We start from the raw sequence: 64,587 nt of genomic DNA on the forward strand, positions 1-64,587 counted from the left end.
TTGACTTCATTAGCACAAAAGCAAATGAAGGCGCTTTCCCCTTTGTCCCGCTCCAGTGGAAGAGCAGTGAAAAGGCAAAGTACCGATGACCTGTGGAAACTCTCCCAGGCTGCTCCATCAGAGGGACGGAAAATATCCCAGTTTCTCCACAACTCTCAGCTGAGCTCTTTCAAGCCCCTTTTACCTGCCCCTTTTACCCTGTCTTGGGATGGGCAGAGCCTCCAGCCTCACTGCTGTGCCCAGTGGGGAGGAAAAGCATATTGGGATAATAATCTAGAAACTGCCTTTTGAAAGCTTTGTTCCACCTGACTTTTCATCTCCTGGACCTGATAGTGAGCTGCTAGCCCTGATCCATGGCTCATCCCTGTCCTGCAGCGTGGGTCTGGAATGGGGGAGGTGTATGTTTGCTCCGGGGATGCTCTGGGTTTCAAAGTGTTAAAGTTTGCCACTGATAATCCTTCTCCTCCACTGGTGTTTCCCTATTCCATGTCTGGTGCTGAATACACAACGAAATCAGCAGGGGACACGAGATGCTGTAAAATCAACCCGCTGCCGAGTGGTCCAGTGCTCTGCTGGCCAAACCAAAGGCTGCTTCTGAAACCGTCATCCCCGTGCCATGGCAGTTCTGCAGAGTCATCATTACCTGGTGCAAAACACCACGGCATGGGTCTGCCGGGGGAAAACACAGCTCCATCATGGGAACCCTTACACGAGTCAGGACGGGAGCTTCACTCAGTATCTGTCATCTCTGCTGCCTCCTCTTCCCCTCCACAGTGGCACAGCCACTCTGAAGGGCATCATGAAAAGATCCCATCTTACTCTGGGAGGAAGAAAAGAAAACAGCTTAGCTGTGGAGGGAAAGACAGCTACTATTTGCTATTCAAATCAGAAGTCACTTCTGGGCACAGGTCAATGAGAAAGGGAAACTTTCAGGCTGAAAGGATATGGACTTTGGAGATTTTTGTCCAGAAATGGTGTTTACTGGTTTCATGCACCCTCCATGGGCAAATACACCCTGCAACGCCGGGCAGACTTCAAAAGGAGCCTTTCACTGTGGCTGAGCAGAGGGAAGCCAGGGGTCTTGGGGGAGCTTAGCCACAGATTATACACGTTTCTCTGGTTGAGGACAAAGCAGCCGGGGGCTGCAGGGAAACTCACTCCTTCTCATACATGCACAGTGGGTCAAGTGTACCCAGTGGGGTGCAATGCCAGCAAGGGGTTAGCACCAAGTAGAGCATCTTGTAGGTCATCAGTGGCTTTCCTCAAAGGAGAAAAGGGTTCCACGGCCATTGGTGCAGGCTGGGATAAGCAACATCAAGGAGGACTTTGGGGGTCCCCTGTGAGCTGGGTCCCTGGGGGGTGCTCTGAATGCCTCAGGCAGAACTGGTCCCCATTCGAATGTGATCAGCCAACACGTGTCGAAAACATGTCACAGTCGACAGCCTTTCATAATGGGAAAACATCCAAAGAATCTGCCCAGCATGTTGAGCATCAAAAGTGCTTCATTTCAGCAAGTTCCCCCCACATGGGGGGGAGTTTCCTCACTTTCTTTAACTTGCACTTTTATGCTATGTCAACAAATTGCCGCAGCTTCAGGTTTGCTTGATACCATGTTCGTGCTGTATTTGGTATTTACTCACGTCCTTTGACGTCACGAAGCCGAAATTATCCACAGATACTTTTGATTTCCCAGTGAGATTTGCACCAAACCACATTTCAAACTGCTGGAATTCCCCTGGGGACAGAAAAACTCTTTTTGGTGTTTTTCTTTGCTGCTTTCCAAACAACTTGAAGGAAGGATCTGTGACAAGAAAAGGTCCCATCCCTGCTCAGAGGCAGCATGAGGAGCAGGCGGGTGGGCAAACCCATCCATCCCTCCTTCCCTTCCCAGGGGCACTGAGAGGCCAAAGCCATGGTAATTCCTCCTCCTCCTCACATCAGGTGTTCAGGCTGTATCAGACATGATGGAAAAACACGGGTGCAGATTTCTCCTCCTCCTCTGAAATAAAGTAAGGATGAAGCCATGATGCGGTAACAGCCCCACTATTCATCCTCCTCATCCTCCAGGCAGATTGCTGGATGCCAGACTAGATACTGATGGAAACACAAAAATCCCCACCCTCCCAAGTACAGAGATACAATAAACCAGAGGAAGAAACCAATGGGTTTAACTGTTTTCCTGCAACACTCAAGGAATGAGATGGGAGTGAGGCGAGCACATCCTCACTGCTGACACTCAAACCAGTGGGGTCCCGAGGGGACCCACAGCGGTTCCCCATGATTCCTCCTAGCCCAGGATTTTCCCACATCTGACGCCAAGCACTGCTAAGCCACACAAAGACACTGAAGCCCCCAGTCCAGACTGTAACAGTTCTCCTACCTCCTGCAAGAAAGAAAACTTCAAAAAGGAGGAGAAAAAGTCAAGGTTTGGTTCAGGTTTGCAATGAAAACGCAGCCTGACTGTTTAAGAGCACGGTTACTCCTCACTACCATACTTACATACACCCAGCCTTAAATTAATAAAGAACTATAACACAGTCAAAGTGGCTTCAGATGTGAGCCACTTCAGCAGCCCATTATCAGCATTGTGTTTGTTTTTCCATATTGAGCGTGTGTAATATAATCCTTGTTTATGATAATTGATTTTCCTTGGACTGCCTTCCTGGGAATAATATGCACACTTTTTAACTCTCTTTTTAAAGATCAAATGGCATTTAGGCCTGATGATTTGAATCTGAGTTGGTCAGAGCATTTAATACAATAAGAGTGAGCTTAAAGGCAAGCAGTTAAACCCTGGATATTTTTCTTATTGCATAGCCTGAAACCCCTTGAATTGAGAGGGAAGTTTGCATCTATTTTCTTGTCGTCTATTTTAAAAGCTGTCAGAGTTGGTTAGTCTCTCTTAAAATTAGTCCTTTGGATCATCTTCTTACTAAAAACAAAATCTGAGCTTTTTTTACTTTTTTCTACTTTTTTTTTAAAGCGATAGCGGATTAGGGCAAGAAGCTTTGTTTAGCTAAAGCGAGGGATTAGAGGAGATTTGCCCCCATAAAGTTGTGGTTTGATGGTGCTTTTATCCCTGGATGTTGCTAAAGCTGTGTTGCTTCAGGATTAGGAGCATACAAAGAGTCTCCTTGTGCTGTTTCACAGCCAAGAGAAAGACAGGGGGGGTGGGGGGAGAGGGAGAGACAGAGACAGGGGAACACATGCAACAGAACTGGGAATTCCTTGGTCACACAAAACTAAAGTTTAAACCCCCTGACACAAACTTTGCCGGACACGTTGTGAATGCGAGATGGCCAGAGCTCAGTGGGAACGGTGGATGGTGGAGCAGAGGGGATGAGACTGCCTGAACGGCCACCTCCCAGGCTCCTGCTGGTGACTTTCCTACATAAGGAGCAAAATCTGGCTGGGGTTGGCAAGAGAAAGACGAGGCGAAGGCAAAAACCCAGCAGGGCTCGGGCAGCGTTTCTCCTGGGTGAAACTTGGACCATCATCAACAAACCCTGATGAAAAGAAGGCACAGTGCTGCTCCAGACATGCTGGCGTCCAGCACAGGGAGACAAGAGCATCTAATTCATTCAAACATGGGCTAGCTGTGTAATGGGCTGCTGGTCGTCAGCATTGCCACCTTTGGGAGATGCTTAAATCTTGGCATGTGATAACGAGATGTCCCCAGCAGCCTGAGCTGTGTCCTGGGTCAGCCCTGCCATGGCTCTGAGAGGAAACAGAAGTGATAAAGCCCCAAATAGCAATATCCTTGCAAAACAGCTTTAAATAAAACAGAAAGAAATCAAGACCAGGCGCCAAGTGCTCATGGCACATCATTTCCCTTGCCCACAGGCCTTCCAAGCATTTGGAAACAGCCGTTTTTTTCTATGTCAGGAGGCAGAGAACCTCCAAAACCCCGAGGTTTTATATGTATGAGATATTTACCCTTACCAAATCAAAACACAATGGGGCTTTGCACTTACCAACCCCTCCTGCATGACAAGATTGTTTCGAAAGCAGGGATGAGCAGCAGGAAGAAAACCAAACCCCAACTCAAATCCAGCAAAACTCCTGACAGGCAAATTATTTCTACCCTGTGACAGTTTATTTGCATTCCTCTGCTTTTACTTATCTTGGGGGATGCAGAGCGGTGCCTTGGTATCCACAACCCTTGAAGCAAAGCTGTGAGAGCACACGTGCAGCGCCACACTGGGCTGCGGGGTCTCCTCATCTTGTGAACCCCGATGTGTGTGACCCTGCATAGCTGGGCTGGAAAGAAAAAAGAATCATCCTTGCTCATACGGAGTGAGGGAATCAGGCCCTTCGCTTCAAAACAGGAAATTAGATTTCATTAAAAGAGATAGAACTGGGTGAAAGGAAACCCTAAAAATCCCTCTTATCACTAGCAGACTTTTCTGGAAAATTAAGTGATTCTGATGATCTGTGACTTTATCAAAAGACTTCCCAGATGATAAGTAATACAGTCTGGGGAGTGTAGGTTATATGCATGTACTTGTGCACGTATTTGAACATGAGAATACAAATATCATAGAATCACAGAATCATTGAATGGCAGGGTTAGAAGGGAACGTAAAGCTCACCCAGTTCCAACCGTCCTGCCATGGGTAGGGACACCTTCCACTAGACCAGGTTGCTCAAAGCAACTTAGCAAATGATCTTGTTATAAGCCATTGCAACTAACGATACAGACAACATTTGAGTAAAAAAACCAAATATGAGAGTGGTGTTATATGAATAAAGCAGGATTCCCCCAAGCCAGAGTTGCACCATGGGCAAGGCTCTGTCTGACTGGTCACTGATGCTGAGCCAAGGTTTGTCACCTGCTGGTCATCCCCAGCCACACTCAGCCCTGCTGTGAGCCTGCTCCCTTACACAGATGTGTTTTTATCTTCGTAACTCCTCAGATGGCCCCCTCACCATTTCATCTCTCAGGCTTGAAATCAGCCAAGTGAGGTTCCTAACACTGATCCCAGAAATCCAGGGAAATCCAGCTGTTTTGACACTTTTCCAGTCCAAAGTATTGTTAAAGAAACTGGAGATTTCATGCTTCCTGCAGAACAGCAACTATGGAGGCCAGAACCTTGAAAAAAGCAAGAAATTTCATTTTTCAGGGGAAAAAAATAGTATCTCTGTTATATTATTTTCTGCTTTGTTCTGTTTTGGTTTTACCTTTCTTTTGTCATAAGAAAAACATGAATTCCCATGTATTTGTGATGCATATGGAGCTTTACAGCCTGGTTTGCCTCTTCTCCTGCAGCTCCTGCTTCCTATCCCGGCTGCATTTCCAGCGCTGGAGTGCAGGTCAGGAAGGTCCTGTTAGTGTACCAAAGTCAAGTGAATGTAAGCACGGTGCCTTCTGGGAGGTGTAGTCTCCCAAAACACCACATCAGTGTGGGCCCACACTGCAGAACTACGGCTCTCTGACAACAATGCTCCTTTGGGAAGTACCATTTAATTTGCTTTCTCTTGACTTGTAAATATATGTTTTGGAACCGTTAAGAAAGTCCCAAATATTCAAACTCAGAGTAGACCGACCCAAAACCTGGACCCATCTCTCTTTCAATGTTTCTCAGAACTGATATTTTAGTCCACATTTATGCCCCAGAAGGATGGTATATTAGCGGAGGGCAGACACAAAAGTCACCCATCAGTTCTCATAGCGAGCTCTCCCGCTCTCTTTTGCTCCCTTCAGGTGTGTGAGATGGTAAGATGCCCAAGGGTTTCCCTCCATGTGTAGGGGTGAAACAGAGGTACAAAGTCTCAGCAGCAGCTCACAAACTGGGAGGCACAGACTGTACCCTACAGATACAGGAGGTGTCTAAAAGCTGGCGTCCTGCTCCTGCTGCTGGAAGGGAGCATGAGATGGGGATGGAACACTGCGTGGGCTGGCTGACCTTAAAGCAACCTTGCTATGAGGTGTTGTTGGACCAGCAGTTGGCAGATTGGCGAGAGATGGTGGGATGGGTGGGAAGTGCATCCCAGGGTGGTGAAAGGTGCTTGGAGAGCTGTTTCACTGGAGGAAGGAGTTTCCTCCTCACACTTGCTGGTGCCCAGCCACTCCTGCCCACTGCTACATGGAGGAATGCCCTTTTCCTCAGCTCACAGGAGCTGAGTAGGAGGCTGAATAAAGCCCCAGGCTGATGTGGAGCACTGATGTCATCTGTTTCTTGTGCATGTGAAGCTGAGTTTTTATCCAAGCAATGTCACTTGTTCACTCCCTCCAACTCCATCCTCCCAAGTATTGCAACACATGGATATTTCAGCTCCCTGAGACTGTTTCATTGTTGATTAAGTTCTCTGTTAGCTGCAGCTACTGCAAAAGGAACCATAAGCCTGCACAATAACAAAACCTTCGTGGATGGGGAGAGGAGGCAAAAGCCTCTCTCTCCTCTGCACCAGCCTGGTAGCATTTTCCTTTCCTTGCAGGGCACTTGCCAGCAGCAAAGCTCTGTGACTTAGGGACAAACCTCCTTAAACACAACAAGCATTTTCTCTCCAACATCTTTGCATCATATGACCTTCAAAACAAATCAGAAGGTAAAATAAACACATAAAAGCAGCCGGGGTATTTGGCCTGACTGAACTCCATCAGGGCTGTGGAGCTGCAGGAATGCATTATCAGTTCTGAGCAATTTCTGATTTTTCCCCAGTGTGGGACTGCAGAAGTGGCCTTATTGAAAGGCCAGAATCTGCTTCTATTTCAACCAGTGACAGGTACATTTATATTAAGTTGATTCCCCCTTGAAATTATCCAAGTTTAAAGAATTATCTGTCTGCAAGGGGGGAAAAAATACAAAATGAAAGAGAAAACTGTGCACCAGCAATGGCTGTTCAGGATGATGATCTGGGTTTGGAAATTAGCTATTTAAGTCAATAAATGGGTTAGGAGGGTGGGAAGGAAAGGCAGGTAGAGTTTGTGGTTCTTAATCATAGCTTCGCTGGGTTTAGCTGCTCTCCCACTGTTGAAAAATGTTTCAAGAAGCAAAATAAATGAGCTTCTGGTTACTAAAGTATTGATTTTGCCTACATCCAGTAATAAAGAGCAAGTCACCTGTAGGTAAAACTCTTGTAAAATGTATTTGATACTATAATAGTCTGGAGATAGAGTTACATGCAGCTGAGAGAGGCAGAGGATGACAAATCATTTCTAATAAGGTGTTTACCTAACATATTTCATGTCATGTGTTACCCAGTAACAACTGGGGCTCATTTTCCATTCCCACCTTCTGTTCCTTCCCTTGGAGAAACCCATGGCAACGGTGGGGTGACACAGGAGATGGCATCATGGTGGGTCAGCTTGGCTGGTGCTTCCAGCCAACATATCCCCACCATTTGATGCAGGGAAATGGGGTTGAAATGCTTCCTCTGGATGCTTAAAAGAAAACACAAGGGCTGGAGACACTATTGCACAAGTGCTGGTGGAGGTGGCCACTAGGCCATGCTCCTGATCTGGGAGGGAGAGTTTGTTTTCCCATGCTCTCTCATGTCCTTGAAGTTTCTCCTATGGAAAAGACGGCTAGCCTGGCTGTGTGCCTGGGAGATGGATTTTATCCCCCAGGAAACGTATCTGTCATTTTGCTCAGAGGTACGCACAAAACAAATGCAGTCATGCATTTGAGCATCCGTTACCGAAGGACTGAACTTAGCACTAAATGATGTAAATCTAGATAAATATCATCGCTTCTGAATAAATTACTTTGGATTTACACCATTGAAACAGAGCTGAACCGCATCCAGCCTTGCTGCCAGGACAGGCAGAGCTTGCACTGATGTCCATGAAACCAATATTTGGACTTCTTTCTGAAAAGGTGATTAGGGAGGTCCAGCTCTGGGTCTGATCCGCTAAGTGAGGGACAAATCTTTAGCCCCATTGGCAAAGCCCTCCTTTGGTTTCAGAGATGGGAGCTTGGGATAACCCACCTCTCAATACACATCGGGCCTGGGTCCCCACTTAGACACAACCAAGCTGCAAGAACAGTGTCTCTCCCAAGGATAAACAGAATCAGTGCTTTGGAGAATAAACCACAGCAGACAATGATGTTGGATTCAGAGCATCCCACAGTGCAGAGTTAAATGTCACCTAGGGAGGTGGAGGGTTATTGCAGTGGCTTAATGGTTGGGGAGAATCAGGGTCAGAACCTTCTTTGTTGCCTCAAATTTCTTACATGACCTGTGCCCATACAGGTAGGTGCATCGTGGCATTCCCAGAGAAAGCGAGTCCTCTTATGGACTTACCTTGTGCTCCTAAAACCAAACAAAATGTCTCCACAGCTAATGGCAGCAGCCTGCACCACAAGACACTGCAAGGGTAAGCAAAGCAGAGACTGAATTTCCTTTGCAACTCACATGGGATTGGGGTCCAGCTGGAAAAAGGGAAGTCTCTTCATGCCAAGCCCATAGGCAGCCACAGCTTCTCTGGGCAACCTGTGCCAGTGCCTCACCACCCTCACAGTAAAGAACTTCTTCCTTATATCCAACCTGGATCTCCCCTGTTTAAGTCTGAACCCATTACCCATTGTCATATCACTACAGTCGCTAATGAAGAGACAGTCCCTGATGAAGAGTGACTCTTCATAGAATTCCTGATGAAAATCCAAACCTTCTGTAAAGGGGGCATTTTTTAAAGCAACTCCACTCATTTAGATAACCTTTTTTAAGCAAACAATGAGATTTCCCTGGCTTTAGACTAATGGATAAAATTGAATGAAGACAAGGAATAGCTTGGGCACTGGGTGGTCCCAGACCAGAGGAAAGCCATGAACAGAGGGTTCTGAATCCATCCCAGCTGCTCACATCCAGGGGAATTTTAGTGCATCAAGTCAGAGAAGAAATTTAATAACATTTTCAATCAAATAGGAGCATTTCTGAGATATTATTGCGCAGTTTCTGGTTTGCTGATTATGTCTAGGCAGCTTGTGAAAAGAATGGAGGAAAACCACCTGTGTCCTTGCCACAGAGCAACCCAGGCATAGTGTGTCCCTATGGGAAGCTGGACACCAAAGGCCATTGTTCCTGGGAAGGCAGGGACACAGACAAGGGAGCCCACTCTTCCTGGCTCTGGTAGTGGTGTTGGGCACATCATTCCTCTATTTATTTGCCTTTTGTCCTCACCTTTCCTGCTTATCTCTTTTGCCCTGGATGCCCTCCTTTTCCTCGCTTCATCTGCAGCTCCTGGGCCAGAAAAGGCCTCCTGTCCAGCAGGAGTCTCTGAACACAGCTGGGATTCATGGAATAAATAAATAAGCAGATCTGCCCATCATAACTATACTTTAAATTCCCTGCACGGGAGAGACTTCCCCTTTACATTCTCTCAGCTAACACTTTTACCAGGAACCAGAGGCTGAAAAAATTGATCTCTTTGGCTGTTTTCACCTAATACTCTTGGTAGATTTGATTCCTTACAAAACCCAGGCTAAAGTAAGGAGCGGCTTATTACAGTTAGAAACTGTACTTAACAGCAAAACAAAACAGAAAATAAAACCAAGAAATTCCCTTGGCTGCTTTTGAGAGAAGGATGAGTCCAATGAGGGAATATGGAGCTTTATTACTCAAACACATAGAGCTAGTTATTGTCACAATTAAGAGCAGAAACAGGAGGAGGAACTGAGCTTGGTCTTTATTTCATGATATTCAGCTCACCTTCTCCTCCAATTATAAACCCACATGCCTCTGCAATCAAGGTATAAAGTTTGGGTCTGAGATGGAAAAGTCCTCTAACTCTCGCCAGAGGAATGAAAGGCTAGATGAAGAACTGGAGGAAGGGTAAGAAAACAAGCGAGAGAGAGAAGGTGTTGGGTTCCCTTTAAAGCAGGTACCTAAATCTGAGGATTTTTTTTTAACCCTCTTTAAGATGAAGGCTCTGCTAATAACATGTCCAGAAGATGGCTCCTGGCAAATTGCTTTGTTATTCTTGTCAAAAAAAAAAAGTCCCTTGGAAGCAGTCAATTTTAAACCATATATCAAAATGATTAATTGCCCTTAAATGAGCAGATGTTGAAGTACCCTTGAATGGGGCTAACGCTTTTTGGATTGCAAACATAATGTATTCATGGACTTGGAAAAATATCATTAGGGCTATTAATTAGCTATAAACACCAAAAGCTTTGGTGACTCCAAGGTGTTCGCTTTCTCTTCCCCCCCCCCCCTTTCTTTCTTCTCTTTTTTAAGACTTAAGGGGGAACAACTGGTTTTGCTGGAATAAGATTAGCAGCTATTTTTTAATCTCATGTAGAAAACCTTGCCAAGTAGCTCAAATTGGGAAAGCTGTAAGAAATACTGGCTGACCTCTAAATATAGGTAGGAACTAGCCACAATAGCCAGCACCTAATGAGGGAGCACAAGTATAGTGGGGCAAAGAAAGAGAAGGAAAGGATAAAAGAAAGAAAGCTGGCTTTGCAGGAGGCTGCTTAGGATATAACTCTGGTCTCAGCCAAGGGAGGCATGAAGGTTTGAGTTGATTTTTGGGGGGGAAAGGTGCTTTGTGTGCTCCTAATTTGGGGAGAAAGGAACTTTTATTGCATAGTTGGCCCTGGAGGAGAAAAATATAAATTCTTCTTCCCACTAATCTTGCTTTCCTCCAAACCTCCAAGAGCAAAAGGAGAAATGTAGCAAGCTGTGGCTTGAGACCTTTTAGTAACAGAAAATCCTTAAAAGTGAGCCTGTTTTGGTCTCTTTTCAAATACTGCATCAAATATATTTTCAATGAATTCATGGGAAAAAAAAAAAAGGGAGGCAGGGAAGAGAGAAAAAAAACTTTTAAAATCTGTTTAAGTTTATAAACAAGATTAAAGAAACAATGTCAAGGGTCTTATGGAAATGGTGATAGTGCCCCTTTAAATAAGAGCAAGTGGAGATTTTCTATATCACTGTGCAGTTTAAATCTTTCTTGATGGACCGGACACTAGTCCTCCTTAAATCCTTCAGAAAGCTGCTTTAAGGAAAAAGGCTGCGAGGAATTTCTTCTCGCTTTAATTGCTTAAGAAACGGTTCCCACAATGAGCTGTGGCCTAGATTTGCCTCTCATTTAAGTTCTGATTTTTAAAAGTTCACAAGTTAATCCCCTTTCGGTCTCACACGAATGCGGTTGGCGTCGGGGACAAAGTACTGGACAATGTCTGGAACATTTCAAGCCCCCAAAAGATGCCTTATACCAAATAATAATTAAAAAAAAAAAACCAACAACCAAAAATAAAAGAATAAAAGAAAAAAGACATCCCACCCCCCCCAAAACCAAACCAAAGCAAAACCAAGCAACGTGGCCCTGATTTAGTTAAGTAGCTGCTTTAAGATCTTGTTGCCACTATAATTTGAGGCAAGTAGAAATTGTCTTGCACTGCATCTGCCGTAGATTCAGGGGTAAGGAGGTTTGTCAGTGTTTGCAGTTTTCTTCCTTCTCTGTCTTCCAAGGACGGAGCTTTATTTCTCTTTATTCAACCTAGAATTGAGTGTCTGCATATCTAGCACAGTTTACTGTCTTGGTAAGAGGTGTGATAAAATTCACACAAAGAAACCAAAGAGGGAGTGAAGGCGGGAGTTAATGCATTAGCTGTTTAAAACATAACCAGCTTGGCTTTGATTTCAGTTGTTCTGAGGGAAACAGCCACGATTTCTGCGCAAATGCTCACACAGTTCTGTGTGTATGGGCATGGGGGGGCGGTGTAAAATACCCGAGATAGAGAAATTACATGTGGTTCTAAATAAAAAGAGGAAAGCACGGTTTTCTTCCAACATTATGCCCTGATCGTCCCATCATTTCATTTTTCTTTTTTTTCGAAAAGCAGTTTTCAAATGAGAAGCATCATCTGTCCTTCCCTCATGCAGGTGGGAGCGCTTAGAGCAATGTGGAAACCTGAAAATCCCGGTTCACTTAGAAAAGACGGGAAAAATGGTCTTCGAAATAGATTTTTTGGTGCATATATAGACCCACCCAGTTAGCCAAAATATTACCGTTAATTACCCACAAACTTGAAATGTGCTTTCCACTTGGTGAGCTAACAAATTCCTCCCACCCTGTCTTGTAGCGCAGGATCAAGTCGGGGTGGCAGATTTATGTATTTTCATATTTCATTTCGCTCTGCGATGCAAAACTTACAAAAAATACCAGATTTCTGTCTCTTTTTCTTCTTCTTGTTGTTATCATCATCGTCATCATCATTTACCGGCAGGGTTGGAAACAGCCGGCGCTAGCCCAGCCAAACCAAGCTCGGGTTTCGGACCCGATACCAGCCGCAAGTTTGCAGAGCCCCGAGGCTCTCGGGAGAGAACGGGGCCGGGGGAAGGGTCGTGGGGGGCCCCCCGCTGCAACTCCCCCCTTTCCAGGGCTGCCTCTCTCCTGCCCAGTCCCCGTCCCTCCCTTGGTTCCCCGCGTTTCGGAAAAGAAACCCCCGTAATCGCGACGCAACCGATTTCCTGATGCGTTGCCCACATCGATACCTTGGGGTAGGGGGTGAAATGTGATAAATCAGTTCTGCGGACAAACTGGGGTTATGCTTCCGAGCTGCGCTAAACGCACTAGTTACTCGTTCCTGCGAAGAAGCGCTGAATTAAAACGCAGTAATTTATTTAGAGGGGCTGGCTAAACAGCAGAAATCCCGTCGCTGGAGAACTAGGAAAGATTTTATGAAGGCAGAGAGAAACTGTTATTATTTCTTCGGGGGAAAAAGGGGGGAAATTAAAACTAAGGATTTTTCATCGAAGCAATCGTAAAATCTCCCGTGCTCAATAGCTCCACGAGCAGAAAAGAGAGACAAGGGTGAAATTGTGGGGTTGGATTTTGTGCATGGGCTGGAAGCGACAATTCAGGGAGAGCAGGAGCGACGCGCTGCCCCAGCCCGACGGGCACAGCACCCTCGGCCCCTCTGCACGGAGTGGGGGAACCCTCCAAAGTTTGCCGGTTGCTTGAGCAGATATTTGCGCCCCGGGGCTGCGGTTTGTGCCTCAGCTCCTGGGAGTTACAAGTCCGCGGGGTAGCTCCCAGCCAGGCTTTGGGGAATGAGGGGGGGCTTGTAAGGAGGTGACTGTATTTTGGGAAGCGTCATCCTCCTGCTCCTTGCCGTCTCCCGTTTCAACTCGTTGTGATTAGAGGAGAAGGGAATGTGCCGGTTGTAAACTCAGGAAGGGAGGTGCGGCGTTCATTTACAGAGTGATCCCCAAAAAGCAAAGAGGGTGATTCCCCGTGGGCTTTGCACGGTGGTGCCCAGGTCAGCTCGGACACGGAGCCCCGAAAAACGCCCTCGAAAAGTGGTAGCGGCAATCAAATCACTGAGTTTCACCCAATCGGTTTCCCAGCCGAAAGCGGGTGGTTATTAATTAGAGGGTGCGGGGGGCTCCCCTCCTTCCTGGGGAGCTAGCGGGACTTCGGCGGAGAGAGGGCTGGAATAGATTGGAATATATTTCAATAGATTCACCCCCTCCTTCTCTTTCCCGAGACAATCACTTGGTCCTCCAGAACCATTGGAGGGGGAAAATGTATCTATAAAATAAAAATAAATACAAGAAAGTGTCACTTGGAGCCTTCTGGCGTCCTGAACCAGACCGAACTCCTCTTTTTTTTTGCCAGAATTTGTACAAAATATCAAGCTCAAATTAAAAGGTATTCTCCCTCCTCCCCCCCCCCCAACCCCCCCCTAATTTTTCTTGTTCCCTTAATTCCTGTCTAAACAGTTTTGCTCTGGGAGAAGAAATCTTTTCTATAGGAGGGAGAGAGAGGGAAGGAAAAAAAAAACCTTCAAGAAGAGAAGGGTATTATTGTTTTAATCCTCTTACCCGCAGTCATTTTAAAACAGGGTGTTTTGGAGCCTGAAATGGCGTCTCGTCTCCCAATCCCATCCTAAATCCTCCTGGGCTGGGAGAGAATCTAAAGGCAAGGAGCTGGCATCTATTAGCAATCTCTCTAAAGGCTTTAAACTGCTCTTTCTGCTGGGAAGGCATGGCAAAGCTGAAAAGCAAACACAACCACCTCTCCAGTTTGTGAGCTCTGCCAGATAACCAGCCCGACCGCCGGCCGAAAAAGTACCTGCGAAAATTCAGCAGAGTGAAAGAAATCAAAAAGAAAAGCTGGTTTTCCTCTTTTACATCCCGAAAAAAAAGGGGGAAAATAGGAATAGAGTATAAAAACATACTACAAAAGCGGGGGGAAGCGTTAAGTGATGGTCCTTGATCCTCCGAAGCTCCGCGGCCTCCCCTTCTTGCCCGCTCCCACCCTGCCGCATCCCCCTGAGCTGGCAGAGCCGTCCGACCGGAGCTGTCCCGACGGGACGGGATACGGGTCCGCCACTATTCCTAATTTCATCTCTCTATGTCGTGTCCTCCCCACTTCTCCCTATTTAGAAGAGGGACCAAAGGGTGCAGCAGGCTTGGCTGGGACAGCGAGAGCACCAGGAGGAGGGTGAGGGCAGCGGTGGGTCTGTAATTAACGCTGGAGATTATCCCCAGCAGCCCCACTACGCAGGGGCCATGGGGGAAGAGGGGAACTTCAGGGGCCGCTCCGGCAGGGGATGTGTGGGGGGGACATGGTTTCCTTCCTCTCTGCCCCTACAGACCCCATCATCCCCTCCAGCCGAGGTCTAGCCCTCCTCCTTCCACCGGCATCCCATCCGCTCCCAGGGATTTAATCATGCGTTTACACCTCATCTTGGAGTAAATGACTGGTAAGAAGTGCTGGGGGTGGTGGTGGGGGTGTATCAGCAGCCCCGGTTTTGATTGACAGGGTGGAGGACCATTGAAAATCTTGCTGGGTAGCTCCCGGGTCGCTATGAAGCTCCTTTTAAAAATCCTTCTTCAATGCTGCCTCCCGGTAGATGGCAGCTCCGCCGGGCGCGGAGGCAGCGCGCAGGCAGCGCGGGCGGATGGAGTAGGGCGGGACGGGGCGCAGCGCCGCGCTCCCACGGCGGGCGGAGAGGCTTCGCCACCGCCCCAGGTAAGAACCCCCCCCCTACAGCTCCGGGCAGCTCGGGTCCGGCGGGTTGGGGATGCGGGGGGGAAATAAGGGGAGTTTGGGGCTTGTTTGCCAAGGGGGGGAGCCGGCGGCGGGGATGCGCGCACCGCGGAGGGGGGAAACCCGGGCGCCAGCGGAAGTCCCATCCCCTCCTGTTCTCTTTATTTTTGCTTTATGTGGAGTACTTTACACTTTCACAAATCAAAAAGGGCAAAGCCCCAGCTACCAGCCCAGGGCCTCGCTCACTCCCGAACCACACGCTCCGGTGTGGATTTAGGCAGGGGAAAAGAGGGGTGCGACGCTGCTCGACTCAAGGTGGGAGACGCGCATCCCTCCGTCTGCCGTGCGCCGAAGAGAGGGAAAGTGCAACTTTCTCCCCACGGTTTCCATAATGATGTTTTAATAAGCCGCGCAACCCGGTGAGCGCTTGCCGGAGGGTCAAAGCGACGGGGTGGGGGGGCGATGGACCCTCTTAGGGGTGGCTCGGGGGTTGTTTATTCTTTCTGGCGCGGCTCGAAGTTGAGCGCGGAAGGGATAGTAAGAGAGGGCGAAATTCCTGCAGCGCTGAGAAACCTGTCTAGGGCAAAATTACCCACTCCTACATCAGCCCTTTGAGTGGTTAGACGGTAAAACGGCCGGGGACCCGCCTGCACGGAGCCGGTCTGTGCAGCCCCCCTCCCTGCTCTCGCTCTTCAAGAGGTATATAAATCCCGGACCTGCGCTGTCAGGCTCGCTTGATAAATTAAGGGCTTCGCAGTCGAAACCTATTTACACCTCCATTACAGGGCTAACCAAATGGGGATCAGCATGCATATTTTTACCGCAAGAGATCTCATACATCTTCGCCAGAGTCGCCCCTCGGGCCATGGGATAACAGATAGGAAAGGGGGGGGCTCCTCTGTATCCAGCACTTGAGCGGAAAAAAAGTCCGGGCCACCGGGGACCCGTCCCCTTTGCAGGGGGCAAGGAGAGGGCGAAAGTGACCTCCTCGGGATGGGGGTCCCGCAGTGGGGGGAGCACGGGACACGGGCTCCTCCAGCCCAAAGCAGGGCCCTTGAAGTTTTGCCTTCGGAGTAGGTGGGGTTTGGTTGAGGGACCGGCCGTGGTTGCCCCTTTTCGTGGCAAGAAGGGGCAAGAAACTCTCCGCACGGAGCCCTGCTGTCCCCGCTGCCGGCGGCTTTCTCCGGTTGCTCTTTTCGTTGACTTCCTGGTGAGGACCTCGGGGAGGAGCGGGGGTCAGTGCATCCCGAGCCGGGTCCTTGGTTTCCCGAGGGTCGCCTCTTCGGGTGCAGCAGGAGGAAGGACGGAGGGGGCACCATCCCCCGTTTCCTGGTGGGATGCGCGCACCGAGCGCTTCCCGATCACTTTCGAAAGGAAACGCCGGCAGAGTGAAGCGACACCGAAGCCTGGGACCCAGAGAAGGCTCGGCCCAAACCCTCCGTCCCTGGTGGGAGCAGAGGAGTCTTTGCGGGGTTTCCCCCGCACCCTCCGCTCCAGCGGGCCGGGCTCTGGCTGCGTCCCGGCTCCGGTTCCAGCGGCGGGGAAAAAAGGAACTCGCCCTTCTCCGCCCCATCCCGTCCCCTCCGGATGCCCCCTCCAGTTTCACTTGGTTAGCTCAAGTTTTCCATGTAAATGACAGTAATAAATATCTAATAATGTCCCGCAGCTATCGGCGGCTGCCGAGCAGCCGATATTAATGAGACATCCAGGGGAAGGGGGGAGAAAGGAGAGGGGGGGGGAGAAGAATTAAAAAGGAGAAAGGAAAGTTTTTCCGCTCTCCCCAATCCGTTTCTATAAGCGAGGCGGGGATGGGGAGCGCAGAGCCCCTCAATTCCTCCTCAGCGGTAGCACCTGTGGGTCGCGCTCGGGTTCAAACCCGTCCCCTATAATTAAGCCCCTTCATAAATCCCAGCAATTCTCCCCGGGGGCCCGGGAAGCGGCGGGCCCGGTCGCATCCCCAGCCCGGGGGCTGCCCTCCCGAAAACCCTGCGGAGATGCCTGTGCCCGACCCCGCCGTGATTCCCAAACAATTAATGGGGCTGCAAAGAGCTTTTAATGTTGATGGGGTCGGGAGGAGGGGGTAGGCTTAAGGCTGAAATTAAACCGTGAGAGTTGGATTTGTTCGCCTAACGCTAAGCAAATGAACTGATTACCTTCTTTCCAAACGCATCAGTCATACTACATTAAGTAGCAGAGAGCTAATTATCCCAATTAGGAGGCTGATTTATAATTAATGGCTTGGACCAAGTGATAATTGGATGTTAATGGATAACAGTTTTGTCTGAAGTAGCCTCCCGCTTCCCCAAAGGCAGGGCTGGAGGGTTTGGGTCTTTTTAACTCTCCCTCTCCTCTCACCTCTGCACAAAGCAAATGAGGAGTGGAATCCGCTCCTGCCTTGCACGGAGGGGACCGTTCCGCATCGCCAACCTGGCCGGGGTTCAGCGAGGTGGGCTGCGGAGTCACCTCCAGAGAGCCCCTTCCCCAGCTTCTCAAACAAACCCTGTTTTTCCTCCCTTCTCTGCTTTTGTAAGCCATGACCCATAGCAGCCGGGATGTCTCGCGTCCACAGTGGGTGCTAGTGTCCTCGATGGGGGGCAAAGGCTGAGCCCCAAGGGGTGCCCCACCGCAGACGAGGCTGCCCCGCTGTCCTAGGGAGAGCAGGATGGGTCTCACCCTGAGGAAGACGGGTTTTGTACCCTCCCTGGTCCACATTCACCCTGCAGTGGGGAGCACAGAGTGAGCCTGCAGTTTCTCACCGCTCTGCGTTTCTCTTGACCACATCTCAGATGGCACATCATCTCAGAACTGGCACATTGACTGTTTAGCTTTTCTGTTCCACGCTCACTTTTCCACCCGCAAGCCGATGCAAGTCAATCCCAGTTCCTCCTTAGCCCCAGCTGTCGAGACTTGGACCTACAACCCTTTGGCTTTCAGATTGTGCTTCTAAGGTCAGTTTTTCCGCTCTAAGAACCGTACGGGAAGAAAATTCCTGAAAGGGTAAGAGTGACTTCAACTCGGAGTTACCCCGTGACCGATGAGAGGTTGTGTTAAATTACACCAATGTACTCGATACAAAAATACATTCAAAATCTCACTGTCAGTACACAGGGAGCCAGTTTAGATTGCCTTTCCAGCTTTCCCTGCTAATTTAAAGAGATCTTGATGTTTAAATGGGATGTTCTCCCTTTGCTCATACGTACCAGCAGGCTCCTGCAGTGATCTTGCCACTGTCTCAGAAGACACAGCTCTGTTTCACAGAGTTGGCGCAGATGTGGCTTCTCCTTAGTGCTAGGGTCGTTCCCTGCATCAAAGAAACAGAGCCGGAGGAACTTCTCACAGGTCAGAGGGAAGGGCAGGCTGGCCAGGCAAGTTTTGCACGATATAGTCGTAAAGGGAGTGACTGCAGTGGGTTTCGTTCCCTGTGTCTTTACACTTTAAAAGAACGTTTTGCTGAGAAAGGGAGGGATCAGATGAAAAGAAGCTGGGGTGAGTAAAGTTTCTCTTCCCTCTGTCATTATCGGAACCATCCCTGCCAAAACAAAGGCGCTGCAGAGAAGGCGCAGGACCAAGCTCTGATGTGGTTACCTACTAGTTTTGAGGTGAAGCGATGGGCGCACCCTTTAGCTAGAAGTATCCCGTGTTTTCTAAGACACCAGTTATTCTTTCAGTGTTTTTTCAGGATCATCACGAAATTCAGCTCGTCAGGTTGGAAATGCTTCTACTGAGGCATTGGTGAATGTCAGTTGCCTTTTAATACATTCAGTGTTGATTGCCACCACTCATGTTCGAACAGAAATGCTTACAGCTACCTGGCTTCATTTGGCAAAAACACACAGGTAGGAAACCCACTGAAGAACGCACATTCAATAGAGCCCAAATTTTCCAGTTCCATACAACTGCTGATTAACTACCCTGCTTTAGGGGAACGTCCATCAAAATGTGATTGTTGTAAAAACAGTGGAGAATTCTGAAATGCAGCAAAATATCTAGGAATGAATTCCTGGTGCACCAAGGTTAGCCAAATCCTGGGGCTTTTCCTGCCATTCTGTTCCAGACTAAAAGCTATTGAAACGGTTTTGGTTTGTTTTGTTTGTCTCTTTTGACTTCATCAGGCTTTGGATCAGAGTCCTTATGTTTTCTAAAGCAGGTCAAGTACAGATATAGCTCCTGGGACAGGGACAGTCTCGGAGAGGGGGCTGGAACCACCGTGGACCAGCAGTTCTCCACAGGGTGGGAAATGGATGTTTGCAGCCAGGAGTTGTGAGAGGACCACAAAACAAGTGTGATTTCTTCTTGGTAGCTGCTGGCACAACTCTTTTAGGATCAAGTGCAGCCTCTGTATGTCCAGAGCAAACATTGACTTGAGAAATGCTGCTCTAAAATTGTCCAAGATGCTAGAACTTAAAGTGTGTGTGTGAGAGATGCTTGGGAACTCAGTGAGGAGGTGAGCTGATAGTTCCCAGGGCAGAAAATGCTCTCACAAAGGGAGCTGCAGAAAAGCAGTGTCTCCAACCATTTGACACCAACCATACTGAGCACCGGGGCAATGAGCAGGCAGCAGCTCTGCATCCTCTTACTGTGTGTTAGGCCAAGATGGAGAAATGTGCTTGTGCTGAAGGACTGCACATCTTTACGCAAACCCCAGTGGATATTTAGCTGCTCTGCCTGCTTTACAGTGCACACAGCTCTTTAAAGCACAGATCACCTGCTGGTGGCCAAAATATATTGCTTACCTTGGCAACTGCACTTCAGTGTATGGATCCAAGTGCTTACGGGAAAGGAAGTTTTACATGTACCTGCTGTGCTCCCCAGCTGCTGGCATCTTTCCTGCTAACTCCAGTTCATGGCCTTGTTTTAAAGTGGCACAAGTCTTGTCCCTTCTCTGGCCCTTGCTACTAAATGCCACTGAATTCAGATAGCTTTTTTAACATTAGGAAGAAAATTAGTGTTATTACTTGTAAAGAAGGAAAACTTCAAACTTCTGGTTTAATTCTTGCCCCACAATTGCATGGCTTGCTGGAGCTGCTTTTCAATATTTATTACTTCTTTTTGACTAAGGTGGGACTTTTCTGTCATTTTGCCTTGTAGCTGATTTTAGTCTGAGCAGACGCAGTTGCCATCATGTGTTTTGTGACTGTAATTTTGAATGCTACAGGCACCATCTATGTGCGAAAACCTGTGATCCAGCTGTACTTGCAGAAACATCTTGGGTTCAGGCTCTCAGCTTCTGACCCTTTTGAAATTTGCTTGCTCTCTCAACGATCAGCTTCAAGCAAAATTGCACTCTTCAGCTAACCAGGTGGAAGAATACATAAGAAAGTCATATTGTGCCAACTGGGTTAAACTCCAATGATGCAGTGCAGATCACTTTATTTCACAAATACACGTTGTGCTCTCCTCCTTGTGTGCTTATCTAGCTGCTCTCATCTGAACACCCAGAACTTAGGGCTCCAACTAACATTTGCTTGGTGAATGGTGATGGTGGGTGGAGAAATTTCCCTCCCTTCGTACCTCATCCCTGTTGCTGCCCTTGAAACCCAGCATCTCGGTTGAGGCATCACACTGGAAAGTGCTGGGAGCAAGTGCATGTTCTTTTCTGCCAGTCCAGCTACCAGGCTGGCAGCACCTTAGAGCAGCAGGAGAGGAACTGGGAATGTCTTTCAGTGACTGAGCTCTCGTGATAGGGCTCAGAGTGAGATTGTAAGATCAGTATTGTGGTTGTGGTACTCAGGACAGACAGAGGATCCTGGTCACTAAATGTCTTAAAAAGGCTTAAAACCATATTTTGCCACAGAACTCTAGATCTTGCCTTGTTAACGAGACCAGTAACATCCTCCAGGACATTGGTCCATCTTCCAGGGAGAGTGGAGATTCCTGAACACCACCAGCAGCTCCAAGGACCTGTCTTTAAGTCAGTCAATTTGCTCATGCAAGTGATCTGCAATCAAATACACCGCAAGCAAAACTGTACCAGGGGCAGAGAGCAGGCATTGAGCCACCCTCCCATGCTGTCAGCGGCCCTGAAGAAGGGCAGAGTTTGGGAAGTCTGAACCTCTCTCATTGTCTGGTTTGGAAAATTCTCTTCACCACCGTTAAGACAAACAAAATGATGCTTCTCAAGCAAAACCATTTTCCTAGAAGTGAGAGGAAAGGCTGAGCCAAACAAACTGCGTGCAAATACAAGAAGCCAGAAACACGCTTGTTTTGGAAAGAGTGAGGAGGGAAAGTACTTGTTGGTTGTTTTTCTATTTTCCTTGCATATAAACTCACAAGTTAAACAGTTAAAGCTGGTTGCGAATTCAGTAGCTTGTTTGCATGGTGCTTTAAGGTTACCCCATGTCAGGGCCAGTGCAGAGGCAGAGATGCTGTAAGGTCTCAAGACGTGGGAACAGATGGGCAGCACGGGTATGTGAGAGCCTGACTGCAGTGGGATGCTGCTGTGGTCCACATCCACCGACGTGCAGTGTGCAGCAGCAATGCTATTGGAGCTGGACTGTAGGTACTCCAAGCTCCTCAGGGTTGATCTGGGCTGCAGGGTTTGGCTTCCATTGCACTGTTAACCATAAGAAATCTAAAATGCATAACTTTAGTTGTTCTTCACCAAGCTGGAAGCAGGATGAGATCTTGAGACTAGAGTTAAGGTGATGTTCGTATTAGGAGCTTTTCTTATTTACCCAGGAAAATGTTTCTGCTTCAATATAAATGCCAAGAGCTTTCACTGAGCACTGCTCTGAAGGGGAGAAGGGAGGTGTGTTTATACTGATTTGATCTATAAACACTGATTGTCATGTGTACGGCAAGCAAGAGATTTAGCACCACAGTGATGGTTAGTGATCTCAGTCCTGGCTCTACACTGCAAATCGCTGGGCTCCAAGCCTTAAAACTTATGCCTGGCTCAAAAGTAGGCTTTGAGAGTGTCTCTTACTTTATTTTATCTTATTTTGAACCTTGCAAGCCTGCCCTTTGAAGAAAGTCTCTGCAAACAGAGGCCCTGTAAAGTCTTTTGCAGGGAACTGTCTAATCAATCACTGGGTTCTGTTATCTGGGGCTTTGAAGGGTGGAGAGGGAGAATGCTGGTTTCACAAAAGCCTTAAACAAAAATCGCAGCAGCTGATGAGAGTTACCTCTGTCAGCCAGGCCCCGTTACCTGAGCTGCTTTCAACCTGGTGTGTGACTTTGTAGGGCACTACAGTAAAACTCCCTTGCCTCAGCAGGATGCTCTGAGGTTTGTTTCATAAAACTCATGAACCCTCTTACAACCTGTTATGTTTCTGGTACAAACAGATGAGATTGCAAGTATAATTGCTGTGCTCTTCAGCATTGCAGCCCTGACCAAGGCAATTATTTGGCAAGGGCTATCCAAAAACTGTGCTGCTGTCCCTAAGTGGAAGTATTTCCAAATTTCATCTGCTGTCAAACCTCCTGGTTTTAGGAAAAAAGATCTTTTTCATTTATACCAAAGTCAGCAGTAGTAGTTGAACGTGAGCTGCAGGAATTGGTGTAATCAGTCAGGTTTTGCTCTCGGTGGGTTGAGACTTGTTTAACTAGACCGGATCTAAGTAAGATCTCACTCTGCACTAAGAAATTGACTGCTTTTAAATCCAGGATTTACAGAGGTGTACAAATATTGCAGGAAGACCAGAAATGGGGAATCTTGTTGTTTTGAGAGCTGTTTTCAAATTCCTTTATTTCAGTTATAAGAAAAGTCCTATGGAAGCCTGGTTTTATGGTGCACGTTGCTCTCGGACTTTGACATTTGAATGAGAAGCTATGGTGTATTGCAGTATTTCAAATTATTTATATTTCATCCACTACAAAAGTGAGATTTTTTTCCTTACACGTTCAGCAATCTCACGTGAGGAACAAAACTGATTTGTAACAGGCTGGTTATTATTTTATGTGATTTTAGACCTTTATATATCTAAAAGATTTAGGGATACATATATATATAAAAAAAAAATGAAGAAAACGTCTGCAAGGATCATTTATTCAGGACCCCCAGGTATGTAATTCATTTAGTAACAAATACATATAAAACCGATGTCTGTATGTAGAGTGAGCCTATTTTCTTAGGCTGTTAGATAAGCAGAGACAGAGATGCATTATTTATCTTGCTGATTTAAAGTGTTTCTGAATAAGGACTCAAAGCATAAAATCATAAAGCAGAACAGCTCCAGGAGCGGGGGGAGAGATATTTTGTTGTGATCTTATTTTTGATGATGATTATTGCCAGTGGTAATAAGGGGGATGTTGTTAGCACAAACCATTTGCTGTTATTCCCCATTAGTAACGAACAACGGGTTCCTGTGCTTTGCATAAACACGAGTAGTGATTTGTACCGCCTGAGCAGCTCCTGGCCTGGAGAACCACAACTTTTCTTTTTACGTGACAGGGCTGCTTCTCTTTATTTCTATCACCTGCAGGACCCCAAACACCAGACAAGAGAAACCGACTTTTCTGTCATGATTTATCTTTTTTAACTGATGCTTTTCCTGTGCTCAAGCTGTGTCTTGCATTAGGGCACACACTCAAGGCAGTGCTGAGCTCTTCCAAACTTCAAATGCATCTCTAGCGAGTCTCTCTTTATCACTAATGAACTATGATGTTGAAATTCACTCTACCAGGGAGCTGCCAAAGTCCATATATAGCTTTTTTTAGTACAACTTATTTCCCACATGAAGAAGTCCTTATAAACCCCACTCCATCATCAACCCTCCCAGTTTCTGGACAGATTTAGTGAGATGATAACATAACACCCCACAGTGCCCACCATTCAAAAGCAGACTCTGGCATCCTCTTCTCGACTTCTCTAGGAAATCAAGCCTTTTTAACTCATTGGTTTTATTACCCCATTCTTCATGATGGCAACTGAGTATCTTGTATAGGTCAACGAATTCAGTCTCAGCACTTTTTTGGGGATCACTCAGTTTTTTGAAGGACCAATTAAAGGGAAAAGAGAAGATGCCAAAGCCCCTGCAAAGCTTCGAGTCCTACATCCAGCCTCAAACTCATCTCCCCAACAGTGTTTGCTTGAGAAGGGCATGCGTCTTGCCCTGGGCATTATTTTACTTCTACCTGGAAAAACTGGTCAGAATATGCTATTGAAGAAAATTCCTCCACCTCAACTCAGTTTAGATTTGGGGGGGAAGAGGGTGTGTTACTATTGCATAATGCACTTGATCAAAACCACAGTCTTGGTTTGAAGTTCCTTTTCCCCAAAGCAGTATCGCCACAGGGAGCTGCCGTTGAGGTCCTTATTTAGGGCACCTTAGCATGGGGACAAACTCTTTGCCCATCACAAGTGACAGTTGAGTTTGCAGGATGCAGTGATAGATGATTCTCCTTTAATGAGTTTTGACAGTCCTTCGTTAAAGGTCTTGTGTGTGACTGGCAGGTGAAGCCAGGTACAGAGTGATCATGTCTTGAGAGGTGGAGTAAGGGAGTGAAATGAGGAGAGGAGTGAGCAGAAAATGCCCCTGATCTCAAATTTTTGGGTGCAGTTACTGTAGTTGCACTCTGGGTTTTGTCGTCTTGTTTTTCCTTGACAGAAGGGAAAATAGAGATGTTTTGTTACAAGAAAACTTCAATATCTCATTTTTTAAAGACATTTTATTATTCCCAGATCTGGTTCAGTTCCACGCATACACAAGCTGCAGTGTAGGAACAGGAGTTTTTACCTAGTGAGGAAATGCATGGTTCTCCCCTCTTCTTGTCTCAGGACAACATTATGTACCTGGATACAAAATGAATTACCAGTTAACAGGGAAATTTCAAGCCTTTTGCAAAAGTTGAGAAGCCAGCGCTGATAATATTAAAGCCCATGGCCAAACTCTGCTTATATACTACACCATTAAGTGGTATACAATAAATTGCAATACTCTTGTGCTATATGACTTTATGGAAACCTGAGGTTTTCAAGGCCAGTGTTGGGAAGCGGTGGATGGGAGCCACATTGCAACTGGAGTAATGCTGCTTTGCTCCAGGACAACGGGTTTCTCAATCCTGGCTGGTAAATGGGTGAATTGTTTTGTGTTAGATTAAGCAGCAATTGCTGAATAAAGAGTGATCTGCTCTCTGGATTAGTCTGGGATGGGCAGGGACCTATATTGCCTGGCTTCTAGGCAATGCAGATGATGGAGAAACCTGGGTTTCTCACAGCCAGCAGCAGTTAAAGCTAAGGAGGGCCCCTAGTCCTCTCTGTGGGGACAGATCTTAGAAGGACCTATCTCTTCCCTATAGGCTTAGAAAGAAAAATGGGTTCAGCATCCATGCAACTTCCATGGTGAAGACTTAAGTGTGAGGTAAAAGCCATAGGAGAGTTTTTGGGACTGAGGTAGTAATGCCAGGATTGCAAAGGCAGAAGGAGTGGGAACCCCGGCAGGGTCTGGCACACGGCATGGTGCAGAGACCTCACAGCGTGGTGCTGCGAAACAGGGGTAGCAGAGGAAGAGCAAGTCTTTTGATGCCAGGGATAGGAGAGTCACTGATGAGGTCCAGAGGGGCCATGGAGAAGGAAACCACCAGCCCCAGGCGCTGCAGGGAGACATCCATCCCCCTGTGCTGAGCAAATACTGCAGGATCAGCCCTTGGCTCTCAGCAGGGGCAAATCCAGAATAGCCTCACCCCATAGTTTTTTCCTGCACCTTTTCTCAGCTCCAAACTCCTTTCTACACTGCTCCCAACTCTTCAATGATTTGTGATGCAGAAAATCGGGGTGATGCATTCCCTTTCTTTTGGGATGGACCTTACATTACTCTCCCAGCTGCTCTTAGCTTGTACCCTTCCATAAAGCAGAAGCTCAAACTTTGCTCTCATCCTCCTCCCAGCTGTGGCTGTTCCTGAGGCCCTCCAGCCACCCAGAGACATAAAAGATGCATTTGCAGAGTCTGAAAATTAAAACCATCTATACAGCCAGTGGGAAGGGATCAGCTTATTTGGTTGCTTAATGAAATATAAAGATTATTTTAACCAGTGTAAGCACTATTCGACAGCTTGTGAAACACGGCAGTGGCTTGATGAATGGCTTTCTCCATTAAAAAAAAATTGCTGCATGATGTCTTTTAAATATTTAATTTATTGGGGTTGAAGTGTGCTCGGAGCTGATGGTTAAACAGAAGCTGTTTGCGGTCTCAGTTAACTTTGCTTACTAGGCTGAACAGTCTCACTCAGTAAATTCCCTCATTTTTGATACTGAATCTGGGATGATATATTTGCTGCACAAGTGAGTAGGAAGTTCTGCCTGTTGTCTGCACCACAGCATGCCAGGGAGTCATCACCAAAGCTGTGATGGGTATCGACTCCTGTCCTGAGTCCACCATTAAGTCCCCTGCTTTTTATTTTCTTTATTCTTTATGTGATGCACTCTCTTCTAGGCCACCCAGAAGAGTTTGTTCAGACACACATGTACACACAAAAGCGTCTTCTAACAATCAAATAAACTGCAATCTTCCCGGAGCAAGTGTTTCAGTGGAAACACTGAGCTCCAGACACAACATCATTGGCAGCGTCCTCAGAAGACTATGTAGTATGGGAAAATTCCTCTCCTCGCCCTCTTCGTTTGTCCCTTAGTGTGCCAGCTTGGTACACAACCAACATCATGCAAGGGGGATTAGAAAAGAAACAGGCGTTTCTGTGAGTTGGGAGTCAAAGACACTTGGCCTCCCATGTATCTCCTGGCAAGGCTGAGCCCTGGTGTGGATTCTCCAGCGTCTGTTATGGACAGAGGTCTGGCAGCAGCCCAGGGCAGTTAGTAGGTTCTCTGTCCTCAAATGATTTCCACAAAGCATGCAGGAACTTAAGCTTTGAGCTCCCCACCCTGCTGGCCAAAGCTGGTGGAACCAGCCAGCTGGTTCACTAGTTAAGGGGTGGGAAGAGAGGAGGCAACGTGAAGTTGCAAACCTCTCTTTCACTGCCTGTGTTAGGCAGAAAAGCCAGTCTGCTCCTGGACTGCAAAAGCAAAGCAGCAACCAGCTCTCCAGCTGGCTGCAGTGGTCTTGCTGATGAGGATGGGGTCTGGCTGATGATGGTCTGAGCTGATGATGGTCTGGCTGATGATGGTCTGAGCCAGCCCGGTGTGTGCTGAATGCCACACTGCCATAGGCTGGGTGGGATGATCCTCTTTGAAAATGAACATGCCAGGGTGGGGTAAGGCTGCTCCACAGACACCACCAGAAGCATCCGTGGTAGTGTCCAGGTCACAGACCTGCAGGTCTTCCCCAGGTATCATGGAAAGATGTGGCCACATCAATGGCACGTGTCACTGGGTCAGGCTCTGGTCCCATATCATGTGCCACCAGCAGCAAAGCAACATCCCTGCTGTAAGTTCACTGTGAACCCACTGTGGGGGAAAATGAAATGCCAACAACCTGCTGGCGTGTGAAGTCCCTCCTCACCTTGAGCAGAGATCCAAAAGACAATTTTGGCATTGTTCAGGTCTTCCCTAAGCTCGATTAGAGCAGAGCTATGGCATTCTTGTGTTTAGGCCAGCATGTGAGCCAAAAATATCTGTTTTCACAGTGGTTCAGCTTAGAACAGTATGCGCTTTCTCTCCTCTTAGAGTGAATAAATCCTTAATAGGATATAGACGAAGGTTATTATTTTGGTTTGGGGTTGTCTTTGCTTTGATAAAAACTAGGGCAAAATTTGAAATGAAGCATTTTGAATTCAAAAGTAATTGCCTGGATACCATAAAACAAAGCAGATCTTATTTTCCCCTGCTTTTCAGAGCTAGCTACAATACATCTCCTTAAATGCATTTTTCAATATATCAGCTATTCACGCAAAAAATTGTCAGTCTGTAGGACAGGTAGGAGGTAGGTTTTTTTCTTATAGTCCTACATAGGATGTGGTAATAAATGATGTGACCAGTAATATTCTCCATGGGCCATAAGGATGTGGCTGTCGTTGTGCAGAGCAAGGTGGGATGTGGATCCCTTCCAACTTGAGCTATTCTATGATTGTATGTAGGTACTGGATAGCCACTGATCTCTCTTTGAATCTAAAACTAAGGGATTGGGGAGTGAATCCAGGGTGGGTGAATAGGGAGACACAAAACAGATGAAGATGGCATCAGGGTGTGTATCAGGTCTCTGTGATGTAAACGCACCTGGATCTGTTGCCTTCCACCAGTGCTCTTGGCACTGAAATGATGTGGTGGCAGAGCACAAGAGACTTCAGGAAATAGGAATGAGGCTGAGTGCTAGATTCCCAAATTATTGGTTTATAATTGCTGCAGCCTCTTTGAGAAGACAATCCCAAAGGCAACACTGTCACTCATGACAGAATCATAGAATCCCTCAGTCTAAACCACAAACCCATCCCAGAGCAATGAAGACCATCCCTGAGCTGGCAGAATAACCAAACTCTAGCTGCATGCCTTCTTTCTGCATTCCTGGGTACCACATTGGAGAGACACTTGAGAGGGTGAAGCCATAAGGTGCCCTAGATCATTGCCAGACCATATAGGACAAAATTAACTGCTTTTCCCAGGAGGTACAGCTTGGTCACTCCATGTTTGTGCTTCCTACATCAAGGTGGTTTGGGAGAGCAGCAATTCAGAGCAGGAGAGGTAGGGGGACCAATTTGCTTCCATTCCTTCCTCTTCAATGAGAGTCTGTCCTCCATGGTGTAAATCCTCCACAGGACAAAATGAAAGTCTTTCCTCATTTGTGTAGGAAAAGCAGCAGATAATTGTTTATCCAAATTTCTGCTGTTCAATGCATCAGGTTTCTCCTAAAATCACAGGAGTTGAACCACCTCCCTCCAGCGATCGGGGGTTTCTAAGATTGCCTAGATAACCCGTCTGCTTTCCTTAGCTTAGTCCAGCTGGACCTCTTTCTTTCATGTTCATTCATTCATTGCACTGACTTCCCAGATGATGAGTTGCTGATGTAAATGGTGTTTTAAGAATTATATTTTGTAGCAAGTGTTTCACAACTTCCTTTCCAATGTCTTACAAGCTGCACAAACGGCATCCTGGAGGCCTTCACTCATTTATAACAGGGATTTATGAAGCATCACTCAGCTTTTGAGATCAATATGAGCTCAGTTTTACAGATGGTCTGTGAGGAAAAACAGCTTGAAGCTTCACGCAGAGCCCACACTAGAAAAAAAAAGCCATTTGTTTTTGGAAATAATTTCCTTGCTATTGAGCTATGAAACATCAGTATTTATTGCAAACCTTAATTCCCTCTTTAGCCATAACATTTGTGGTCCTATTATGCTACAGATTTATTTTCTTTTACACCACATGTGTTGTTGTTTTTTTTTTTCCCTGTACCATTTGTGTTTCATTATGAAGAACTTTGAGAAAAATGAATGGAAACAAATTGCATATGAGTTCCGATAAGAAAGGTTATTTGACATTACAGCGATGGGATTACGGAACAGCCCATTGTAGGCAATGATAAGGGCAAAATCCCAGCTAGTCCTGGGATGGAGCTATTTCAGTTCATTGAAAATCACAATATAAGATAAATATTATTATGGTATATTAAAAAAAATCCTTTCCCATCTTTTGTTCAACATATCATGAGTGGGATATAGTCAGATGCTTGTCTCTAGCTTGGAAACCAAGCTGGTGCTGCTGTTGCTTCAGGTCTACAGGAGGTATTTTGATTCCTGTCCCAGAACCTGTTGGAGTTGTGAGGTTGGAACTGAGCCTTGCATGCAGCAGTCTAAGTTTGAGCTCAGCGTTTCCAAAGCTTTGCTGAGACACCAGGACACTGGAATTGCACATTCTTAAGCACCTCTCTCCTCTAACTGCTGTTTTCCAGGTTTATGTCACCATGCAGCACTATGGAGTGAACGGTTACTCCCTCCACGCCATGAACTCGCTGAGCGCCATGTACAACCTCCACCAGCAGGCAGCTCAGCAAGCCCAGCACGCCCCTGACTACAGGCCCTCCGTGCATGCCCTCACCCTGGCAGAGAGACTGGCTGGTAAGAACAACTTAATGGCTTTTGCCGTTCCCTGGGGAAAAGAACCCTTGTTGCTTGTGCTGAGTGAAACTCTCCTTTGGATATGGAGTGTGATGTAGACCACTGGATGGTGTGCACCACAATACCGGCCATGTGGCCAAGACCTGCATGTGAAACGTGCCCTCCTGTTTTGGCTGCCAGTGGATTGCTGCACCTAACTGCAGACTGTCCTCTGATGGCTGGGGAGCCCGGGGGTGAGAAGGGATGCAGCCCCACTATGTGGGATTGAAAAGGGAGAATTAAAACCACACTGGAATATGTTTTAACAGGTGAACAAAAGCATAGCAGAAAATTTCATGCTCTTGTTGGAAAATAAGAGCACAATGAATATAAGCATGCTGTGAATTAGATTTCCCCATCGAGGGGCCTGGGACCTGCATCACCTAACAGCCATCTCCTGCCATCCCAGGCCACAGCTTGTTCTTCCTTATTGTCCCTTCTTGCAACTATTTTCTACTTGTTGTCTTACCAAACACCTTGGAAAATCATCTTCATTTGGATCTTCTTTGGGTCTCACCTTGCTTGACCTATTTCTTCCTGGGGATCCTAGACCCTGGCTTGGGTGATGCTTTCTTGCAGGTCCTCTTGGCTCCCTCTCTGTTGCTTTTGTATTTTGCCTTCCATAAGAAGTTTTTTTAGGCTCAAAGAGGGTGTTATTTATACAGTGTTGTTGATGGGGGGACAATTAGGCAGGAACTGCATCAATATTGCCATAATAAAGAAGTGCAAAGTCCAGATAGTATTTTATCATTTGGTAGGTGGAATTGTTCAAAAATAATTGATGGAGACTTGAGACTATTTGATATGGTAGGGCAAACATATCTGCTCTAGATTTCAGCCTAACACAAAGCACCCAGATCTGGCTGAGATCATCAGAGGCTACTACAATGCAAATGGTCAACAGCTGCACCACCACCATTTTGGTCATGGCTTGGATGCAGTGTGTTAGAGAAGACCTGACAATCAGTTTACTGAAGCTAAAGCAAAAAGTTACCATAGGTGTGACTTTAGAGGCCTTCCCAGAATGGAATGATCTTCCCTGACTCTCCGAAAGTTACACATCTGTTTACGATACCATTCTAAAGTTGTCTGATACTAAAGGAAAACAAAAATGTGGAGTGACTCCTTCCAACCCAGAGTAGGTGGAAAATAATCATATATCCAGACAACTTTAGTGGGCTAAATTTAAGAGACAGGGCTTAAGCCAGAATAAGGATGCAGAAGTTTTGGGATTGTCGTTCTAGGTGTGTGGCCCACAAAGGCATGGTGGTGAAGGTCTCAGACTCTTTGGATCAATGAACTCTCAAATCTTCATGCCAACAATGTTCCCTTACCCAGCTGCTAGTAGTGACCTCCTTAACACAGCTCCTTAGATCGCTCACTGTGGCCTGTGGGATCTCTGGGGGGCTGTAGAACAGAGCTGGGAGTCATTGTCCTCATCAAGAAAGAACCAAAGTGGGATCAGGGATATCTGGACTCTAATCCTGGCTCTGCTGCTGGGCTGTGGAGTGACAACAGCTAGGCAGTTTCCTTGTCCTGGTCATCCATCCCCTCCTTCCCTCATGCTTTCAGCATGTAGGTGGTCAGGTGGGAGTAGATGGTCCTGAACTCTGCAGTATGCCTTGCAGACCTTTGGTCTCAAAATGCCCCTTTCCTCTTGACAGATTTTTGTCCTCATCTGCATCATTTACAGCAGAGCAAGGCGGACTTTATGTCTTTGACCCAATCTATGGGAAAGCAGAAGGAGATAAGAAAAGAATAAAAAAGCTATTCTCATGTTCTTGACCAGGAGATTCAATTGGTTTCCTGACTTCTTATCTTTAAAATTAATAACCCAACTGGAAGACTTTCCAAATTACATCCCACAGTCCCCTTCTCTGCTTATCATTGCCAGGGTAGGCATTATATACGTACAAGCTGACTCCTTTGCAGTTGCTTCACATTCTGTTACTTCTGAATATCTTTCAGTGCAGGTTATAGATCTCACTTGCCTTCCAGGGACAGTCAGAATAAAGCAGCACAAAAGCAAATGACCTTAAGTCAGAAAATAGGGGTTTCTGATTGCAACTGCAAAGCCTCACCTGCAATTTATATTCTCCTTCGTGCACAAAGCCTGAAAACATAGTTAAAACATTAAAATAATTGCTGGTTGGCTCTCGTTGGAGTGGCCAAACTTAATGCATGAGCTGCCGCCTCTGGGGAACTTGTAGGTTTAACCTCTATTCTAGGAATTTGGGAATATTCCAGCCTTCAGGTAGGGCACTGAACCAGTGTCCTTTCTCCTGGTGTCTTGTACTCAAAGCACAAATGTTAGCTTTGTAGAATATTACGGGGTAGCTTCAATTTCTTGTGCTGGAGCATCCCTTCTCCTCTTCATCCCTTCTTTCTCTCCTGGCTGCACTGTGTGCTGCATCTGAATGCATCTAGGATGGTCTCTTTACCCTCAAAGAGGCAGCATTTTAACTCCCTGAGTTGCTCCGATACCTTGAACACAAGTCTCTTGTAGGCAACCAACACTATATCGTATTTGGCTGAAGACCTTTTGCCTGATCATGTCTTTTTCAGCTTGCCAAAACCACGTGGCTTTGGCAATTGCTCAGGAAGGCGCCGCAAATGCTGGCCTAGAATGAAACAGCTGGAAGTTTGGAAGATGAATGTTTGAGCACTGCAAAGCTGATTTGCTGCGCTCTTAGACAATGTATTTGGAACCTGGCTGTCTGGTTCTAGGGCTGGCCTGACAGCAGGTTTTGTTTTATTGTTTAGATTCATACCACAGTGCTCATGACAAAAGCGCAAATAAACAGCAGCAAGAGCCTTCATCTGGCTCCACAGGCTGATAATGCCGACTTTCCTCCCTGTTAGGTTGGTTTGTAGGGTGTTCATTCCTCCCTTCTACTGGAAGTCACATTCTTAACTGAATTAAAAAAGACACCAGATACTGCTCTTTCTGCATTTCCTCTTTGAGAACAAACTTCTCGCCAGACTATTTCATTCCAACGCTGTAGCACAGCATGTCCCAACTTGCATAATAAAGGTCTTTTTTTTTCTTTTCTTTTCTTTTCTTTTCTTTTCTTTTCTTTTCTTTTCTTTTCTTTTCTTTTCTTTTCTTTTCTTTTCTTTTCTTTTCTTTTCTTTTCTTTTCTTTTCTTTTCTTTTCTTTTCTTTTCTTTTCTTTTCTTTTCTTTTCTTTTCTTTTCTTTTCTTTTCTTTTCTTTTCTTTTCTCCTCTTCTCTTCTCTTCTCTTCTCTTCTCTTCTCTTCTCTTCTCTTCTCTTCTCTTCTCTTCTCTTCTCCTCTCCTCTCCTCTCCTCTCCTCTCCTCTCCTCTCCTCTCCTCTCCTCTCCTCTCCTCTCCTCTTCTCTTCTCTTCTCTTCTCCATTTTAAATAAAGTAACTTATTTTCTTTGATTTGGGGTCTTTCTACTCCCACTAACTGTTGTACAATAATAACACCTCAGATAAAGTAATAAGCCCTCTACTGTTGGCCTCAGATTTTCCCCAGTCTGAATTTCTTCTCTGCCTGTGATTTTGCAAGCACACTTTGCAAAGTCAGACTTGTGAGTGGCTCCTCTACTGAGAAGAGCTCAGCACATGAGTCTTGGGCTTGCAGTCAATGGGGTTGGACTTGGTCCTGGCTAGTGTTTCCACCCCAGATGCTGGAGAGTGCTCTCAGTAACCCAGAACAGCATTCCAATATCATGCCTTGATAACTACAGTGAGCTACATATGAGACACTAAAGAAGAGCCAACTCAGCCTGGTTTCTGGGAAGATGCACGTCTTTTAAGGCAGCTGCAGCCAACAAAATGAGCCAGAGGCAGCTGTGTTCAAGCTGCATGTACTCTTCCCACTGATCAGCACCTCATGGCAATGATGAAGCCTGCAGAAGCTTAGCCCTTGGCTTTAAGGAGAACACGTCATATAATATTGGGCCCCTTTTCTGATTACAGTGGTGAATATCCCCACCTTGTTTTAAATTGTCTTTGTTAATGAAAGAGGCTTTATTTATGCCACGGTGAGGTCTGGGCATCTGCATGTCCTGTTCTGCTGCTGTTGGAGCAGATTGGCTTGTTTCAACCAAACTTAGCATTGGAGTCTCAACAGTTTCTATAGCTGCCATAGAAAGAGGTTCCCTCTCCAGAACAAGCTTTCTAGTGAGAGGTTTTATCACCTCCAACACCTCAATTAACCAACGAAATGTGTGTGTGTTTTAATAGATCTAGAGCCATGAAAAAAAAATGTTCGAAAGGTTCTGGTGTTCGCCAATGCTTTATTCAACTGTCAGCGTGCAAATTCCAATAATTAAACTGGCCACTTTTCTTGTCTTCCAACGGCTGTACATTTCAAGACATCATTTTGGAGGCACGTTATGGATCCCAGCACCGCAAACAAAGGCGAAGCCGCACGGCCTTCACCGCCCAACAGCTGGAGGCGCTGGAGAAGACCTTCCAGAAGACTCACTACCCAGATGTGGTGATGAGAGAGCGGCTGGCCATGTGCACAAACCTGCCTGAAGCCAGAGTCCAGGTGCTGATATTCTGTGGGTCTATGAGTGGGGATGTTTAAAAGAATATAGTGGGGATCCCAGGGGCATTTCAAGATCCTTCCAGTGTAACTAAATATTTTGGGGCAGTGAAGTTGTCAAAGAAAGAGGAGGGTGGAGGCAGAGGGGGGTGAAATCATCTGTAGTTATACATCTGCTAAAGAAATTCTTGATCCACACGCACATTTTTTAGATTTAGGATTGTCTGAAGTGCACACTGGTTTCCATTTGTTCTTTCACATTTCTTTGGGGGAAATTTTAGAAACATCAACAGAAGTCTACTTATTTATTTATTTGCGAGGCTTTTCTGGCTTTCTCAGAAGAGCAGAAACCCAAGTAATTCCAGCTGCTCTTTTCCACCAGTGTCAATATTTGTAACATCTCAGGCCAAGGTTTGGGTTTGTGTTGTATGTTTTTTTGTTTAATTTCAACTAGTGCAATGTGCTTCATAACCTGCTGCTGGGAAGGTTCTTGCACTGCTGGGCTTTAAAAGACTAAATAGCAAGTTCTTTAGTGTGAAGTAGATAAGTAGTAAAAAAAAGTAGTTCTTTTATACAAATGTCAAGACATTTTGATCTCCAAAATTCTTGTTTCCTCATTTAACTAACCAAATAACACTAACAAGATTTGCAAATGTATTGCTTCCAATCCACTATACTGATTAAGGTTAGAAAAACACGGATTCTTTCCTCCTTCCTTAAATTCAGTTCCCAGATAGCAGCATATGTCTGTAATGAATTGAGTGTTTCTGCCATAGTTTTGGTACATTTATAACCAGACTGTTTTCTAAACTAACAGAGCACTGTCCTGTAAGCCAACGTAATGTCATCAGTTTCAGATATGAGACATTCTGATTGGACGCAAATGCCTGATCAATTTAGAAATAGAACAATGGCAACAAAAATCCCAATGAAAAACACCACCAGTGGAGTGTCTTAAAGAATCAACATAGAGGATGGTCATTTGTTAAAATATATTGTTGTGCTATGTGTTGAAGCATTGAAAACAGGTAGAGCTCTTAAGATCCAACAAAGTGGAATGCCATTTGGTCACAGTAGGCTTGCAGTACCTCATTACTTGGGGTGACTGATGCTTAATCTGGCACTAAGCAGGATTCTCACCAGTTTTCCCCTCTGCTGTTTGTGGCACTGAAGGTTTGGTTCAAGAACCGGAGAGCCAAATTCCGTAAGAAGCAGCGTAGCCTGCAAAAAGAGCAGCTGCAGAAGCAGAAGGACTGTGAAGGGAGCCACAGCGAGGGAAAGACAGAGCTGCCCATGCTGGAGACCCAGGCCACCACCCCGGACACCGAGAAGGTCCAGAGCCTCCCGAGCGAGGTAGGCACGGACCTCAACCTAACCCTGTCGGAGCAGTCAGCCAGCGAGTCAGCGGCGGAGGACCAGACCGACAGAGAAGAGGAGTTCAAGAGCACCTTGGATGAGGTTAAAGTGGACAAGAGCCCTGGTGTGGACAGCAAGGCTTTGAACTGCAAGAGAGCGAGCCCAAAAGCAGGTGAGGGGCAGCATCCTGATGGGGGTTGATGTCAGGACCTGGTATTTCCAAGGGGGATGCTGGTGGTTGGGTATAGGCCCTTATTCCCTATGGTGTGAGTGCTTGTAGGTAGGCTGCCCAGACTTGTCCTCAGCACTAAATGGGACCCACACAGGGGCGTTATGTCTACTTTAGCAGCAGCATATAGAGAGCAAAGATCTTATGCTCAGGTTAGAGCTTGGGGAGAACAGTGCCTAGCAGCAGCAGGAATGACACAGCAGGAAAGCCTCATAGCAAAGAGGTCAGCCCCAGTTTTCATGCTGTAAGATGCTAGGCATAGAACAGACCGAAGTTTAGGTTTCCTGAGCTAACACAGCCCTTCTTATTTTCCCTCCTGATGCAAAAAAGAAGCCAATGGTGCAACCTAAGCCCTACTGGGGAGTGGATCAGCACCTGCATACAGCCTGTAGAAATAACCCCCATCCCCTCTGTCTCCTGCTACAGAGTCCCCTATCAGCGTGACTGTGACGCCTTCATCCAGCAGTAGCCTGGCTCAGACTCACTCCTACTCATCCTCACCCCTGAGCCTCTTCCGCCTGCAGGAGCAATTCCGCCAGCACATGGCAGCCACCAACAACTTGGTCCATTACTCCTCCTTCGAAATGGGGACACCATCTGCTATGCCCTACTTGGGCATGAACGTCAACATGGCCCCGCTGAGCTCCCTGCACTGTCAGTCCTATTACCAGTCGCTCTCCCACGCTCAGCAGGTCTGGTCCTCACCCATCCTGCAGGCCTCCAGCTCCCTTCCAAGCCTGAACAGTAAAACTACAAGCATTGAGAACCTAAGGCTCCGGGCAAAGCAGCATGCAGCATCTCTTGGGCTTGACACCCTACCCAACTGACTGCCAGATGAGCTACCAGTGCCCATGAGAAGATGCACCAGAGGTTGGCACTAGACACTCCTTGAGCCCCCATCCACCCTCATCTCTTCCTGGAGTAAGGTGCTCCCTTTCAGGGAAACCTTTGCGTCTATTAACGTCTTATTAGCACCATAATTGCATCAGACATTGATCCTGGCTTGGTCTTCACTAAATATTTAAGGAGGAAGGGGGAGAGGATGTATGTTTAGACAGATGAACTGTCCTCTGGACTGTCATGAGTTGAGCCTGTAACATTCAGGAGAAGCCCCCTTTCCTCATCCCCGAGATAATGTGCCAACTGTGTTATATGCACCGTTTTTTGTTGTTGTTGCGTTCTTTGGGAAAAGAAAGAGTCCTGCTTTGTCTTGTATATAGTTTATAATGTTGACAGCACCCATCACCTGTGTGTTACTGTCAGTGTTACAGAACTGTGACGTCTTTTGCTTTTATTCCCCCCCTTCCTTCTCAGTTTTAGTCGCTAGTATCAGAGTTACAAATCAGCCATCCTCCCAACCTCAGCTCGTAGCTAATTGCACTTCTTGGGTCAGCATCCTAAAGGTGTCTATGACAAGCAGAAATCATTGTGCACTTCACCGCTCCACTTCTTTCTCTGCTAAGGCTAATTTTGTAACACCTGGGAAATTATATGAAGGTGAATTTCCTGTTTAAGCACTTCCTATAAGGCAAGTATTTTTTTAATAGCACTTGTTCAAAGACAGATGACAAAATATTCGCCAAATGCTGCTGGCTGGGGAGAAAAATGAAAGCCAAATTCATGGGATCATTTTTGACCTAGATTGTTTGCTCGTTGATCTTCAGTGGAGTGTAAACTCTATTTACAAACTATGGAGTTTTCTTTTTGGACAGCATTTCAGTCTAACTTTGACAACAGAGACTAATACAAGCTTTGTATGAACTCCTGGTATGTTCATACACCGTGAATTATATGGTTCTTTGACAAAAACTTGATTAATGCCAGCTGTGTCTAGAAAAAAGCCCTGATCACCAAATTCTACCCTCAAGCCTTGCAGGTTCAGAAACTGGTTAGCAAGTGAAAATGTAACAAGTGAAAAATGCTGAAATGCTGGAGGCAAAGCAGGTGATAAGCAAGGGCTTTATATTCCTTTTGGAATATAAAGCCCATGGGTCTAAAGCCACTGGGGCTGAGATGAACTTGCCAAAAATGACAGACTTGCAGGTAACCAAAATCCACCATCTTTACAATTATTTCAGCGAACACTTTCACCCTCATTTTATTGGCTGATCCATCATGCAACTGAGGATGGTTTTCCTTGTTGAGAAGCAATGTTTCTGCCAACTCAACTCACGGTTGTTTTTTTTTGCCAAACCAAATAAATCCTTTGAACCCACTGCTGTTATCCTGAGCTTTAAGCAGGGATGAGACCCAGATCTAACCTTCAATATTGCTTAGGACGCAACATGCAGAATGACTCTGTGGCAGGTGCTAGGTTTGAATCCTAAGGATGTCATCTGGGTTTGCCACTAACACAGTGGGCAGAGCTGTGCTAATTCACTGCAGATGATCTGCTGTTCCATACTTGATTTCACCATGAAGTGTAGACCCGTAACCTACCGCCCCTCTTGTTCCACCTTGCTTCATACCAGGGCAGAAGTGAGGGGTCAAATTGCCTCTTTAAACATGGGAGGAAAGAGTGTTTCAACTCAGCTAATGCCTCTTGAAAAAGCATCCAACTCCTGCAAATAGAGATGCAAGAATAGCCAAGGTTGATGGGAAATGGCGTTTTATCCATCACGAAGCTGTTGCAAGAGCAGACTTCTGGAGGGGGCAGCTCATTGACTGCACCAGCTGCCAAAATGGAGCAACATCCTTAAATATTTCTGTTCTGCCAGACACTTAAGGTTTGGGGCTTTTTTTTTTTTCTCTTTTAGTTTTTTTGACTTTGTCAAATCAGGCCTCGTGAATGGCAGAATTCTTCACTTTGCCAAAACCAAATGTATTCATAGGAAGTAGATTTTTGGCTACCACTTTCAAAGGAGTCTGTTTAAATTAAAACCACCAAAGTACATTTACTGTCTCCAAAAAGATCCTTTGAAAGTCTCAGCTTTCATTTTTTAGCCTGTCATCCAAACCAGGGACACTAGAACAAAGCTTTAATTTTTCTCCTTATCCTGCCTCAAAAAGCTATATACATCTTTATTTTTTTTCTGCCTTCTGCTAGCCTCAGAGCATTTGTAGGCCATGGAATTGCTTTGCCAAGGCAGAGAACTGCTGATTTGATTAATGCTCCTTCTGATGTTGTTCCCTAGTGCCACTCTAGACTGAGCTGATGAAGATGAACAAGGGTGGTCATTCGCAGTGAGACCGGATCTGGATTTCAGATCTTCTTTAAGTAAAGATACCCATGAAACTGTGACTCATGTCAGTGGGTGGTTCAGGCAGAGAACAGAGGGTCATAGTTGCTCTTGTACCACCCCAGGTAAGACAGGCATGTCTTCTCTGCTGGGTACTATGGGTCTGGAAAGGGCAAAATCAGCTTAGATCAGGGCAGACGTAGCCTTACCACAGGTCACTATGGATATCACAGCATCTACCAGAGGAAGGTCAAAACGTGGATTTATACTCTGCTTCTGCAAGGTGGGGACAGGGAGCACAGGAGATAAGCTCACTTAATCCAGCACTAGATTTGCTCTGAACCCCAAGACAAGACCTTCCCTACCAAACCATGGAGGGAAGCTCATCCCCATGCCTTAGTGCAAAAACGTATTCACCATCTTCAAACCTCTTGAGGAACCCTGGTACCTGGCCCCCTTCATCCCCTGTGGTATCAGACATCCTGACGAGCAGGCTTGGAGCAACTACTGGAACTTCCCAGGCTGAGTGTCTGGCATGCCATTAAGGCCATGGACATCAGGATGAAGCCAGTGCAGCTCAGAGAGCAAACTGGGTGAGGAGACTTCTAGATCTCCATTAATCCCTAGTGATATGTGCTCAGTGTCACCTTCATCTGCCTCTGTGTGGTGCAGCAGCTGGTCCTGGACCATGTGAATATTTCTTGTGTGAAGATCATTTCTCCCGTTCTGAATCAGGCTGAAAATACCTAAATTTTAAAAATAAACAGAAGAAAACAAAAATTGCCTGAAATATATGTGAGGCCCTGAAGTATTTTATGCCAAGTTTGGGTTTTGTCTTCTTATGGTCAAAACTAAACATCCACTATGGGAGTAAGCTGACACGTAAAGCCAAAATTGATTTGGAAATGCAAGAAAGCAAGAATTTAGGATCCCAGCTTGCAACAGTTTAATAATTAATTATCCATCAAAACTGACACTTTCCTACATCTGTTTTAACGTCTCTGGGTGTTTGGTCTTTTTCTGACAAAAAAAAACCCAAACCAATAACCAGAAAAGCTCCCCATCCAATTGAAGCAAGTGTATGTAGTGAAGAGACCACAGGAAGCAATACTGCATCATTCCTCTTTGGACTTTACAAACTTACTTATGCATTTTTTCAGGTGAGAAGAATTCCTGCAAATCTCCCCTGATTTATAATGTAAGGTCTACTTGTTCCTTTTCTTTCCAGCAGCCCCAGCTATTTAGGAAAATGAGATCACTGATAGAATCTTAGAAACAAAATGGAATGAGTTTTATCTCCCCTCACTGTCCAGGGAGAGATCTGATCCATTTTAACAAACATTGCAGTTGGATATAACACAGTTTCTTCTATCTTGGGCATAAAATGCCTGCAGTGTAAACCTGAGATCCTACCTCTTTAGGTAGACAAACTATTATGGGGGGGGAAAAGAGCTATCTATCTTCTATGGATGCTGTGCTAACCTGGTGATGGGGCAGGGCACGTCCAGTACAGTTTCAGCCACAGGCAGATAACCACAAAAAGAGAATCAACGTATCATAATGCAGATGATCAAATTGATTTTCTCAAAGCATGAAATGAATGCCAAATAAATACACAACATGGCATGGAAGGTGGGAGAAGGATATGCCCAGTCTTAAAAACATAAAGAGAGTGGAAGCAGTCTAATGAATTCCTATTTTGAAACAGGTTATGTATACAGAGATTTCTTCTGTGGGTCATTTCCACTTCCTATGGCTTTTCTTACACTGCCTCTCCTTGGTGAATCCTCTATGGCTCCAAACCCTACTCACTGAATTCTCAAAGGTTTTAGCTATGGTCCTTGCAGGATCAGGTCCCAGGAGGAAACAGGTCACAGTATTCAGGGTAAGAGATTGCAGTTACATTTCTTCTACTCTGCAAGAGAATTCGGATAGATATTAATAAAATAAAGGAGGTATCTAAACAGTGAAGGACAAGTACTTAAATACTACAAGTGAGAAAAGATCCAGTAATGATGCTGGGAGACAGAAAGGGAACCTCTTTGTTCTCTTTTTATTTCTTTTTTACTTTTTGACTGACAAGTGGAAACATCTTTGATGGTGAATACAGGAATAATGAGAGTGAGAAGGTTTGCCTGTATTTCCTCCACCAAAAATCATCATTTGATGTGCAGAAAACATAAAAAAGCTCACAAACACAAAAATAGCCATCAAGAAACAGATTCCCCCCACATCTCATTTCTCATTTATGCATTTCACCAGGTAAAGAATATTAACCAGCTCTAGGTTTCTGTTGCCACCGCAGCCAGCCAAAGAGATGCTGAAGAAACACCAAAGTGGGTGGACACAGAGGAGGGAACTGGAACTATTTCTGCCCCTGTGTGCTCCATGTGGTACTTCCATTGACAGGAAAATTTTGAGCACTTTCAGGACACTTCTGAAGAGTTCATACGTAAAGGATTAAATAAACTTCAGTAGAAAGGAAATGTAAATTCAAATCCACCATATTCCATTACTTTAATTACAGTAGCTATGAAACATAACTCAATTAAGCTGGAAAAAAAAGAAGTCTATTACAGAACTTTCCTGCTGGTTTTTACAAGCTGTGTTGATTTTTCTTTTCCTCCCTCCTTCCCCTTCCATGTGCCCCTTGCTGATTTTTTATGATCTGTTCTAGTACAACGTAATGCATCTACTGTTGTTTTCTGTTGAGTGAAAAAAAGCTATTTCTCTGAGTAAGACTGCTTTCCATCCAAATCCATGGCAAAGGGATAAGAAAAGGTTGGTGCAAAAAGCTAAAACAAACCTGAAACAAACAGATTTCCAGCAAAGCGAGATCAAACAAACAAAAGAATCCCCTGCTCTGATGCATGTGTGAGACTTTCCTACCCTGTTGCAAAACAGCCCAGTAATTATTAACGTCCTCTGTTTTCCACAGACTTTGCAGATGCACTGTTTTGTTCCCAGCTGCACAGATAGCAGCATCTGCATTGTCTCCTGCTTTCTCAGGCTGCCTAGGGAAGGGATGCAAGAGCTGAGATGCTAATGTCACCTATTCTCTATATGGGTGCTTCTCATTAATGAAGGGTCTCATTAATGCCAATGCTGAGCACGGCCTCAGGACCTCATACAAAGTTCAGGACATGTTCCAGGTCAGTCAGTCTTACTGGTTTCATAGGAACCTGCTGTGACTTGTAAAATGAGACCCAGACACTATGTAAAAACTCTCATCACTGTTGGATAGCGGAGTAATTGCACTGATTTCAGTGGAGCAATGCCACAACTAAGGACAAAATTAAGCCACCATCTGAATTTGTAAAGAATATAAGGTTAGTCACATACCAACAAAAACATATTACTTTTTTGAATAGTCCGGGCTCCAAGCTAAAAGCCTTCTGCAAAAGCTGTCTAAGACACACATTAAACCCACAGCAAGTTAAATAGCACATCTAGTGCTCTACAAATGGCCAAAGCCTTTTCTACCTGCTCTAGCAATTGAGCAGGGCCATCTCACACAGCAGAACTTTAGATGTGTCTGTGCAATGGAAAATAACTTTTTGGTTTATTTTCCCCTGCTAGGAGGCAATCCATTTATTTTTTTTCCCCAGCTTCTGACCCAAGGCATACAGTTAGCTCCAAAGTGTAACCGTGTTTGTGCGTCAAACCTATCTTGCAAAGGAACAATGGCTTTTAAAGAACAAAAAGGAAATCAAAGTAATATACTGTACAGATCGCTGTAAAATTGAGCTGTAGTGTAAGACCTTGTGCTTTAGAATTCACTATCGAGGAACTCAAATGTGTATCATATTTATTTATTCTGGTAGGTAAAAGAAGAAGACGAAAAGAGTTTATATTCATTTCCAAAAAGCTGCAGCATGATGCTATGTACCAATTGTGCCAGTCCTGCTTTCTGTAAAATTATTGCCTGTTTTCATACTCCGCTAATAAAAGAGGAAAAAAAAAAATCAAGGAAAATTTATTTTGCAAATCCTTCATTAACATTTACCTGAGCCGATGGGCAGGGGTGTAAATGCAAGCAGGCTCATCTGTTTTGTACCTGACTCATGTCACTGCTGGGATCTGAGGTGTTTTCTAGTGCAGAATACCTGAACACAGAGTGTAGGTCAGGTAATGGTGCCCACACTAAAATCCATGCTCCCTGCCTGGCCCCATGGCACCACCACATCCCTGCTGATGGTGGTGATCGCCGTTGCCTGTGGGCCAGAGGAGGCTGGGACGACATGGAAAGGTCTGCACAAAAAGGCGCAGAATATCAGCTTTATGCTGTTGGGGTCACTGTCTCCAGTTGGGGTGGCAGGTGAAAAGCCCCCTTTAGTTGCAAGGCACAAGGGTTCCATTCTCTTGTCGTCTTCCAGCACAAGCCAGGAGACAAATTATTTCCTGATCCATTGATGATGGCAAATGCCTGACCAGAGAGCTTGTCTTTAAGAGCAGCGGTGCAGGATAAATCTGGCTATTATCAAATCACTGAGGCTTTCATGCAGTTTTTGAGATACTTCTGTTCTTTTGATGGAAGACCTGTCCTATATTCTAGGTCTAGCCATGGTGGGCTGTGCTCAAGAAGATAACAGAGAAGCTTTTACAAAGCTTGTTTCTCTACTGTGCTGCTCCCTCAGGGTTAATTTGAACATCACCTAAATGGTGAAACTTATATTTGGGCAAGAAGTTACTAGCGATATCAAGGGCTTTCACAGAATCACAGAATGGTTGGGGTTGGAAGCAATCATCTCTTCCAACCTCTCTACTCGAGCAAGGTCACCTAGAGCCCATTGCTCGGGTTGTTTGCAGATGGCTCTTGAATATGTCCAGGGAAGGAGACTCCACAACCTCTCTGGGCAATGTATTACAATGATCAGTCACCCTCAGAGTAAAGAAGCTCTTCCTCATGCTCAGATGGAACTTCTTGTGGTTTAGTTTATGCCCATTTCCTCTTGTCCATCTTGGCTACAGGCCTCATGTGATGCCTGATGAAGCTGATGGAAAAAAAAATCTGGGTAATTTTGAGATGTTCCTGAAGTTATCAGATAATAAAGCTCTTGAAAAAGAATCCCATTATTCAGTTTCAGAATGTCATCCCTCTCCAATATGACTTCCTAGCTTCTTTTCCCAACTGGAGAAACATTGTAGAGGAAAAAACCACAACATAATATGGAAAAAGTCATTGGGAAGGAAAAGCCAGCACATTTGCAGGGATGATCAATAACTTTTCTGACGTTCTCAAGAAAAGAGACTTTCTCTTAAACCAGGCAGAGAGCCGGGAACAGTGGGAATATGGGCAGAGTCTGGGAACACCCATGCCTGAAATACTTTCAATGACAACGATTTTGACCCGATTCCATCAGTGCTTTTGAGGTCTGTTTGATCACATGCACACCAAATACCAGCCAGCCACAGCTGTCCTAGACTACAGCATTGCTATTTTGTCCCCACAATAAGGGGAATATTTTCGTTGCTGTTACAGGCTTGCTTTAAACGTTAAAATTCCTGAGGACAAGGAGTGTTTGTGACTTTTAAGGCAACCAAATAGCTCCGTCAATTCCTGCCTCCACCAAGAGGGAAATGAATGGAAAAGCTATGATCATGTCCTTACACATGGTTGTCTGCAATTAACAATAAGACCCAATTTTTCCCCTCTCACAAGGTCGATGAGGTGAAGTCAACCACCTGCTAAAACTGGAACCCAAACTTGCAGGAAGTTTAAGGTGATGCTTTGGCCTAAAGACCATGTCCTAAACTTATCAGGAGGTTTGTTCCAGAAAAATACAATGTGGGGGGAAAAATGAGATTTGAAAGAGCTCCAGAGCTCAGTATTAACTGCACATGTGGCATTTTGATCCATTTCCATAAAGCATAACATAATATTTGCTAAAGAAGGAGGAGGAGGAAGGGGAAAAAAAAGACCACAGTTAATATTCTCCTTTGGATCCCCCATTTGCTGATTACTCTGCAAGCTGTGTAATTGGGTGTCTCTGGCAATATGATGAAATGTGCCACAAACATCAAAAAACGGTGCTATATTAAATCTGCTTTTCATAATCTCTTCTCATTTCCCAGACCTGAGACATTTTATTCAATTTTCCTGACTAAGTTGATATGTAAAGCCATATAAACATATCAATGCAAATAAATACATATATATTCTTCAAACGCTCATCGAAATGCAGTCATTACTAAGATTTGCATCAAGGCTTTCTCGCATCACCCTTAGCCAAAGAAACCCATTTTTTTTAACGTTGCATTATTTTTAAGGATAGTTTATGGAGCTACAGGCTACTTCTTTGTATTTCATTAACCAACCCAACTCTATCTATCATGTTTCAGCCTTATCTTACCTGATTAGAAAATCATTTCCCTATTTGTATTAAGGGCAAAAATCTATGCAAAGTCACCATAATGTTATTCAAGCCCTGGAACAGCAGTGAAGATCCTATTACACACTGGGGCTGGCTCTGTTTTCAGGCGCTGCAAGCCCAGAAGGGACTGCTGCAAGGCACACGTCAGAGAAACCCATCTTGCCTTTGACAAAGCAAATGTTAACGATGCCTGAGTGACTTAAATACCTGCAACTTTTGTCCCCATATCACTAGAGGCTTTTGCTTACATTTTGCTTGGTGTCTTCAGGATTTGTAGCTGCTTTCTGGATGAAGGCTGGCTTTTTGCTCCACCCTGGGAAAATCTGCAGCTTCATTCCTCTGGTCTCTTCCAGCACTAGGGATGGTCAGTCCAGCATCCCCAGGTGAGCGTGACTTCCCATTAGGAAGAAGCTCAGCCTCCCGGCTGTCAGACTGCATCCTTTGATCCTTTGCCTTTCCAGCTAATGGAGGAAAATATTTTCCTTGCTATAGTGGCTGGATAGTGTCCAAGTGCAGAAGTGGCTGGACTGCATCTCATCTACACCATGCTTACCAGTTTAGACTCAGAGCCTGGAAGGTGTTTAGCTGCTTGACTGTCATAGAAATCCATGAATGTGAGTGAAAGGTTTTCTCCAAGCCCTGATTCACCAAGGACTCATCCAGGTGGGCCAGCCAAGACCTGTGATTAGTTCCAGACTCGCACCTGCATTGCAGGTCTGGAAGCAGGGTGCCTGTATTGCACACTTGCAGCCCTAAATACTGCTTCTCTTTCACAAGCCTGCACCCAAAATTGTTTTCCTGCTGGGAGCAGAGCAGTGCTGGGACAAGCCAAGTCCATTTCTCAACTTTGCTTTTCCTGGAAGCCACCAGGACAGAGGGCTTTGCGAATCGCTTTCATGACAAGCATTGAGCAGGGACTGCAGGGACCTAGAGCAAAGTAAATTCACTTTCACACAGAGGCAAAAAGCACATCCAGTCTACCAGCAAGGTACAGATTTCCTTCAGCTTGGCTTTCTTTCAAACATATTCTCTCTGCATTAGTAAAGCAAAATGTCAGTGTTGGACTGCACCGTATCCACAAGAAAACACATGGGCCAACTGACAAACAGGGATGAGGGGTTATTTCAATAAACACAATGAAAGGCCCAATAAACGGTGATGTTGGTAGGACTTTTCATCTCCTTCAAACTACCTCTTTATGTTTTTTATAGGCATCACAGTGGAAAAACACATCACACAGTGACTGCTCCGCTCTGGCCCATGACTGAGACATAAAGTGCTCCGTGTTGGTGACACTGTCTGCGCCATGCTGTTTTCCACTCCACCTCACACTGTGAATGTCCAGCTCCCAGCACTGCTCATGCCCAGTTTGCAAAGTCCCCAAAACCATGGGTTTGTTCTTCACACACTAGAGAGAACTGGGGTGCTGAAAGAACAAACCCAAAGTCACTCCATCACCTGCAAAGCAAATTAAGGAGGTCCCATTTACAGAGTGCATCATTAGCTGGGGGAACTTGTTTCCATAGGACATTGGGAGGCTAAAAGTTACGTGGTATCGCACATGGAGATGGGGTCTGACTGGAGGTCTTCCATATCAAAAGATGCCCATGGGATGGCCACAGATCAGGGAGCTCGGGTGAGGAACCTGCTATTCTCAGACTGACTTTGGAGCTCTCCATTTTACACAGTAAACTTTACACCACCCCTGATTGCAAAGGCAGCTGCAAGCACAGTTTAATCCCAAGTGCAATATTTATGCTAATTTACCCATTATTTCTTTCTTATGGAGTCAATTAATAAGTCATGAGCACCCCAAAGGCTCTGTGAATTAAGCCAAGTGGTCCATCTCAACAGTTTGGTGGCCATGGCCAGGGTGGCTGGTGGGGACAAGAGACCATTTCTCCAAGGATGCCATGAAAAAGAGCTGAGAAAAGCAAAGCCATTCTGGAGCCAGCTTAAAATCTCCATGCAGCTGCCCTGGTAAACAGGTGGGAAAAACTGAAATCCACTGTGTTACCTGGAAATACCTTTGCTGATGGATTTTCAAGTGCAGAGTCTCATTGTTCTTAAAACATGCACATTAGTATGACAAGAAAAGGCACACACCTGGTGGAAGCGGCTTTAGCTCCCTTCAGCTTGTGCTTGTGGAAGGCAATAAAAACACCCAAAAGTTAGGTGTCAGCTTCAGTTTTGCTTCACTTTGTCTGACACCTCCTGCAGTCCAGCATCCTCCCTTCCCCAAGTAAAACTGGGAATCATCTAGTAAAACCTTTTGGTTGCCCTGTGGAGACCACCAAAGATGAAACTCTTCCACTGAGAAATTATCTGCTGTAGATGGACCTGCATACGAATTAAGATCGTATTTGTTGCTGTGCCAAGAGAACAGAGAAGCACCACAGGTCCCTAAGACCAGCCCCATTCCACCTCGGCCCTCTCCCCCAGCTAAGCTGTCCAACATGTTTGCCTCACCTCCCTGTTACAGGCACCTTAAACAAGGAAAACCAAAAGGGCCTTCTGATCCACTCTGAAACATGAGATATCTCTCAAACCCTCAATAACATCTTAATTTCCTCTCCTTGCTCTCTGTGCTGGAGATGATTACTCAGGCAGGAATGTTTCTGAAGTAAGACAAAAAAAATTACATCAGTGGGGAACAATAGAGGGGAGACCTGATGGAGCAGAAGCAGCAAATTAGTTTTTCCTTCAGAGACACCCAGAGAGAAAAGAAAGGTGTCTGAGTTGCCTCAAAGTAATTCCCCTCTGCACATAGCTCTTCTAACCAGCTTAAACAAAGAGGGATGAGAGATGTGCTTTAGATTTAAGCCCCATTTCCCCAACCTTGTTTGTTTGCTTTGCTTCCACCTGCGTTTTCAAGTCCTTCCACCTCCCAGGACGTTTGCAGGGCTGTATTACTTGCAGGAATGCGTCACCTCTCCTTCGGGTCTCAGCAGGGCTGGGAGCAGGCTTCACATCTGTCCATGTTCCTGCTACTTTCAGCAAGGATCAGGGGGAAGAGGGGAAAGAAAAGCAAAGCATCAAACTGAGATGGAGCTGTTGCGTTTTTGGAGGTAGAATTTAAGGACGTAAGGTGCTCCTGCCTGTTGCAGGGGGTTGGAACTAGGTGATCTTCAAGGTTCCTTCCAACGCAACCCATTCTATGATTCTATTAACCTAGGGTACCCAGAAGCAGCAGAGAGGGCTGTGGGGGTAAGCAAGGGGAAATTGGAAAACAGGGAAACAAGAACTTTTCACATAGGGAATCTAGAAGGGCTGACATCCCAGCTAGAATTTTGTCAAATGGTTTTTAGGTCCAGATTATCACATATTTTTCTACTTTTCAGATCAGTTTTAAGTGAAGAAAAGGTTCTTAGCATTAAACAGAACATTCCTAATGCACCAGTATTTTTTTCTAATTTTAATTTCCCAATTGGAAAAAAACACTGCGTTCCTGCCCCAAAAAACCCAAACCTCATTTTTCATTCACCATTACTTGAAAAAAAAGCATTGAAGTTAACCCCTCAAAGCCTGAATGAGGACCTGAGCTCGGCCCTTCAGCTGCCCTTTAAAACCCGGCAGCTTGGCACATGTGCGGGGAGATGAGGGGCTCCTGTCTGCTGAACTTTCAGACTGTCAGGGCAAACAAAAGCAAGCACAGCTGTCTGTTTTTTTCTTGAGGATGAAGTGGAAAACACACACCAGCCGGGACGTCTCGTACATTGAAAAATTCCTGTGCTGTCACGCTCAACTAATAAATCGGGAGCTATGTAAACAGGGCTGGGGATGCTATTTATTTATTTATTTGCTTAAAAGGGAGGGGGAAAAACCCAGCCTGTCCGCAGGTTGCTTGCCAAATGCGTGTTGAGCGGTGGGGTGGAAGGAAAAATAAACCACAAAGGAGTGTAAAGACAAAATATTAAGAACCCCAAATTGGGTGAAAATTGCTTTCTGACAGATATCACCTATTGCAAACGAGACATAAATACAAGTAATCTTGTAAAATGAAAGCCAAGGACAGACTTGTACCTGCCTTAGATGAATAAGTATCCCATTATCTTGAAGAATGAGGGCCCCGGGCTGTGATTATGCCACTATTGTATTCTAAACAGCATGGTTTGTCAAATGGAATAAATCCCAGCAAAATCAAATAAAAAAGGGGATCCAATTTGAAGCCCAGCACACAATTTATTATTTTGTTTAATGTTGCCCTCTCGATGTTACTGATTATTGGACAAATAGCACCGTGTTTAAGCATGTGTTTAGAGATGCCTGTCCCCCTTGCAGGCTCCCAGCTGTCACCCTGACTGTCACCCAGTGCCAGCAAGCTGTTTGCTGCCACCTTAGCTTAGATATCTATGGTACAGGCCAGCAGCATGGGGAAAGAAATTCAGTATTTGGGTTTCTACTTGGATGAGTGGTGACTTTGAGTGATGCAATGAAGAGCACTTTGTACTATACTGGCAGCGGCAAACCAACCAGGAGCTAACAGCAGACAGCTGTATCATCCCTTGGCTTATGACATCTTAACTATAGTTAAAAAGAAAGGCCAACCTTGGTTAAGAAAAGGAAGTTGATTAAAAGGGCCAGACAAAGAATATAGAATATTAGGTGTTATAGAATAAATACTTGGTATTGCGTTATCTGCTGGAGTCACAGGGTAGGACATGAAGCTGGCCTTAAACAAGGTGGAGGCATTGCTGCAGCACTGGGATTATAAATGTTAAGAAACCTATGAGTATTAAGATCTATGAGAATTAAGAAGCCACATCTAGTCCAGCTTTGTTTCAGCTGGCTTCCAAAAGTTGTGTTGCACTCCTGGAAAAGTCCTCAGAGAGCTGCCCCCCCAGGGCCATCCAGTTACATTCGGCAGTGGGTATTCAGGAGAAGCTGGTACAAATAGATAGGTGCAAGTTGGAGGGAAGGAGCAGGGTCACTGCTCTTGGGCATGTTCTTGAGCAATTTGCTGGTGAAGGAGCATTAAGGTCATTCTTATACCCTGGATCACCTTGGTGGAGTTACTGCAACTGCTTGACGTGGTTTTGGAGGTGCTCTGAGTTCCTCAGCTATGAAAGGATGCTAATAGTACTACCTTTAACTGGCATAAGCTATTCATCGTGTTTTCATTTGTATAAACCTTTGAGTTATGTAAAACACACTGACCCAGGAGCAGAATAGAAAAAGGAATATAAGGTAAATGGACTCAAGCTGTGACGGGAGAGGTTTAGATTGGATGTTAGGGAAAATTCCTTCACAGAGAGCATAGGTATTAGAACAGGCATCCCAGGAAAGTGGTGGAATCCCCATCCCTGGATGTGTTCAAAAACCATGTAGATGAGGCCTTTAGTGATATGGGTTTAGTGATGGTCTTGGCAGTCCTGGGGTAATGGTTGGACTTGGTAATCTTAAAGGTCTTTTCCAATCTAGTTGATTCTATGATTCTATTATACGAGTGATGCACGTGAACATTGACCACAGAGCATCTTTTGCCCAAACAGCCTTCTTGATGCACCCTTCTGCTTCCATAACCCTCTCTCCTTGTGCTTGCCTTGTACAAGGAGTGGTTGCTCATATTCTGGTACTTTAAACGATTGAGGATTATTGGAAGCATAGCTTTCAAGTGCAAAAGCACAGCAGTTTGTCAGCTCCTTGGGGTAGGAGCTCTCATGGCACGCAAGCAGGTTTTCCTCATGCAAAAAGGGCTGATCATAGCAGGGAGCAACGTGACAAAGTCTGGGAGCAATAGCAAGGCATGATGGATTTAAAGAGTTGAAAAAAGAAGCGGGCACATTTTGTTTAGGCAAAGTTCCAATTGAAATCAATAAGAACTACAGAATGTAGCCTTGTAGATTGACTTGAAAGAATTATTTGTTAAGCACATGAAAAATGGAGGAATTTAAAAAAAATCTAATTTATTTTGCAGCATTTTGTGTGGGCTATTTAACTTTCCTGAACCTCAGTGGTTTTGAACATGGTAATGCCATTCATTCCCTGTTTCACTCAAGTTTCACAGTACTGTCAGCCACTAGCATCAAGAAAGTTACCCTCAAGTCCCTAAAATAATTAATGAGATTTTGTCATGTAGATAAAGGACTTTCTGACTTCAGTATTTACATCAAATTTCCATAACCCACAAGGGAGAAATCAATTTATAAGCAAAGGTGCTTTCATATTCACAGGTCTCCAGGAGCTGGGGTTTAATTCACCCTCTCACTCCCCAGATATTGCAAACTCTGGGGAAACATTTCATCTTGCTCCATGTCTACTGCTTCTGCTGAGCTCTTGTTCATTAACGGGTCTCTTGACAAAGTTTTCCTGATACTTTAAACCAGGCAAGGGCTACTGAAAACCACAATATCTCATTATAGAATAGCTACAACTAGTCATGATCCAGAAAGCTAATTTGTTCCTTTCCATAGCTTTTTTTGACCAGCCCAGAAATGATATTACCTGCAAGACTTCCTTTTCCAACACAAACCAGAAATTATGGCAAGGTTTCTGCTTGCTTTGTGCAGAACAAGTGAAAAACATTCCACACCCACATAGTCTAAATACGAGTCAAACGAAACCCAGATTTAGCTAAGCAAATCTGAATATCTTACCAGAAACACTCCTTTTCAACTGGAACATGCACATCTGGGAGGACTCACAAGGGTCCATTTGTTGTATCACAGGTTGCCAATGGTGAAGCCACTGGACCCTTCAAAATCTTCTCTATTACAAGGTCCTAATCTGTAAAAAAGACAAAAATGATCTTACAGGTGGAAACATCAAAAGCCTGCATGCCTTTTGCTTTCCGGGGAACTTATTGCTACTAGATTCCATTGCCCAGGCAAGCTCAATGTGTTTGTATTTCGGTTTTATACGAAAGTAGCTTCACAAGTTTCCAAATTTTCTCCTCTTTCACAAATATTTTTGCCCTGAGGGTTTTCAAAACACACTTTCTCGCTTGTTTGTTTGTTTCCCTTCCTTATTTCCAAATTCTTCTGCTTTTCTGGAACTTCTGTTTCTTATAATCTGGAATATTCAGAAGGAAGCCCCAGCTATTTCCAACTAAGTTCCCAGCAGGATGCCAATTCCATCTAAAAGAAAAAGAAAAGGTGGGGGAAACAATAAAAAAACCCAACAATTAAAGTACCCAGTGAAAGTCATGAAATCCCATGCAAAAAGGTAAAAATAATCAAGAAATAGCTTGGGACTTCCGAAAGGGAACGCTCTTCCCTTAACACGCAGGTTTGCACCTTAAAAACTTCCAGCCACTTCAGCACTAACCACCATTGCCTTTCTCGTCTTCATTTTTCCCAAGCAACCCGACTGCCAGCCCACGACACGCACAGCAATCCCCTGAGCCCCTCTCCCACTTCTGCGCCATGGGGTGAAGCCTGCGAGAGCCCACCTCCCCATTCAGGGCAATGATTGTGCTTTCCCCGCCGCACTGAAAGCCCCGTGCAGAGGGGAGGGAAAGAGGGGAGAAGAATCCAAAGGCATTCTGGCACCCCGGGCCGATAAGAAACTTTAGCCCTATTCAGTGGCTGACAACCGCTTGTAGAATATGATCTTAATCCTGTTTCTAACATTCTTTCGCCCTTCGGCCGCCCCATTCCAGGCTGTATTCTTCTAACTGTCGCTTTAGCAAATCCCCCAAATAGAATTACTGGGGGGAGATAAACATCAAAGGGAAATTCAAGGAATCTACAGTAGGTTCACACAGTAGGGGAAAAGAGGGGCAGGTGGGGGCCGGTGGAAAGGGCTGTCTCTCCCCTTGCCCTGTGTCCTTTTCTGGTTGCATTCCTCAGGGCTGCCTCTCTGGCTCTCTGCAGAGTGGCCCCACAAACCTGCTCAGCAGCGTGCTATTTTTAGTGTTTAGTTTTTATCCTGCTTGAGGCTTTTCTTTTCCTCAGGAGGATGGGAGCCCAGTGGTGCAAAGCTCTGCGCATAGCCATTATGTGTGAAAATAACCTTTTCTGAGAGATGTGCATCACCTATGTAGAGAAGCTGGAGGTGGAAGGAGAGGACATCAAGGGGCTTGCTCTGCAGCAGGTAAATGTCTGCTGTAGAAACGAAATGAATGGACATAATTTCATCATTTAGGATCTCTCAGTAATTTCCATCAGAAGTAGGAGCCTTCAGCACTCAGAGACATGTAACTTCCATGTCCTGCCCGGAAGAGCTTCCCAACACAGTTTACCAACTCCTGCATGGACAGAGCTTCCACCTGAGCCCCTGAGAGCCATTCGTATTTATCACACAACTGCGAGTGTCCTCTGTTATATAATTGCAGCAGCACCGTATGCTACACCTCTGGAAGGAAAAGGTGGGACTGAGGACAGTGCCAGTCTCTCCATCCTGTCTCACTTCAATCCTCTACAAATCAAGGACCTGCTTTCTGCTTGGTCTACAGCTGATGAAGGATGAGCTCCTACCAACCCTAGCTTCACATGCTGTCTAGCATGTTCAGGGTGAGGTATGGAGTCCTCCAGAGACTCCTAACCCAACTTATTGCTCTAAATACTGTGATTGAAGAGGAACTGCCTTACAACAAGGCACAGAAAATTAGGGTCATTAAAGAGGGTGCAGAGAACTGAGAGAGTTATCTTGAGCACTGCAGAAGCATCTCCCTACTAACTCTCTCGGGATCACCATCTTTCATGCTGGCTGTGGTTCACAGTTGCATTCACAATAACTCCATCAGCATTTTCTTCATAGCCCTTTCGAGCAGCTGCAGCCCACAGCAGCTCCAAGAAGGACACAAAGGTGATGGAGCCAAAGCTTTCCTGTATTACAAAAGCCACCACTTGCAGCTCAGGAGATTTGGACTGAACACTAGGAATTCCTGATGGTGACCAGAGGTGGGGGATCTCCATCCTTAGAGAATTCCAAAACCTGGGTAAACACAGCCACAGCCAGCCTAACCCAGTGTTTGCAACAGCCTTTCTTCAGGCAGGAGGGTCTGAAGAGCCCAGAGGTGCCCCAGTGTCTCCCAAGCACTGGTCCTCAGATGCCAAATATCTGAAAAGCAGTTTGGTTCTGAAACAAAAAGCTGTTGCAAGAAGAGCATTGTGAGACTGGAGCAGCTTCCAGGAGGTAAAAATCCGATCAATTATAAAAGAATAGAGAGACCTAAAAATAGAGCTCCCACCACTGATGCCAAAGGATTAACTTTCGGTTAAGAATAAGGGAAGCCTTGACCTTGAGCGAGTCAAAGATGCCTGTCTCGCTGCTGTTGTCTCCACTGGCTCATTATATGTGGTTTGGAGAAAAGGCTTCACATTCTTGGTTCTGGTTTTCCTGTTTTTCAAAGGAGGCAGATTATCCTTGTATGTTCATTGATGCTCTAGATTCACAGCTCATCAGATTTACCCCAAACCTCAAGAGCCTTGCTGGACTGCAATGGATTATCAATCGTTATCAGGGTATGAGCTATGGTAGGGTCTTTACAAATCTTTTCTCTTGCATTTCTATGTCAAAACTTGTTTTATGCAATGCAGGGAACCTTTGACTGCAGCACACTGATGAAGAGCTCCATCTCACAACAATTATTTTGCTTTCTTCTAACTCATTTTGTGGCTTTGGCATCTTGCCTATGCAGAAAAAGCTGGGGGGGGGGGAGGAGACGCATTCCATGTTTTCATCACATTCAACAAGAGGGAGGAACCACTAAAGTGTGTGCCATTTTCAGTCTACATAACTGCTGACACAGATTTTTGATGTAATTCCTTGATTTAAGCCATATGATACCCATGAGGGACTTTCACAACCATGGACAACCCCAATAGAGGGACATGGGGATGCATCTTCTGTCTACTCATCTCTGGTTAAACCTGAGATGGAAAAACATGTCTAGTTTTGAGTGTCATTTTAAGAAAGGTTTATTAACTGGAGAGAGTCCAGAGGAAAATAATGAGAATAATTAGAAAACAGCATCTGTAAAGAAAAATGAAGACTATTGATGTTGTGTGACCTGAAGAGAGAAAGGCAAAGGGAGTTTCAGATATATACCTGCTTTAACTACTGCTATAAAGAGGAACGAGTCCCTTCACTATGTCCTCAGAGCACAGGGCAAGCCCCAGGCTTAGAAATATAGTATTTGAATTGCTAATCAGAGTATATCTGGGTTTTATACACTGTGAGAAGCTCCTAGGTCTCGTATCTTTTTGGGATACACTCTCTCCCATGTCATTTGATATGTTGGGAAGAGTTATTTACCTCTCACGCTCTGTGTGGCCTAAGGACAGTTGTTGCTAGACTGGTCCCCAAACCTCTGTTCCAGCTTCATAATCTAGTCTGTCACCCTACACATCACAAGCCAAGGGACATCGGTGAATTAACTCCCCCTTGAAATAGGGAATCCATCCTCCAATCTAAAGTCTGCCAACAAGGAGGTACCCCCCACTTCACCTTCAGCAAACAGTTACTGTGGTTAATTACCCTCCCAGTCCATGTTAATCTCACTATGAGATCCTGTCTTACCTAAGGGTCATACCTCCTTCTCGGGTTGCTCGAGATTTCACTCCTGATTGCGGATGGCATCCATGGTCCCGCTGGTTATGAAAAGCTCAGCTAGATCAGTTGCACAGGGAGGCTTAAGTGTTTCCAAGACCATAATGAAAATTCCTTTCTGTAGAAACTGTGACCCAGACATGAAACCCAACCCTCAGCGGGAGACTTCCAATTTCATAGGAGACAAAAGCTAAGCACACTAAAAATATTGTCACTCTCTTGGAGAATGGGGATTTATCACTCAGGTGTGAAGTGCTCCATCAGCCTCCACACATTGGTTTACTCAGGGATGTTTTTCTTGGGATTTATTTTAAATCAACAGAATGGGTTTGGAAACACTGTGCCTGTCTTGTCGGACAATGGGACAACCAAAATGTTGGACAGTTTCCAGCATACAAGGTTCTTTTCTTGTTTCCTCTTAAAAGTGTTTATTTGGACTTGAGGGCTAGCTTGTTGAGGATTTGGGAGATGGGGTGTTGATCACACATCACTCTCCTAGATGGTGCCTCTAGGCAGAGAAAACAACCAAAGGGAGCACATCTTATCCATAGAGATGGGGTATTGAGCCACCTCAGCCATTAACTCCATTTGTTGTTTATATGATAACTGCATTCACCAGAGACTGCTCTATATGTCCAAGAAGCACATCCATGCCTGGCTTGATGTCAGGATGTATGAGCCCAGCACCAAAGCTTCCACCACATGAAAAAGAGTAGATACCTGCATGTGAATTGTCATTTGATTTCACTCATCACATTAGCTCTGATTTAATTTAAGTGGAAAAATATTCCCACAAAGTCTGTGCCTAAGCAAAAAAAAATAGCCCATAGAAATCCTCACCTCCACCTCCATGGATTACCAGGAGCTTAACAGGGAGCAGGAGAAACCAGAAAAGGGGCATGGTGGCACAGTCCCCATATCGATTCCACAGCTTTGTGTTTTAGAGTCCTAATTCACTCTTCTTTAAATGAATTTCCCTAGTGAGGTCTCTGCTATGTCCCTTCTCAAGCAGGGCAAGCAAGAATGTGTCCATATTCCAAGTGCTGTAGAGATGGGTTACAAATTTAGGCATCCGCTGTGCCCAACACAAGAGATGTTTTAACATGGTCAGGCTCAGAACTAATCCTGCATGGTCATGCTCAACACCATTCAGGCTAAGCACCATTTCCATATCCAGATGAATCCTAGGATTCCACCATAGTCCTGTTCCCTTTGTCCCAGTGAAACCATTTGAAGAGGAGCATTGGAGGAGCAGGATTTCTGGGCTGCAAAGCGCTCACGTGCCGCACAATGTGATCACAGCAGAAAGGATGTCCCCATGCCAGGGAAGCTTTCACCCTTTCTCCATGCCAGACCATTGCAAAATCAGCTTCTGGGAGGACTCTGCTTCTCATTTATTTCTCTTGGTCTTGTCTATATTTCCCCTCTATTAACCTTGCCAAATTTTAGTTCATTCTTAAAAGAGTTCCAATCAAAGGGCTTTTCAATCAGTTTGATCACAAGTGCTCATGCCAGAAGTGCAGCACACCCATGAAATCAGGAATTTCCTGCAGGACAGCTACTTTCTGACAAAAAAACAAAATAAGTTTGGATTTTCTTTTGGAAAATGATCAGCTCGAAACCAGAACTATTTGGCCTCGTAGACAACATTTTTCCTTTTATTTCTTCCAGAATTTGGAGCAGATTCTCCCCCTCCCCCTAAAATTTTGTTCTCAGCAAAATATTTCATGGATAAAAAGCAAACCAAAAGCACTCTGCCCTGGCTCAGAGTTCAAACAGGTGGCAGTTTTCGCACAGCCCAGACCTGGGACTTGGAAAGGTTCTGGCTTCTTGGCAGAGCCCCTTCAGTAAAGTAGCTCAGAATGCCCATGTTTGTCCAAGGCACACCTCCAACCAGTTTAACACTGGGGAGGCTAACCCAGTCTGAGTGATTTCAAATGTAGATCTGCAGAGGCTTTCCTTTCCAGTAAACATTTATTCTTCGTTAGAGACATACTTTCAGGGTTGGCTCTTTCCCTCTTTCTTGTCCTCTTGGGGACCAAGTCACGACTTTATGGGCATTGTGTTATTTCCCCCATTCGACACTCACCAGTCCAGAGGATGGCTGTGATTTATTTGAGCAGTAAGGGTGCACCCGGTGTTTATTCACCTGACCAGACTGCTGCGAGATAGAAGAGCTGGGCTGTGCTTCCCCCTGCTCCTAATGCTGAGAGATTAGATGGGAAAACCAGATAGCCTGGCTCTGGAGGCAAGCAAATGAGCAATCCTAAATACCTTCCTAGACCCAGTGACCGTAAGTCCTTGGCTGTGGCTGGTCCTTGTGGGATAATGCCAGGAATAGGCATATTAAGCACATGAATGTCAAGTCCTAATTCATCTCTCTAATGTTGTACAGTAGCAGGACTGTACCCCCCTGCTGTGGTGTAATTTCACGCTGAGGAGTCTGATGGGGCTTCCTGCAGACTGATCCTTTATGGATCAGAAAACTCACTTTCTCTTTGTGTTAGAGGGCCTGGAGATTATCTGATTAACCACCTCCATGCCAGCGCAGAACAAACACCAGGCTCTGCCTCTTCTGAGGACTCCTTTTAGTGCTCCGTTTCCCTTCCATGTTGCAGAGGTGAAGAACATTAAACATCCAGACCTCTACCAGTGGCTGTCACACCTACATGAGCAGATAGGCTGGTTTGCATTTTCTTGGCTCTGATGCGAGTTTGGCCTTGCTTGAACCCTAAATCAGTTTAAGCCACTTGGTGCAGCCACTTTAGGGCTCCTTTATCCCTTTTCCAGGTTCCTCTCCTCCTCCTCCTTCCCCAAATGAGGCAATGTTTGAACTTCTTCAGAGCGATGCCCTGCAGGTACCACCAGCCCCAGAGCAGCCAGCCTGACTGCAGGAGCGGGTCCAGCTCGGATGCTACATTTGTAGAACCTGGCCAGCTGGAGGAAGGGCTTCACCTCTTCCACCATTCAGTCCACCAAGACTGCCAGTCTTTCCCTGGCTTCACAAACATCTCCAGACCACACCGCAGGGACAGCAAGATGTGGCAGTGACCAGTTAGGATGCTCCTGTAGCTTCTAAAGGTGTCAGGCAGTGCACACACGTCAAGAAAGGGCTGCAGGAGAGAAGGAAGAAACCAAATCTATTCTCAGACACTCCTCAGGGTGGGCGATTTTGCAGTGTAAGGAGACAAAAGCCTTCTGCTTTCACCACTAGACCATGGCTGCCTTCCTGAATGATGCCAGAAGGCCACCCTGTAGCCACATCCCAGCGTGTAACAGGGGATGATAGTTTATAATCTCATTTTCTGGGCTGGCTGCCCTTCTGGTGCCCCTCATGCTCCATGTAAATCATCTGGAGTCCAATTTCTTCAGCTCACGGGGCTGTTCTTCCCTCATCTGCTTCTAACAGGCTCCTGGCTGAGCAGGGAGCTTGCTGGCAAAGACAGTTTAAGGACAGCCCCATCAATACCCCTGCAATTCAGGCTTGATTGGACAAGATGCTGCATCCAGGGCCAGGCTCCCATCCACGCATGGTTTCAGCAGATTGTGAGCAGCTCTGGGATGCTTGCGTATCCCATTCAGTGTGCATTTGCCTCCTATCCGTTGGTACCATCGCCTGAATCAGGGTCATCCCATTCCTTTCTTGCTTCACCTGATGCACTTGCAAACAGCAGCTCCACACAGCCCTCAGTGGATTTCAGCTATTTTTAGGATATTGCTCATATCTGCTTGTGTTGTGTCGAGCTACAGACCTGGTGGCAAGTTTTGCCACCACTGCAGCCCTTTTGCAGCTAATGAAAAATAACCTGCTTTTTATCTGCGGAAAATAGCATCGCCTGAGTTTTATCATGGCAAATTATTTAATGGCTCTCCAAGCATTAAACAGTCCTTCCCTGTCTATAGGGCTGTGTAAATCTCTTTCCAGCTGCTATCCTGCTGCATTGCTGAGCACCCACACTTACAAGGCAGGGAGCCAGAGTGGTTCCTTGAATTGCTGGAGGCAGAAGGGGTCATGAGCCCTCTCCCACATCCCTGGCTCTTCTCCCCAACACAAGTCACTTGTTCACTGGAAGGACACAGAACAGCAGGATTCTGGCTTAGGGAGAAAATTCCAGTAGTTCTGCTTGAGGACACCGCAGCCTCCCAGGGGGACCCCAGCAGGAGAGGCAAGTGCTGAGCCTGCAGCCCACCTCTTGCTGGGAAAAGAAGCACAGAGAACACTGAGCCCCCAAGATTCCCAAGCATCTGACTCCCTCTTGTTTGCAGAGGAGAGGAAACCACCGATCCGTTTGCATTACAGCCTCCCTGGGGAAGGGACAGTGCTGGGACTCAGCACCCTGCATGAGGCTGCAGCACCCACAGGAGAGCCCAGCGCAGGAGCCTAGCTTACAGCTTCATCTCCCTCTGCCACAGTCAGTGCTACGACGGCATGGTCAGGAAAAAGGGACCTGTCAGAGGGAAATTACAAAGTCAAGGGCTGTTTTAAGAGTTTGGCCATGAATAGCGTGGTTGGCTTCACTTTTCAAAGAGGGGATAGTGAGGGATTTGTTGTTTCAATTGCAATATTATTCTCATTCTTATGTTATTTTTCCATGAGGAAAGAAGCAAACCCCCCTGTTGTACCCCAGCTTCTCTTAAAGTACAGCAATACAGCAAAAGGACAGCAGTGAGAAACCTCTTCTCAAATTTTCCAGGAGGAGCTGAACTATTTCTTTTGCAAACAGCCTACTTAAGAAACCCCTGGGGGAAATGTGTAACTTGAACCCTTTATTTTTGCATTTACAATCTGACAACTCTGCCCACATAAGCTGGGTCAGGTTTGGTTCAAGCTTGGGGCTTCCAGGCTCTCTTTCCAGGCAAGCCTACGAAGGTGATGGGGAAAGGCTTATGAGGGTGGTGGAGGAAGGCTTATGAGGGTGATGGAGGAAGGGTTTTGAGGCTGTGTAGGTCCTGAGATCTCACTGGAAGGGAAGCACAGCTTGCAGCCATAAGGCAGGCTCTCCAGCCGCAGAAGCAGAGCTGAAGCCATCAATAGCAGAATTCACTGCAGGTTGCAGGTGAAAGCAAACCAGAAGGCAGCTGCCCTGAGGATGAGTTAGACTGACCTGGTGCATGCACAGCTGCTCACTTGCTGTAGGACTGGAGCAAAAGCTGCTGGAGAATTTTGCCTCCCATGCCCAAGCAGCAGCAGGCAGAGTTCAAGGGACAGTGGGGAAGGCAGCATCCCTGTGGCAGAGTCTGAGGAGCGCCTTCATCCTGCAAAGGGGAAGATTTTCAGCCTGAATAAATGCAAAGCCCCCTACTCTGCCTGGCACAGTGGGCTTCGCTGAGACTCAGCCCCTGCCTTAACGAAGGACCCTTTCCAATCCGCGAGCAGTCAGATCCCAGAGCAGAAGGGAGACCTGTTTGTTTAGACCTATGTGGGTTAGGCAGCTCAGACTTTATTCTTGCACTTTGATAGGTTCCTAAATGAAAATCCAATAATATTTTAAGCAGAACGAGTTCCCATGAAAGTCATTTCTAAATCGCCCGGCTCATCCTACCTGTCCGCTGGATTCTTCATCCCCACTGGCCTAAGCCCGGTGTAACATCCCTGCTCCCAGTGGCGTTACTCCCGGGAGCCGAGTCCGGCCCTGCCACAGAGAGCACCCGCTGCCGCCTGCTTTTAATGAACATGTAAATAGACGGGAGGCTTCGGAGCACAGTAACCCTGCAGTCAGGAAGTTCTCCAAAGCAGCTCGGGAGAAATAATACTTTATTCCTGGCGGTGCAAATAACTGATAGGGACTGGCTAAGAAGGGTTCATGCAAATACTCCTGAATTAAGCTCCGTCTGAAGTTAGAAAGGGAAGATGATAAACACACCCGGCTTTAAAACTGCAAAATACGCTTTGCAGGCATGAAGCCGGAGGAGTAACAAAACTATCTGCCATCACATTAAACAGCAAAGCAATTCTTATTCTCAGGGCTGCAGTCACCTAAAACCAGAGCCCCATTAAAGAGTCCTAACTATTATTTACATTTGTAAATCTTAAAACCATTAACAAAAGCCACTTAATTCAATTACTTTCCCTGGGCGCCGATGTTATTACATTATTGTCACGAAGCCGAGTTTGGCTCTGGGTTTCTCCTTTTTTTTCCCCCTTTCTTTAAATTCATTCCTCTTTTCTTCATGCAGAATGCCTCCTCCCTCCCCACCTCCCTGTCTTCCTCTCCCCCGATGTCATTGTGTAGAACTAATGGGGTAAACTGGAATGGTATCTGTCCTCATTGACAGGTTTATGAGAATTTAATAAAGCGTGGCGCGGATAAAATGAGATATTACAAGGCCACACAAAGCTGATTGACTTCTCCACGTCAGCATTTTTATTTGGTTATTTATTTATTTCTCTTCAGCACAGGGGTGAGCTCACCAGCCCTTGCACAGCGCTGGCCCAGGAGAGATGAGAGCGGGAGGGAAAACACCGGTGACAGAAGGGACCGATCAATCAATTGACTTGTTTGCTTGTGGCTTTCTGATCACACTGGGAAGGTGACAGGGCAGGAGTCAGTGAGGGTCTCCCTGCTGCTGCAGGTGCATGCTCATGGCCCTTGTACCTCCAACAACAGCTTGCCCACTGCCTCTCCATAGCGGGGCCTGAATCAGGACCAGCTCCTGGTTGTGCAAGACACTGCACAGACACTTGGCATGGACAAGGCAGGAGGGACATCGGTGTTGTCCAGTGTCCCTATAGGGGTGACATCTAAGTGATGCTGAAATAACCCCCCATATCCCACCCCATGGACCTACCCCAGATCAAGAGGATATTGACTCGTATTGACATCAAGCTCGCAACCTGCAATAGGTCCTCCAGAAGAAGGATGCCATCAACCAGCTCCACCAAGGCATGTGCCTGCTCTGTGCCTCAGTTTCCCCTCCTGCCCGAGGCCCATCCTGCTTGTGTAACTCTATCTCGCAGGTCACCCGGGGGCCTGCGCAGATCAACCCTTCTCCCTGGGAAAATCGATGTGTGTATTTAAGCGTGTTTGTTCCCATCCCACGGCAAACAGGGAGAGCTGGAAACCTGGCCTGTGCGGTATCTGGCTGGCTGTCTCCCTCTCCTGGCCTGTTCAGGAAGCAGAGCTCTCAATGGAAAGAGCTAAAGAAAAGTCAGGGTCTGTGTGCTTTTTCCAGGCAAGGAAAACCACAGTACAGTGGCCGAGGATGTCTGGATTCAGGCCAGTCACACTCAAAGATGCGCAAGGGCTCAGGACCTTGCTATGACTCGGGACCCTACTTAAATCTTGACCTCGAAGTATGGAATAACTTTGCTTTGGGGAAAGACTGTGAGGATTAAACTTGGGGCTGCCCCTGTTAGCCTTAAAACTTGGCCTGCGGGGCTTCAAACATAAGTAGCATTATTTGTTTCCCCCCTTCTGACATGCAGAGAAGATGGAGATACCCCTGCTCATTCAAAAGCCTTCCAGATTTCAGGCTCAGTCCTGCAACAAAACCTGGCAGCAGCAGAGCTGCAGGTCTCTGGAGCACTCAGTTTGCAGGATCAAACCCTGCTGGGATGTCCTTCTTAGCAAAACCCATCCACCCCAGATGGACCAACAGCAAAATTGCTATCAATTTATAACAACACTTAAACCTGTCTGAAATCAAAGCACTGCTCCCCACTAAAGCTCTGGTTGTCTCATCAACCCAAAGAGACAGAAAAGGGTTTTCTGCTTCGTTCAACGCTCCTTGCAAGTTCACAGTTTATAGTGCAGGGGTTTAGGACGCAAAAGCCTCCGAACGTGAGATTTCTGCCAGGAAAGCGGCTCAATCCTGCTCTCTGGTGGCTCACACCCGAAAAGCCAAACGCATCCAGCAGCGATGTCTTATCGGAGCAGCATGAGATGCACACCGAGCCTGGCCTGGTATTCCCCATGGGCTGGAAAGGGTCTGTGCTCATCTTCCTGTATTCATTTAGCTCAAGACAGAGCTCAGAAGGCATCTGTGCACAAGAAAACGGAGATCACAGAAGGCTTAAAGATTTCCTCCTTGAACGAGGCATCGGTTCATCATTGGAGGGGGCCTATGGGACAATAAAGGGGCTGCAACCCACACCCTTCGCTTAAAAGTCCCTCTTTGCATTGTGGCAAACATCCTCTGCTCTGCACAGATTGCTCACAACCCCTGCAACAGCCTTTTCTGCAATGCCCCAGTCTTTCAACATCCCTCCCAGTACCACATCTCCTTGCTGAAGGACCACAAGAAGCAGACTGAAGAGCACCTCTTCTAGATTTCCTCACCTCATCCCTGCTGAGACGTACCCATGCTCCCAGCCCCACTGATATGAGAGCATGATGGACTCACTCGAATCACAGGGCATGAGTAGATATCGCTTGGGGACACCACCTCTACTGTTCCTACCATCATTACCAGTCTCGCAGGGCTGCACAATGACTGCCTGTGACCCAAGGATTGGTTTTACTGATGCACACACCGTAAGCCAGCATCCTATAAAGCCTAGGCTCCTTTC

At 45.9% G+C, this 64,587-nt stretch overlaps 1 protein-coding gene across 1 annotated transcript; it reads left to right on the top strand.

Annotated features, from left to right (window-relative positions):
- Positions 1 to 14,549: 14,549 nt before the first annotated feature.
- DMBX1 (diencephalon/mesencephalon homeobox 1) lies at positions 14,550 to 38,677 on the top strand. Its single transcript, XM_061451052.1, has 6 exons — positions 14,550 to 14,660; positions 14,811 to 14,929; positions 29,722 to 29,887; positions 34,271 to 34,449; positions 35,620 to 35,974; positions 36,458 to 38,677. Exons 1-6 carry the CDS (start codon positions 14,654 to 14,656, stop codon positions 36,856 to 36,858), a joined length of 1,227 nt encoding a protein of 408 aa, XP_061307036.1. The 5' UTR covers positions 14,550 to 14,653; the 3' UTR covers positions 36,859 to 38,677.
- The last annotated feature ends 25,910 nt before the right edge of the window (positions 38,678 to 64,587 follow it).

The sequence above is a fragment of the Pezoporus flaviventris genome, unplaced genomic scaffold (genome assembly GCF_033815535.1).
Source record: "Pezoporus flaviventris isolate CSIRO_AGI_PZ_B2104156 unplaced genomic scaffold, CSIRO_AGI_Pfla_v1 ptg000013l, whole genome shotgun sequence".
Classification (NCBI taxonomy): Eukaryota; Metazoa; Chordata; class Aves; order Psittaciformes; family Psittacidae; genus Pezoporus; species Pezoporus flaviventris.

Excerpts from the sequence above, each read along its gene's own strand:
- DMBX1 (XM_061451052.1), top strand. Across the intron at positions 34,450-35,619 it reads TGCCTGAAGCCAGAGTCCAG|GTTTGGTTCAAGAACCGGAG; the intron begins GTGCTGATATTC and ends GTGGCACTGAAG. Across the intron at positions 35,975-36,457 it reads GAGAGCGAGCCCAAAAGCAG|AGTCCCCTATCAGCGTGACT; the intron begins GTGAGGGGCAGC and ends CTCCTGCTACAG.